General features: G+C 41.7%; 5 protein-coding genes and 1 long non-coding RNA gene across 8 annotated transcripts in view; 1 reads left to right on the forward strand and 5 right to left on the reverse strand.

Annotated features, from left to right (window-relative positions):
• The window catches only part of LOC131105345 (uncharacterized), an 8907-nt gene extending 2202 nt beyond the window's left edge, over positions 1-6705 (reverse strand). Inside the window, exon 1 of the long non-coding RNA XR_013627344.1 lies at positions 6602-6705. This is a non-coding gene — a long non-coding RNA (uncharacterized LOC131105345). The remainder of the gene's footprint in view (positions 1-6601) is intronic.
• An 11282-nt stretch (positions 6706-17987) lies between these two features.
• Positions 17988-28633, forward strand: tbx20 (T-box transcription factor 20). 2 transcript variants are annotated; one of them, XM_058053361.2, is made up of 8 exons: positions 17988-18692; positions 19109-19349; positions 19751-19915; positions 20454-20562; positions 21743-21901; positions 24048-24124; positions 25579-25691; positions 27257-28633. In XM_058053361.2, exons 1-8 carry the CDS (start codon positions 18563-18565, stop codon positions 27568-27570), a joined length of 1308 nt encoding a protein of 435 aa, XP_057909344.1. In that variant the 5' UTR covers positions 17988-18562; the 3' UTR covers positions 27571-28633. The 2 variants fall into 2 exon arrangements, with proteins under 2 accessions (XP_057909344.1, XP_078646586.1); XM_078790460.1 differs by having other exon boundaries at positions 24048-24123; positions 25575-25691.
• A 3721-nt stretch (positions 28634-32354) lies between these two features.
• herpud2 (HERPUD family member 2) lies at positions 32355-36585 on the reverse strand. Of its 2 annotated transcripts, none has more exons than XM_058053697.2 (9): positions 36472-36585; positions 35580-35878; positions 35433-35510; positions 35241-35342; positions 35008-35165; positions 34823-34924; positions 33122-33451; positions 32940-33051; positions 32355-32866 (listed from the first exon to the last, which is right to left on the reverse strand). In XM_058053697.2, exons 2-9 carry the CDS (start codon positions 35724-35726, stop codon positions 32687-32689), a joined length of 1209 nt encoding a protein of 402 aa, XP_057909680.2. In that variant the 5' UTR covers positions 35727-35878; positions 36472-36585; the 3' UTR covers positions 32355-32686. The 2 variants fall into 2 exon arrangements, with proteins under 2 accessions (XP_057909680.2, XP_057909679.2); XM_058053696.2 differs by having other exon boundaries at positions 35241-35345.
• A 228-nt stretch (positions 36586-36813) lies between these two features.
• pkdc (protein kinase-like domain containing) lies at positions 36814-38952 on the reverse strand. The gene is made up of 3 exons (XM_058053695.2): positions 38847-38952; positions 38395-38762; positions 36814-37519 (listed from the first exon to the last, which is right to left on the reverse strand). The coding sequence occupies exons 2-3, from the start codon at positions 38757-38759 to the stop codon at positions 36928-36930; spliced, it is 957 nt and encodes a 318-aa protein (XP_057909678.2). The 5' UTR covers positions 38760-38762; positions 38847-38952; the 3' UTR covers positions 36814-36927.
• A 334-nt stretch (positions 38953-39286) lies between these two features.
• On the reverse strand, positions 39287-48626 carry dpy19l1l (dpy-19-like 1, like (H. sapiens)). Its single transcript, XM_058053693.2, has 22 exons — positions 48273-48626; positions 47977-48001; positions 47463-47550; positions 47004-47141; positions 46606-46726; positions 44664-44757; positions 44492-44549; positions 44324-44415; positions 44049-44148; positions 43860-43937; positions 43678-43764; positions 43526-43585; positions 42826-42906; positions 42330-42431; positions 42190-42261; positions 41985-42073; positions 41885-41906; positions 41681-41800; positions 41438-41612; positions 41268-41367; positions 40338-40463; positions 39287-40230 (listed from the first exon to the last, which is right to left on the reverse strand). Exons 1-22 carry the CDS (start codon positions 48502-48504, stop codon positions 40068-40070), a joined length of 2223 nt encoding a protein of 740 aa, XP_057909676.2. The 5' UTR covers positions 48505-48626; the 3' UTR covers positions 39287-40067.
• A 2459-nt stretch (positions 48627-51085) lies between these two features.
• On the reverse strand, positions 51086-53166 carry gbp (glycogen synthase kinase binding protein). Its single transcript, XM_058053229.2, has one exon. The coding sequence runs from the start codon at positions 53028-53030 to the stop codon at positions 52539-52541; it is 492 nt and encodes a 163-aa protein (XP_057909212.1). The 5' UTR covers positions 53031-53166; the 3' UTR covers positions 51086-52538.
• Between the last annotated feature and the right edge of the window lie 18409 nt (positions 53167-71575).

A 71575-nucleotide genomic window follows, 5' to 3' on the forward strand; every position in this document is an offset into this window, starting at 1 on the left:
TCGACACAAAAACAAATGTAGCACTGAACAAGTGCTAGCAAAGGAGGCGATGGATCACCATACGGGGAGGTGCGGGGGGGGGGGGGCCGTAGGGTGTAATGAGGATGTTGGCGAGCTGGCTGGCTGATAAAGGTGAGCTCTGCAGGATTAACGTGTCCTGAGATAGTTCAGTGTCAGTCCAGACTGGCCGACACACTCTTAGCTAGAAGACTCTGGAAGACGTCAGCCAGCGTTCCCTCACACACACACACACACACATAACACACAACATAAAAATAACATCAACACAAACACAAACACTCTGGCCTGCCCAATATTCTTAGTCAACAATCAAAGAGATGATGTGGTCACATGACTATATATACAGGAAATGTTGTTGTACACTTCAGTCACATCGCTGAAAGAATACAGCATACTTGACATGTTAGCCTGCAGCAGTCGTGTAACACAGGCACACAAAAGTCGGACTATGCAGTGAGAGGATCCTTGAAAGAGATTTGCAGCTTAGACCATGTACACTTTTTAGACCACACTTCAGACCACCGGGTCTAGCTGTGTGGCCTACGCGCTAACCACTTTGGTCACCGTGCAGCCATTTTCCAAATAGTATGTACTAATGACTAAATACATAAGTAATAACTAATACAGTAAGTAAAATGTAAGTAATACATAATTTATAACTAAATACAAGTAAATTTACACATGTACTAATGAATAAATACATAAGTAATAACTAATACAGTAAGTAAAATGTAAGTAATACATAATTTATAACTAAATACAAGTAAATTTACACTGTATACAAACCAAGACAAACAGTACAGTGCAATAGCATTCACTGTGTGAACGGAACTGGAGGAGTCTGTCGGAGTTTGTGTATGATGGAGAGCAGTTTGTCCAGTGTCCTGTCTCCCACTGTTACCAACTTCATTGTTTTTCCATATCATCATAACATAACTGACAACATTTGCATTAGAAACCAGGGTAGATTTTCGTGAATAATTGGGGAAAATATGGGAAATTTTGGTCTTTCCACCATAATTTCCACCCAGCACATAATTTCGGTGAAAGCTATAATACAGTAATAATACGTGAGGTTTGGCCAGTATGCATCACAACTCCTCTTACATCTTTTGTTATCGGTTTGCCTAGCATAAGATCATACCACATACCAACGAGGTGTCCTATCACACCACCATATGCTGTGATATATAATTCAGCATTGTCATCCTCAACTCAATTTTCTTTGATATAATTAGATTTTGTTATGTTTTGTAGATTTTTACGGTACAAAAAAAATGGTGGTGATATCAGACAACCACACCAGTTAGCATCTCTGTTTGACACTCCAGGCTGCTGTCGGCTGACTGAGGTGACAGCTTCCTGGCGTGAGAGCGCTGATAGGACGCACTTTCCCACAACATTCCCACGTGTAGCATCTCCACGGACGAGAGACAGCCACCAGACAGCGAAGGCGCATGCTAGTCCGTGACACATTGTAAAATGCCTACTTCAATTTCAAAATACAATATACGTATACGACAGTTAAAATCTATGCGTATATGTCATGCTATGCATTTACTAAATATATTATATTTAGTAACCATTGTCCATTAACAATCACCTTCTTAATTAAGTTGGATTACAGTATGCCATAAATAACATGAAGCAGCTCCAGAACCAATGATAGAAATAGTTAAATATGTTTACTATAATTTTTCAAAATGTCAAATAAATAAATATATTGCGGCATTTGTATTTAATTTATTGACATTATTTTTTCTATTGTCTTAATATGACACAATAAGTCAACTGGTAACTGGAAAGGCAACAGAATAAACAGGATTTTATATAAAATATAGCATTCATATATTGTAGGAATATTACTTCCTATGTATTGTGTGGTGTTTTCTCATATTTCCACCTGTTTCATGATTTTGCCCCAAAGGCAAACGCAATTGACTTTTGTTACAAAAACTTGCCGTCAGCAGCATGTTCAATCTTGAGAATGATGTTCTATTTAGGGTTCTTTTGTGTGCGCAACGTGGCGTTTGTATCGCAGCGCGACGGCCCGACCTTTGAGTGGTTCTGGTTCTGGTGTTGAGCCCTGCTGAAAAGGCAACAGAGACGAGGCAATGAGCTAAGTGATGCTTCGCTCTTTGGTGCCTCGCGGCGACGCACACGCGCACACATGCACACAGTGATGGAAGTAAAAAGCAAAAACACACACAAACCAAGCCAACCAATCAGCACTCAGCCTCCCAGTCGACAGGCCGCTCTTTTGTCCATCATTCAACTTTAGACGAGAGCACAAACAAGTGAGGGTTGGGGAGTAGGGGGAGGGGGGATAAAAGCCCTCCCCCCTGCCCGCTGTAATCCAATTACAGGCCTGCAAATTTGATTGGCGCCCCAAGAGTGTGCCTTCAGCTGTCCATCATTAGCGACTGCAGTGTGGCAGTGAGGAGGAGGAGGCAGGGTGGGGGGAGAAGGGGGGGGGTTGGTGCTGTCAGTGTGTGTACGTGTGTGTGCGTGTGTGTGTGAGAGACATGGAGCAGGACTCTCACTTTATCTTTGATGGCTCAAAGACGACAAGTCCGTCTTCATGTGCTGTCTGCCGTGCACAGTTGTGTGTCTGGCGTGCACGTCCCATTAGGGGCCCGTCAGACGCAAATGAGCGTGCTTGAAGAATGTGTGCCTTCACCGTTCTCAGATTATCCAACATGTGGCCGTTTAAGAAAGTGAAAAACAATCAGTGAAGACACATCTATGAAGTAAAAACACGGATGTTTTCCATCACAGACCTTCTTGTCCACTCAGCACTTTTTTCCAATTGTTGCCATTGCCATTGCAGTATTGTACTGCTGGCACTCATTACGTTGTTTAATCTGTAATGGGGCACTTAGCAGCACACGCTCACAATGCTATCGTTCAACATTCTTTTTACCAATAAGTCAACAATATTTTTCTTAAATTGATTTCAATGACGATTCAAATGTAACCTGGATGCTCTTTGTTCATATTTAGCATTAGCTTCACTTTCCATCAGTCCAATCCAACTTGCCAATAGTACACTGTCCCCATGGGTGTGGGGTGTGACAAAAGAATATATACATTGAAACGACAAAACAACGACAGGATTTTAGAGAGCACATAATTTGCAGATTTGTTCTAAATCGTATTTCTAAAAATGTGATAAGACATCATAACATTTGCTGTACTATGCAATGATGCGACGTCATTGCAAGATGGTGCCACCATGTTTGTTCGACAGTCAAGACCTTAAGGCCTCAAAACTTGCAGTGAGGTAAACACAAGTTAGTGTATGATTGTGATCATTTTACTGAAATATGCGGTGATGAAACAGGCAAGTGGTGTGAGTTATGTAGATGCAGCTTGGAAAAAAACACTGACCCAGCATCCTATAGTGGCATACTACTGCTAGCTGCTTTAGAGGGAGATGTAGGCAACGCCACAATACACAGAAATGCTGTCGTAGCGCTAGCCTGAGGATCAGGTTAAAGGCTAGACCATGACTCCGATTCCATCTGTTCCATCAAACATCTTTATCATTATCATTTTTGAAATGTGTGGGGCACATTTAGGGCTTAAACCTTGATTGTGTTATTGTTGAACAATGGCAACTGAAGAAAGAAGGGATGTTTTCGAGATGAATTTAAGATAATAATTGTAAATGTTGATCTGAAATCAGAGGAAAACATCAATGTTGGGCTCGTATGAGGATTTGAAGGGGTAGGAGAGAACTGTGTGTCAAAATGAGACGTTTTTATGGCCGTCACAATTACTTGCCGTTTTTTGGCATTCTTTAAAATGGCAAACAAGCAGCAGAAAAGTACGTCAAATAAGTTGGTACTGCAGTAGCTGTATACAAAACAGGAGTCTGATGCCTCCCAGCAGGTGCAGCAGTTAATGGACTGTTGAGCTGCAACACATTCTGCACAGGAAGAAGAAAGGATGTACAGGAACCCTCCTGCTGCTGCTGCACACCCTTATGTTCTGCGTCTCTGCGGATGCCAGCAAGACGCCAAGCATATCAGCAGCAAGTCACGTATCAGCCCGGCAAAGAAATAAAAAAGTAAAAAAAACTTGCCAGGAAGTCCAGAAACATAACCGCCCCTGTACACCTTATCTTTTATTGGCTGGTACGCTCGCACTCTTATCATTTATTGGATGACTCCTCCGTCAAGCTTATCTTTATTGGCTGGCTCCTCCTGAGGACCAGGAGAAGGGGGGACTGAGGTTTTTTGGGGGGTACTGATAGCTCTATCACTAGCGTGGGAGAAAAACACAACTTTGTTTCCACCTTCTGGACAGAGAAGCATTTAGTCACTTCCTGTCTGGCAGCCAATTACATTGAGCCATACTGGTTTTACATTGAAGAAACTGTAAAAATGACCTTTTAATGAATAAGATAATGATATACACTATTTGTTTTGAATGACATCGCTGAAAGAGCGGGTGCAGCATGTGTGAGTTTAAAGTTGGTGAGCTGACCGCCAGTTGTCCTGAGGGAAGGGGCGCGAGTGCCTTATCGCTCTGAAAAGCTTTTAAAAGTAAAAAAAGAGAGAGAGGTTAATGTTGCAACAAGCAGAGCCCGATGGGTAAATAAGTTAACCACGCACCATGCCCGCCATTTATGAACCACTTCCTGTATTTTCGCCTTCCCTGGTTGTTAATAACCACTGTCATGATGTGACTGTGTGTCAACATATTTATCACTATATTGTAGTGTTATATGTAGTATACATTTTGGAGCATGTTTGTGACAATTTAAGGTTTGAAGCATATATACTACATCTTCTTATTCTATGAGTGAGGGCCAACAGGTAGCGCCAAATCTATTTGTGGCCACAAATGACCCCAAATTACTTCATATATGCCAAAACACTGACGATCCATGTGGTCCCCACATAAACAGGACTGTTTCGACATCATCATCTCAGCTGCTTGGCGGCATCTTGACACACGAAACATGCAAAAATACGGACGAGGCAAGGCCCTGTCAACACCATACCAGCCCCCCCCCAACTCCAGTATACAAACACACAGTGATTGTGGCCAGCCCCCCTCCCTGGGAACAGCAGGCCGTCACTGTTAGCATCCACTCACAGCAACCTGATAAGACAAGCGGAGCCAAAACAGCAATGATGCCACAGTAAAGCCTGCAGAATAGTTGCATTATGTTTTCATGTGGAAAGTTATTTTGACCCCCGGTGCCGCTCTTGACCTCCAACATGCAGACACCCCAAAGACCCGAACGCCGCTGATAAAAGAACACAGACTTGTTGCGTTCACTAATTGGGGGTCGCTAATGGGCTGAGGAGACACTACTAGTGTCTGGGAAACAGTTTATCGAAGGACTGATGGTAGACACACATACAAATGCATTACAATCATGCACAAAACACTGCAGCCAGAAAGCTGACTAGACGGAATGTGTGTTACCCTGGTATCAAGTCTGTTGTATTTAATGATAGAGAAACACAAAGTGAAATTGGAGAAAAATGTACTGAAAGAAAAAGAAAAAACTAAAAATATGTGTAAAAATATGAAATGATGCTGTATTCTGCAGACTCATGAACCGCTGCACAAAAACATGTGAAAGTTTATCAAAATAATACACCCGCTGCAATGATGGCAGCTCTAATATGTGGCATTACCGCTTTTCGGAAGTGTGTGGTGTTGCTGTCGCTTGGTTAACTCATTCGCTCCCAAAGACATATTAGGCATAATAGGCACAAAGAGGTAATGATGTGACTCTGCAATAGAAGAGAGCATGTTTGATGCAGTTTTAAGCCAAAAAAACGTCCACAAGGTGGCAGAAGTGCATTTTTTTTAAAGATCTGGATGCATCTTTCCCATAGAAATACATGCTCAGCAGCAACCAGGAAGTGAAAAGGCATCTGGTGTGCATACACAGTTCAGTTGCAAATGCGTCAACTTGCAAATACTGTAGTTCATGGTGTTATATTTGTAAATAAATTATGTTAATGTAAAACAGTTTATATTGTAGCACCATCTTTTAGACATTTTGGGCTAAATTTGTGTCAAAGAGAAAGTTACGCTTGAAATGTATTTTTCATGAAGCATTTTTTTTACCTATGTTCTAATGCTAACTACTAAAGAAGAGAAAAGGGTAGAAACAAACTTTTGTCTGATAAAAGAAGAGAGTCTAATCTTTCTGTTGGTATATACCATGTCGATATAGCCTTGAAAAATCAGTCAAAATCATCAAAAATGGCTGGGATGGGATGAGTGAATATGCAGGTCACATTATTTATGCTTATTATGAGTTTTTTTCTGAAGGTTCGGTGAGTCCCATCATGTGCATTCTTAGCTGACTATTTTAATATGTTTAGAAAGACCAGAAAAGAGAAAAACACTGGGGTTAATTTCTCACATAAGGATTGTGGATGATGGGCAACATTTTTTCAAAAGTGACATTTTCCTCTAAATCTGCAATCTAATAAGTTATTGTTTGGCGTGAGGCACCAGGGGTCAGGTTGTCTCTCTGGAGGTGAATCCTGGCAAATGTACAGCCCAACAACTTGTAGACACAGAGGATAAGTGTGTGTTTGTAAACCTCAGCGCAGCATAAATCTGTCTTTGAACGCAGCATCCATTATCCATCGTCCATCAGCGGCCACAGTAATCCTCTTGCTCCTCCCGCTGCTGCACAGTGGCTGCAAACAGAGAGGGAAGTCAGGGGTCAAAGGCCATAGAGAAACAGAAGTCCCTGAACATCTTTCTATCATCACGCCATCACTGGAAACCAGCTATCAACACTTGATTGAACTCAAACAGTTTAAATTATGCTGTTTTAAATTGCCCTTCGTGCAAAATTCTGAGAAATGGATGCTAGCTTTTCAGTGGAAAATAACACATCTTAAGAATAAGATTTACTGATCAATTTATCGATAATTATCCGAGGTCAGAGTCCAATGAAATGAAGAACCCATTCACCCCAACTTAGTGGTACGACATGAACTAAAAAGCCGCATTGTTTTATTTTCCTGCGCTTTAGGGGTAGGTTAGTTTTTGTTTTTGTGATTCATTCCTTCCAAATGGTTGAACAAAATACACATTTTTCCTATAAGGAATTACATTTGAGATACCCCACATTATTACCAAAAAATATATTTAATAGAGAATCATTATAGTGATATAAAATGCAAAATGATTCCAGTCAATAATTTGCTGACACAAGTAAGACAACGCTACAAATGGCGGTGTTGAAATCAATGGTGTGTTTTGAAACATGAATTTTATGTGCGGCATTGATTGTGATCGGACGAAGGAACATTGAAATCCACCAGACAACAAAGTGGACACCATTATTATTTGTGTCGGGAGTTGGGATGTGTGACATTGTGTGAGTGAGTGAGAAATCCACTCAGAGGTGTGACTGTGTACATTCCATATCTTTAGGTTTTTAGCAGCTAACATGCTTCCCTGAAGGTTTGCACATCAACTGCTTTGTGTTCTTGCACTATGCATGTACTCGACTGTGTGCTTGGCAGTCCCAGTGGACATGGGGAGAGATGTGGGTTTTTTTTCAGCCTTTTAGTATTGACTGAAACTTTGTTACTTTACACATGATCGTCATGATGACGACGACAACAGCCACACAAAACAACTAAACTTACAGGAGGCAGGAATATCATTGTTGTTCTCATGATGGTGCCAAATCATACACATTTTTTCATTTTTAAGGAAGTGCAAGTTGAACAGCATAGTAAATTAAATACTTCAATGATATAAGTAATAAATTCACCAATATGAAATCTAATTTCAAGGACTGCAGCTAACGATTGTTTTCTCAGTCGATTAATCTGAAGCTTCTTGTTACAATGAATGGAGTGATCAGTTACACGCTCCATGGACCACTTCAATATGACTCAAACACAAACTGTAAGTGGTTTGGTCCGCAACGTATCAGAAAATGAATATCTTGTAAGACACAAAGATAGCAGGTCTGCTTTCATGGAGGACTAAAAAAATTTAAAAATATTCACATTTGAGAGGCAGAACCACAAAATAATTACATTTTTTAAATTAAAAATAAAATGAAAAATGTACATTTATTATAAAAATTATGTATTTTTTGTTGATTTATCAATTCAACATAAAAAATATGCATTAAAATGGGCCTTCAAAGAACAATGAGTAAATACTCAGCATACACAGTATATAACAATATATAAATAGTGCATATGTGTGTGTTACTTTTTATCAGTTCTCTGCGGGTGTACCTAATAAACTGAACAGTGTATATTCACACACAGGACGAAGCAGTGTCCCTCGGGCCTGCACTGGTTCTTAGCGGCTGCTCAGTATTTATGTGGCACCTCTTCAGGGGTGCTAATGCTGCAAAGGGTAATGGATGGTTGGACAGCAGCGAGGGAGGCTTAGAGGAGGGGGGGTGAGGATGTTGTTAGTAGGGGAGGTGATTCCTTTCCCCGATCCCATTGTGCCGCTGCGCTGGATGAAAGCTCCCCGACCAGCCGTCGTCGCGGTAACTAATTTGCTGAGATTTTCTGCTCGACTGGAGGCACGAGGAAGAGGCCCACTAACCCCCCTCCCCCCAACCCCCCCCCACCACCACCATCACACACACACTCCCACCTTGACCATCAACTTCCCCTCAGCACTTTCACTTGGCATTAGATACTTACGGTATTTGCTTTTTTAGTTCTTTTTCAATCCTTAAAAATAATAATTTCATCTGTACTGCATGACAAAGGATACTGATTGTATTTTGTGGAATTTAGTTCAAGACTACAGTGTAGTATGTTACTGCAACCAGCAGAGGCGCTATTGATTCAGTTTGAATGAGTTTGCTATCTAAATGAATATTCTCAAATGTGACACTTACCTACAGTGTATCATATACAGTTAAATTTGGTTTTCGTATGCCCCAGTTGTCACATAAACTTTTTGTAGAAACTTTTTACAAAAATTTCAATTCTTGCCGGTAATAAACTAGTTTTCCCTAGGTTCCATACATTCATCATTCATAGTTATTTTGTATTGTTTTTTAGCATGTAAAAGTAATAATTCTCTAAATTTTTGGGTATGTGGAACAAATTGATGAGATTTACATTTTTACCTATGGGAAAAATGGCCTGATGTTCCATTGCATAATATATAGCAAAAAGTTATATTGAACATCCATAAGTCAAGTTCCCAGTTATAATTCCCTACGCCACCTTTTGTGTCGTGGCCACGTCGCAAAGATCAAGTTTCCCCTCCCTGCGGCCCCCCTGGAGGGTTCAGACGTGGTCACTGCCAAATGCCATAATCCTCTTCTTGAACTTTGACTCCAGACGGACTTTTAATGGGGTCAAATACTGGAAGCCGATCATATCACAGACAGAATGTGACGTAAGCGTGCAGCGACGGAAGAAAAACAGGATTTATTCTTTTAATTCTGATGCAAGTAGCAGGATGAAATTCACTGACGGGCATCAGCAGACAACTGTAATACATGACAAGTGTGAAAGGTGCTTGTTCATTGTGCGTGTGTATGTGTGCATATGTGGAATATGCTGGAACTAAGCACAGATTATTCGGGCCAATAACAACACTTCCAACAATGGACCTTTTCATGGGCCTGCTTGGCTCTGCTCCAGTTCTCTCAGTGTTGTTTTAGCCGCAATGCTAATCCCACTTCTAGCGAGGAACACAAGCCATGAGACTGCCAGATTACATCCGAGCAGTCCTTTCACGTCGCCACTTATTGGCTACTCCAGTCTATGAAGGACGTACAGTATATTTCTCAGAGTTCTTTGAGATATTGTTTTGGTGTCTGTTTTTATCGTAAATGTACGGAAATCCACTTTTTCCAATTTTAACTAACCTCGTATTTACCACTGCTGGAAGCCCATTCAGTTATTTGTGCTCATCCGCCCTCGATCATAAACACACTATGATGGGACTGTCTGTGAATGTAGGTTGTCCTTCCAGCTCCGTACATCAGATGGGATTGCTTCTAAACATCATCCGCACCTGGTCTACCAGAAGACAGAGCAGGAGGAACTTTGGTGCTATATTTTTAGAGAGTATTCCGACTAGACTGTTTATCAAATGGTTTTTCTGGTCATATTGGACACATGGAAACTTGATTTTTGGCTTCTGGTTGCCAGCATTTTTTATGTAAAAGCTTCACAACTTTGCTCCAAGCAGATCATCTCTCCGTGCTGAGGTGTGGAGTTCTAAAGTGGACGTCAAACGCCGATCAGGACATGGAGTCTAACACGGCAGGATGACTCCCTCTCAGTGTGGCCATATTTAGAGAAGTCACTCACAAAGAGAAAAGGGGCGGTGGGTGGGTGGGGTCAAAGTGCCATTCAGAATCACAACACAATTACAGCTCTGCTTGTTAAAGATGTGCAGCAGAAGGTAGCCGGAGGGGGGGGGGGTGCTACTCTTGAGCTTTTAGCACCACACGTCTTTTCCCTGCTGCTGCTGCTGTTGCTGCTGCTAAAACCTCACAGTTGTCACTGCCATGCTGCAAAAAGCGTTCGGGTGTCGTGCCCGTGTTATGAGCTTCTCGCATGTCTGACGCACTCGCAGTCTCAGGACGCACGCGAGTAGATGACAATCATTTGTTTCCGTCAGAGCTCCTCTATTATTTAAAGGCTGAAACATTGCATTGAAAGACCCAACACTTGTTTGACCACATCGCTGCCTGATATGTGACTTTCTACTCTGGAACCTCTAACATCCAACACCCCCGAGGTCGTACAATTTGGAATTTGACGAATTAAGTTTGGGGAAAATATGCTCCTAAAGTCACATATATGGAGGAAAAGCACGGCAAGTACATGAATGTTGCAGTTGATTAAGCACTATTCCAAATGTTACAACACCATTACTGACGTTACCAACACTGAAATTCAGCCCATTAATATAATCGGAGACTCTTTTTTTTGTCTTTATTACCTTTTTCTGACCTTAACACATCAACGGCAGTGCTCAGTTACAAAGTCTCCAATACCCACACAACACTTCTTCATCCTCCGCCAATCACATGTGAGGTGCATTTGTGGACATCGGGACTCCTGACTATCAACACAAAACACATGCATTATTATGTGGTGTTATGGTAAGGTTCCAACAGCAAATGCCAGATATCTTTTTCCTAGTAGCTATTTCCATTCATCAAGTGCACACTGGCCATGCTGCACACATACAGTATCACCCTCTAGAGTTGCCATCTTGGCTATGTGGCGGAAAAGGGGAGGGAAACCAAACTTAAACTGAACCTTGAAGGCCGCGGGTAAATGCAAGCAAGAAAAAGTACCAAAGGGAACGTGCAGAACTGAAACGGTTCAATACATCCATGTGGACCATTACACCCCCACCCTGCACACAGTGCACACCGGATACTTCAAGAAGTGCACTGACTGAAGTATTTCATTGACATACAATGATAGACTCGAACAAACTATGACTATGGCGTGACATCTTTTAACACTCGTATGACACTTCAGAATGCGCCATTTAATAAAGGTTTTATGATAGTGGGGCTGGGGGAGGGGCTGCAGTGGTCCTGCATTTGAACTTAACCCGACTGTGGCCCGCGACTGACGCAGCAATTAGCACCAGGGTTCAACATCAAAAGAGAGGGCGCAGTGTGAGGCTTCGTCTAATTAGTCATATGAACGCAGGCAACAGACCGACCTGTGTGTGTGTGTGTGTGTGTGTGTGTGTGTGTCACTGTACTAACAGCAGGTGGATGAGAATCTACTTAATAGTGAAGACTTCAAAGTATTCTCAAGCACCAACGATCAGTTATGGATAAATAAACCCATTTACAGTGAGGTTGGCATCAAGTAAATGATTCATTTGTCTGGGGGATTTTGAGGATGTCATTTAAAGTCTCCTGGACTTGTGGTCTGGTTTCAAACAAAAAGAACCGGCCTCAGCTGAACTTTAAATTGAGTTTTGTTCAATTGTTGATATCAATGACTGAAAAATATGTTTTTGTGAGCATATTAGCTGAAATAATGGAAATTATGTAGGCTTGAATAAGAGCCCTAATAAAAGTAATAAAATACTGAGGCAATAAATGTGAAATAATTACAAATGATGAATACATGGAACATATTATTGATGCTGACTTCCCGTAGACTGATGACAATGAATCCAATAGTGTTTCTCACCTTCTTTATCAAATTCATTGGCCCAATGGCAGGTTATTTAGCAGTCACATGATAAACAATGGGCGGCACGGCGGTCTAGTGGTTAGCGCGCAGACCATCTCTGTGTGGAGTTTGCATGTTCTCCCCGTGCATGCGTGGGTTTTCTCTGGGTACTCCGGTTTCCTCCCACATTCCAAAAACATGCTAGGTTGATTGGCGACTCCAAATTGTCCATGGGGTATGAATGTGAGTGTGAATGGTTGTTTGTCTATGTGTGCCCTGTGACTGGCTGGCGACCAGTCCAGGGTGTACCCCGCCTCTCACCCAAAGACAGCTGGGATAGGCTCCAGCACCCCCCGCGACCCTCGTGAGGAAAAGCGGTACAAAATGAATGAATGAATGATTGATAAACAATGCGCAGACAATGAGTCAGCAAGGCGTATGGTGCTTTGTTTGGGCACTCAATTACGCAGAAAGATACAGAGCGGACTAGTTTGTTACAAAAACTGAGGCCAAATTTATGCACAAATGTTATGCTATAAAAAATTACTGTATTTCTGAACATGAATCGGGCGTTACATTATCCCATATTTCATCTTTGCCACCAAAAAAAACAAAGAAAAAGCAAAACATTCATTTAATCCTCCCAACTTTTGTTATGTCCTAATTTTATGCCATTTTTTGTTGCAGCAAATATGGTGTTGACATTTTGTCACTATTTGCTAGTTCAGCCTCTATGACACCACTTCCTGCAGCAGCCATTGAAAGACAGACAAAGGCAGAGTTTTGGGTCCTCAGCGAAGGAGCACTATGGCCTCATCGGCCCTGCAGGTGACAGCCTACATGTAACAAGCAGAAGTAGCTGCCATAATGCGGATTTATATGTGCAAAACACCGGCATGTACATATATGTAATGTATTTCTGTAGGCAAATAGTCACCCGTGCCGCCCGCTCTGTAATCTGGTGAAAAATCGTCAGCGAGGTGAAAGGGTCGGGTCACAATAACAGCCATTTCATTACTCTGGCTCAAATGTCCCGCTTTCCAATTCAATCACGAAGCGATTATTTCTCTCCAAATTCCACTCTGCTGGGAATTGGCTGCGCTTCCTTGCTGACCTCCTCACACGCCGGCCATTTATCCGGCAAAATAATTGTGGGGATGCTTTCATTGTCATATCCTTGAGTGCAGCAGTCATATCTTGTTAGCTCCCACTCACCACCGCTCTATGATTATTACTTTTTGACCGGCTTTTCATTCACTCCAACCTACAACACTTTTTTTTTCTCAAACACCTGTCAGTGTGACTATTTTAATATATTATCTCCTGCCAATCATTGACTTTACTTCATGTGGCTGAATTCACTGTTTCAAATAAAAGTTTATTAAATTTGTCATTTGTTCACTCCAAATACATCCTATTAGTGTATAAGTGTATTTATTACTGAAATAGATTTGGAGCTACCTGTTTACAGTTTCTGAGAAACACATTATAATGGGACTGTCTGTGAGTGTAGATGGTCACTCCAACACCGTACAGTTGTTGGCACCGTAACAGTGTTTCTTAACACACCTCATACACACCTGGTATGCCAGAGAAGGATGACTTAGTCGGAATATGTAACAGGTATTCAGACTGCTCTATGATTCTAGGGCCCTATGGTTTTCGCGTATGGACAGAATTGGCCAATAAAAAGTGAATCTACAAGTACAATTAAAGATGGAATTTCGCAGAAATTGACATAATATGAATGAAATGCTGTCATCGTGAGGAGAATATTCATTTGTATGGGGAAGTGGTTTCCCGGTAGAACGCTTAATAGTTGCAGGTAAAACATGTCGAAATTAAATGGACGCTCGTAGGGGTTAGCTTAGCATAGAATGCTAATGTGGCTGTGTGTGTGCCACTCAGGCTGTGTGAGTGTTAATGCAAGCTTCCTGTCAATGTAAAAAAGTGTTTTACGATGCCCGCTGATGCCGTGCAAGTTCAGAGTACTCCGGTTTCCTCTCACGTTCCAAAAAATATGCATGTTAGGCTACCTGGAGACTAAATGGTCCATAGGTGTGAATGTGAGTGTGAATGATGAATGTTTGCGATTGGCTGGTGACCTGTGTGACCCGACCGGTGTACCCCACCTCTCGCCCAAAGTCAGCTGGAATAGGCTGCAGAATACACCCACGACCTGAGTGAGGACAAGTGGTATAGAAGATGGATGATGCATCAAATTATTTTGAGAGCCCTAAGAATAAGAATAATTTTTTGCTTATGACAAATCTAGTGACTTTTTCTGGCAGGCATAGCTCTTCTCAACGGGTAGCAGGTGCTGCAGTACCCTCCTTGACATCTAAAAGCACAGGCAGCTCCGTCTTGCTTGTGACATTTAAAAAAAAGTTTTGCTTTTCATGATTTTTGCTCAGTTTTTGTCTCCCACAGCATCATCACAATTACATGCACGTGTTTATGTGATAATTATTCACGTCACAACTCAGTTTTTTTTTTTGCATTAAGTGTTAATACGTACTATAAAACTTAACTTTGTTTTGAAGTCACAATCCACCAATCAGGCCTGTATGGTAGAGTGGCCAGACGAAAGCCATCAGACCAGAGAATTTTGTTTCTCATGGTCTGAGAGTCATTCAGGTGCTTTTTGGCAAATTCCAGACGGGCTGCCATGTTCCTTTTACTAAGGAGTGGCTTTCGTCTGGCCACTCTACCATACAGGCCTGATTGGTGGATTGCTGCAGAGATGGTTGTCCTTCTGGAAGGCTCTCCTCTCTCCACAGAGGAACGCTGGAGCTCTGACAGAGTGACCATCGGGGCCTTGGTCACCTCCCTGACTAAGGCCCTTCTTCCCCGATCGCTCAGTTTAGAAGGCCGGCCAGCTCTAGGAAGAGTCCTGGTGGTTCCAAACGTCTTCCATTTACGAATAATGGAGGCCACTGTGCTCATTGGGACCTTCAAAGCAGCAGAAATTTTTCTGTATCCTTCCCCAGATTTGTGCCTCAAGACAATCCTGTCTCGCAGGTCTACAGACAGTTCTTTTGACTTCATGCTTGGTGTTTGTGCTCTGACATGCACAGTCAACTGTGGGACCTTATATAGACAGTTATTATATTTCCAAATCATGTCCAATCAACTGAATTTACTGCAGGTGGACTCCAATTAAGCTGTAGAAAGATCTCAAGGATGATCAGTGGAAAAAAGATGCACCTGAGCTCAATTTTGAGCTTCATGGCAAAGGCTGTGAATACTTATGTAAATGTGTTTTTTTTGTTTTCTATTTTTAATAAATTCAAAACATGTCAAAAAAACATTTTTTCACATTGTCATAATGGAGTATTTTGTGTAGAATTTTGAGGTAAGAGAATAATTTAATACAATTTGGAATGAGGCTGTAACATGACAAAATGTAGAAAAAGTGAGGCGCTGTGAATACTTACCGGATGCACTGTACATAAATTCAGAGAGATGTAGTACTTTATGCTAACCCACCGTGTTGTGACCAACACGACATTTGGCGCTCTTCCCCCTGCAAGCGGCGTGCTCCTTTAAGGCCACAGTGGCCCCTCAACGTGTGAATAATATTCAGTAAGGAGTGAAGCTTGAGTGGGAAAGCTTTTAGCACATTATCCACTGGCAATAGCCAGGTAATCGAATTTGTCAGCACAGGTCTCTTATTAAATATCTGCAGCCAGCAGATTTGCATTCAGGAGTCTTCTAATAGGTTTAGCAGCTCTGGATCCTTGGCTCCGCATTGGTGCTCCCCTCTATCTCGTTCACAGAGACAGTGAGTCACATGGAGGACACACATTGTCCTCTTCCCATCACTTTAGAGGACAACATTACACTGGATACACTTAACCATGATGAAAACTTGCATAGTTTCAAACTCTTCATACTAAATTACATCCTTCGTTACATATTTCATTTTGGTTTCAACATCATCAGGATGCATGATACATTCACGTCCCCCTCGTAATCTCCACAGTCGCCATCCAGGAGCAGTGCCTGAGTGATAAATGTTTGTCGTTTTCAAGAAGGCATCAGTGAGTGCAAAGAGGCTCAATGATTGGCTGCTGCTTATCAGTCTCGCTATCTGGCAGGAAACAACATCGCGTCTCCATAAACACGTCGCCTGAGGTGACGTCTAGACCGGATCGGAATCCGATCCGGTTAAAAGCCAGGCACAAAAAGAAGAAGAAAAGATCACATTAATCCATCTTGAAAGCTTTCTTCTGTGGTACAAAATTGAATGAGCCACCCAAAGCAGAATTTACGACGGTAAAAAACAAAGAAGACCGGTTATTAGAAGCGTTTACTGGAACCTTCTCAGGCAAAACACTATATGATGCCTTCATGAAAAGACATGTTATGCGGGTGTACAAATTAAGTACCTGGACTTTGTTTCTTTCTTATTGTTAACATCTGCTCACGCCAGCGCGGTTTCCACAGCCGGAGTGGATGCTCACCGCAGTCCCTATACCGGAGAGACTGTGTGAGTGGCACTTTGCTGCAAGCCAGACTGGATCAGGACCAGAGCGACACCATAGTACAATGTGAGCTGTGAGTTTAATGTTACTACTGTATCTCTCATAGCTAAACTAGTGTTGCTAGCTGTTATGCCCCCCTCCTTGTTACATGTGATATAAACATGTTATGACGTTTTGTGTTACGTTAGGATGTCACTTCTGTTCTTTTTTTGGTCATTCTGCTCTTTGTTATGTCTGCCCAGTGTGAGACATAGTCTTCCGATGACAGTGCATCAAAGAAAAGGAAAGCCATCACCATGTAAGTGGAATTAGAACACAAAGAAAGTGGAGAAATATAAATCCAACATTGGCCCCAAGCTTGGTCTAAGTTGCTTGATTGTTGCGACCATCTTGAAGAATAGATACGGTATTTTTCTTTTTGTGGACATGGGAAAGGATCTGACGCTATGAAAGGGACAGTGATAACAAAGTCTCAATATTAAGACTTCCTCCTCCTCCCTTGCTACGGCCTTTCCAATGTGCAAGACAACCACAAGTAAAAAGTAAGGACTTCTTATATTTTCTTAAAATGTTACTTACTTGCTTGAGTGAGATTCTTCCTGTACAAACATACAAAACCATGTGTTAGTAAAAGCACTTTTAAACATAACACACTTCTAATAGACTATTATGAGACATCTGACAATGATTTAACATTGGTGAAAAATAATATAATATAGGACTCTTAAGAACCAATTCGTACAGTTAAGACATTTAAGGGCAATGGACTAATTATGAAAAGTCATTATTTATGATTAGCAGATTAAAATTTTGTAACATGACAAAGAGCTAGAAGTTAACATGAATCATGCTAACATTTGCATGCTAGCAATGGCTGACTGTCAAGGAACTACTGTGTTTGCTAATTGTTACATAGCTACTAACCTTCAAATGGCAGCTTCATTTTAAGGGCTACGATTTTCATGGTAAGCAGATAAGAATTATTAACTTGTATGTTCATGTCTCCTCGGGTGTAACTGGCATAAAAGCCACGGTTTAATTCCTAAACGTGCAATTACTTCCGGGGGGTGGCAGCATACTGAACGTTGATTAGAGGGGTCTTTGGTATGTTAGGTTTATATTTAAAATGTATATTTTAGTCAGATTTGTGTCCAGCTCTCTGTGTGATGCGTAAATACTGTACGAAATGTAATGAGGTTGATGTTACAATGTTTGTTAATTGATATTTATGTTGCATACATGATAGGGTACACCTATAGGTCACCTGTGATAATGGTACAGTCCAGTTGTGCTGTTAGCCTCCAACGTGTATAACGAGGTCTCACTCTGATTAGGAAAGGTTTGCTGTCGGCTATTCGCTTTTCATTTGCATATTTTTTCAGTTCTCTTTTGCTCAATCTGAGTGGAAAGGTAAGATTCAAGATTCAAAACAGCTTCTAAGTAGACAGTGAACAATGTGTGGATTTTACATGAAGAAGCTCCACTGTTGAAACTACCTTGGACCATGAGGTCATTCCTCACCGCCTTCCCCACCTCCATGTCCAAGCAAGGCAGCGTTTTATTGGCTGCTGAGGCGGGACAGCGTGACGTGGAAGGCTATCCACTGATTGGAGGACGGAGTACTGTAAAAAGGACCAGCTGAAGTTGGAGACAATCTTCCGAAAGACCTGCCACCTCAGGGACCCACTGTGGAAGTCACCTGGAAGTTCTTATTTTTCTTCTTCTTTTTGTGGAAACGGTCCTCCATCATGCACTCACTCTGGACTTGGTGAAGGTTCCAGTCTGTTGGGGGGGCTGACGTCAAGCTGGCGCGCACCTCTCCACGGGGGTGATAGCTTTGCTTGCTAAAGATTTTTTTATGTCATTTTTTTAATAGAAGATCGGTTAGGTTTTTTTTTCTTCAGCGACATGGAATACACTTCCTCCCCGAAACCGCAGCTCTCCTCCCGGGCCAACGCTTTCTCCATCGCCGCGCTCATGTCCAGCGGGAAGCCCAGCAAGGAAAAGGAGGCCGAGGAGAGCACCATCAAGCCCCTCGGTATTACACTACTATTTTATTTCGATTTTTTCTGCATAAAAAAAGCAGGGAATACTGTATTCCTAAACTCAATTTTGCACATTTAAAGTAGTCATTTAATGTCATTGGACTTTTTAAAAAATAGCCATAAATACCTAAAAATCCGTGTAATTAATTATTAGATATTCAAAGCAACAGTGTGTCAGTGTAATTACTCAAGCAGCTTAATTTAAAGATTTATTTGTTTAAATTGTCGAAGCAGATACATTTACTAAATTACAAACTATTTCCTAACAATATTTGCACATACTATTCTGCATACTTTATAAAAACAATTCTAATCCCAGTATGAATACGAACAATACAATTACTTGTATAAAAAGTTCCGTTAAGAAACTATAGGAATAATAATACTTTAGTGTGTGTGGGTCCATCAGAACAGTTCGTGGAGAAGTCGTCCTGCAGCCAGCCCCCCCTCGCCGACCTCTCGTCGTCCCTGGAAGTCCACGGGGACTTCGGAGGGAGCGTACCCGCGGCGTGCACGGAGCCTCTCATTCCCACTAACCCCGGCATCCCCAGCGAGGAGATGGCCAAGATCTCCTGCAACCTGGAGACCAAAGAACTGTGGGACAAGTTCCACGAACTGGGCACGGAGATGATCATCACCAAGTCTGGCAGGTATAGGAGTTGACACACACTCAAATACATAGACTTTCAAGTAAATATATTATTTTTTTAATGAGTAAAGAGGAGCCAATGTGATTATTTTCATGTAATAGAATAAGTTTGCATTCGTATTTGGGGCTATTTTACAAATAAAAATGCCATTCATTATTATTATTATTATTAGACAGGATTGCTCAATTTATGAACAGACTTATAATATTATGTTATGTGTATAGAACATACCTTGATTTACTTTTGATAATTGCATACAAATTGATCATTACAAATGAAATCGCAAAAAATCATATCTAGAATCGATTTAAAAAATAACAGTAATACTATTAATAATCCTAATAATAATCAACATTTTAATAATAATCCTAATAATAACTGTGACTGTGTTTATCCTTGAGGCGGATGTTCCCGACCATCCGTGTGTCTTTCTCCGGGGTGGACCAGGACTCCAAGTACATCGTCCTGATGGACATAGTCCCGGTGGACAACAAGAGGTACCGCTATGCTTATCACCGCTCATCGTGGCTGGTGGCCGGCAAGGCCGACCCTCCTCTGCCTGCCAGGTCAGTACACACCCCTTACTTCTGCTAAATATGCATTGTGTATTCATTCTAAAAAAAAATGCTTTGGTGTGTATGGGTGGAAGTGGGGGAAAAGGTTTAAGGGAGGTTATTTCCAGGTAAAAACTGAGCAATTAAATAACCACATATTTTGTGTGTATTATGGTTTGTATAAACCACGTGATACGAATGTGTTTGGTGATATATAAAACACTGTAAAACATTATACGCTATATATGTATATACATATTTACATATAAATTACGCAATCATTTAAACATTTCCGGTCAATCGCTAAATTGTGAGAAAACATCTTGAATGAATAAGATCTTAAAATGTTCACAAACTAGCTTAAATTCAACATTTTTGGCTTGCTATGTACGAAAAACTAGCAAGAAAAATAGCTAAAAAGGCACTATAACACAATTTAAAGTGTAGCGTGCGACATCTGCACGCTGATTGGTCGCCTGGTGTGTCAATGAGAGGCCTTTCAGCCAATCAAATGCGAGAACTTAACATGGCCTTGATGACATGTTTTCAGGTTGTACGTTCATCCGGACTCTCCTTTCAGCGGAGAACAGCTGATGAAGCAAATGGTTTCTTTTGAGAAAGTCAAACTCACCAACAACGAACTGGACCAACACGGACATGTGAGTTTTCCTTTGGATTATTTAAATTAAAAAAAAAATATTCGTGGAGGAATGCGTTCACACCACTCGTTGCGCTTCTTTAATTTAAAACAGTTTCTTAGTGACTGAAACCGTCTAAAATATAATAGTTAGAATATAATAGTTAGAGTATATCATAAGATATATTTACGCGTATATGTTGACGTTTAAGGTGTGTGACGATTAAATTAGTTACAATCCTGTTGTCACTGAAGGCACCACATGTGCTTTTTATTAGCGATTATTAAATTGTATTTTTATTAAAAAAGTAAATATTCACTGTGCGTAATGGTGTCAGAACGCTGACATTAAGTTTTGGTATTGACAAAAACAAACATGTATTATAAAAAATGTATTATGACATATCTTTAATGACAATTTCCAGATTTTTTTACACTGACAATCTTATTTAGTCAAATCTTGCATCTATTAATTCAAGTATATAAAAAGTATAATAAATAATAACATTTAGACGCAAATGAGAAATATTTAATACTAGTATGAGAAATATTTAATACTATTTAATAATAGTTAATACTGAAAATGTGCTAGAAGTATAGCTATATGACGAGACAAAAGTTTTTTACTGGAAAAAATAACATTTTCAATCTAAAGACACATGAATTTTGAAATATATGTCAGCATATTCAATATTTGTAGAATAAGATACTTGGACCCGAAAAAGGGAGAGCAGTAAGTGTGAAAAAGTAACTGAAATTGTAACAAATAACATTTGAACGTGAGAATCCAAACACATGTAAGTGAAAAATGAAAATAAATTATAAATTTAAAGGAATTACTCGTATATATAATTATGAGGCTTTTATAAAAGCCTCATAATTATATTTTGCTTATTTTAATTTTGGAATATGTGTTTTTCAGAATTCAATGTCAAAAGTTGAATTTTCACATGACCTAATACAGCTCCATAGAAATAAAGCTCTAAAATTTAATTTAAATTGCATTATTTTGTGTATTATTGAGGATATAATTTTTTTAACCTCTTGTAATGGGGAAAATTATAATGATCTTAAAATCTGCAGTTCTTCAATATAAAAAAAATCAGCACTACCATTTAAATAAAAAAGGCATAACAAAAGCATGAAAAGAGAAGGCAACAAGTAGTGCTAAAAATATGAATGTATATGTTTCTGATGTGCAGATCATCCTGAACTCCATGCACAAGTACCAGCCTCGGGTTCACATCATCAAGAAGAAGGAGCACACGGCATCGCTGCTCAACTTCAAGTCGGAGGAATTCCGCACCTTCGTCTTTGTTGAGACCGTCTTCACCGCCGTCACCGCCTACCAGAACCAGCTGGTGAGTCGCTCACACGCTCTTGTATGGTCGCCATCAAGTATGACCTCTGAACATGACACACTGGCATGTTACCATATTGGCATGTTAGCTCTGTATTATTATGTATTATACTACTGAAACTCAGTTTACTTGGGGGCCACTGGAACTAGGGTCTGGGTAAGACTTGGCCGCATCAGGTCTCCCCCCCCCCCCCAACCGCATTTATTAAAAACAGAAAAATATACAAACATTTTCAGTGCTTTGGTTTTGATTTTCTACAATATAAAAACATTCCACTGTTCTCAAATATTGTAATTTTTATTTTTCTGCACAAAATAAGATGAAAATAAATGAACAAATCAAGAAAAAGAAAATAAATCAATCAGTAATAAATAAATAAATATAATAATAATAATAAAATGGCAAATAATAAAAACTTAAGAAACCACATATAGTTGGTGGGTAGACAAATTATTTTTTTCAGATTAAAATGAACAAAGCATTATTAGAGCCCTGTAGACATGACAAAATGACTATAGTCACATTTATATATTTTTTATTTACAACATATTGCGCAACTGCAGGGTCTTGAGACACATGCTAACTCGCAAACTAGGGGGCCTAAACTAACGTCCTGCGGGCCACATTTGGCCCACGGGCCGCGTGTTTGAGACCACTGGTCTAAACATTTTGATAAAATGGAGGAATGCGTTTGTTAAATACATAAAGATCAAAATAATCCAAAAATTATTAAGGCACAAACATCCCTATAAAAACAAAGTCAAGTGCAAAGTGTGAAAACCTGGACTAATACAGTGCTGCGTTCAATGATTCTTCCTGATCTGATATAAGATTAGACCCACGAGGGGGATATTTCAGGTTTACAGCAGCAAAAGTTGCACACAAGAGCAGATGAAGTGCAAAAACAGGATAATACAAATACAAATAGAAATTATATGCACTCTATACAGTTATCTACATGTTGACACCAAGTCACAGGTGTGTTTATTGCATGGTTATTGCACAGTTATTGTACACAATTCTTACATTTTCTGTCATGCCTGCACCGGGGAACAGAAATGTTTTCACTTTATTTGCCTTTATTATGCTAGTATTGTTCTGCCCATATTATCGGGCATCCCTACTAGAAAGTTAATACCTTCAAAATATTATAACCTTTGATATTTGCATTTTAAAAAATTATCATCCTTCTGATGTTCTGATACAGGCCTTACCTGGCCCCTGGGGTTGCTCTTTTAACAGCAACCTTTTGCGGCGTTTAAAGCAAAAAAGTCCTGTTCTTCATTTGGATCCACCAGGAATGCCATAATAGAGCCTACTTAAAGGGGGACTGCACTTTTTTGCCTATTATTCATAATTCACAATTTCTGTGTATTATTATGACACCTGAAGGTGAGTTAGTATGAGTTAGCATGTCATTGGGACGCACCTATTTAGATTACAAAGCCATCCAAAAAAATCTCTAACAGCGTTTTATCGTTTGATGCTGTGATCATGCAAGAACAAGTACATTGATGATTACATGTAATACTGGTAATACCGTTTTTTGATTATTAAAAATATTATCGAAACATCTTTCCTCGCACATTGATTTCACATGGAGGAATTTAGCATAGGCTACCTTTGTCAACAGCATAGATACAGCGACAACACTTACAATGTTCGCTCTCCTTGGAATGGCTGTGTCTTCCAGCACATGACGTGTGCTCCAGTCCTTAGGTAAACAAATGCTGATGGCAAAGGAGCATCTTGTTGAGTCTTTGTAGCAAAATTGAGAGCTAGGTATCCACTCTTCCGTCTGTGAATGACGCTAAGACAAACGGCTAGCGAAGCGTCACGTTAGTCCACCAGATAAATATAGTTTTTCATGTTAATAACATCGCTTTAGTCCGTTATGTTAATAGAACACTGTTGGCGTTTTTTGTTTTTTTTACATATTTTTCATGATGTCCATTGTTAGCTAGCTCATATTAACTTGTTTTCTCGTGCTAGAAGGCACAGAAAAGGGAAAGAGTTAATGTTTCACATAAGGACTGTAAATGATGGGCAAAAGTGACAAAAAAAGTGCAGTTCCTCTTTAAGGATGGCGTGGGCGCGGCTAAAAGAAGCAGTAAGGCTAAAATGTGTGTTTATTTGTGCGTGTTAGATCACCAAGCTGAAGATTGACAGCAACCCTTTTGCCAAAGGATTCCGGGATTCGTCGCGGCTGACCGACATGGAGAGGTACAAGGAATTCTGGGACCTGCAATGTGTGTTTACTTTTTAGGAGGGAGTGTGCGTTTTATTTGTGTTTTTAACATAATTTGCGTTTACTCATTTCTTTCAACGCAATATGTGTGTGTGTTTGAGAGAGCGAGCGAGTGAGAGAGATAGAGAGCACACACACACACACACCAATTTTGTCTGGATAAGATGTTCTTGGAAGAAGCTTCTCATCATTCCAACTAAAAATCAAACTAACTGCTTGTTTCCTTCAATCCCGCATCATGAGGTGCACACACACACACACACACACACACACACAGTGTCAGTGTGTGTTTGAGGGCTGTGAATTAGACCTGATCAATTGATCTTTGGGGAGCAGCACAAATCACATTAGTCTGGAGTCGCCCGCTGCACTCAAACACACTTTAATCCAATTGGCTGCACTGAGTGATTGAAGCCAGCAGGCCCCACCCACTTGCTCCCACGCCTGCAGTGCATTGTGGGACTTTGTGTGCCAAAGGCGTTGGAAGGAGGGGGGGGGGGGCAACAAAAACACACGCACACATATGTTCCGGTCTGCTGACAGATATTGCACTTTCCTAACCTAATTGAAGGAGGGGGGTCTGGATGGGTGGGGGTGCTAATGTGGACACATGGCTGTCATGACGCTGAACACATGACACGCACACAAACACACACAGCAACAATTTGTGTCACTGTACTTTGAGAAGTGCATCTTGACGAGACTTAAATGAGATAATGCACTTGATGGTTGCTGAGGTGGTCTGCACCAACAACAAACTGCGATATGTCAGATAAAAATACTACAACACCAAGTATGAAATGCACATACATCGGCTAAAATGACATGAAAAACAAAGTATGCGAATAACAGAAGAAGATATGTCAGAAATGCAGTGTTTCATTTATTCATTTGATATATATTTTAACATTTAAGCACCCAAAAATATTGCAGCTAAATTTGGGCAAAATATGCCTTTTTCCTTCTTTTCTTGCTTTTTTACGCAAATTTCAATTCGTAGTCTGTCTCCTTCCAAATGTAGACCTCATCCCAATGATGTAGATGATGCTATAAGCTACCAGGATGTCACAAAGTGAAATTGAAGTCCAAGTTGTCTGTACTTTTATTATAACGCCAAATGAAAAACGACACCCCCTTGTGGTAATGTGGAGCAATGACAGCCGGGTGGGAAAGTCTAATTAAACTTTGTTGTTGTCATTGACCGTTACAAAGTACAAAATGTAGTACCAAAAAATAATACATCAATAAATAAATACATTGAATAAACGGTAAAGAAAAAAAAGCAAGATCAAGAATGACATAATAGATGATAAAAGTGATAAGAAGATGAATATGAACTACAAAGACTATTGAAGACTAACAGCTATAAAAAAACAAAACAAAACAAAGAGATTTATTTCCGGGTGTTTCTCTTGGACTCCTGCTGCAGGGAAAGTGTTGAGAATCTCATCCACAAGCACTCATACGCCCGCTCCCCCATCAGGACCTACGCCGGCGAAGACGACAACCTGGGCGACGATGGACACGCACCTCATGCCAGAGGTGAGCCTTGAGAAGGAGGATGAGGATGATGAAGGTTAGGGTGATTATGATGGGCGTGATGAGGAATATAGTGATGAGGACTATGATGATGAGCGGAATGATGGCCGGGGGGGGGGGGGGGGGGGGGGTGAGGATGACAGCAAGGGTGACAAAGTGAGGACGATCACTGTGAAGGAGCAGGTGATCGGAATGAGGATGATGAAGGAGAAGAGAATGATTTATGATGAAGATGGTCATGAGGATGAGGTTGGGGATGAGGATGAAAGGGATGTTAATTAAGAAGATGAGGAGGAGGAGGATGAAGGCAAGGATGGGAAAGGAGAGGATGATGAGGATAATGAAGATAGTGATGAGAATAGTAATGAGGATGATTACGATAATGCAGGTTATAATAAGGATGAGGTTGGGGATGAGCAGAGCTTAATACAGTTATGATGAGGATGAGGAACAGGTTATGATGAGGATGATAATTAGCATGAGGAGGAGGAAGAGGAACATGAGGATGGTGATAATGAGGGTAATGAGAATAGTAATGAGGAGGATGACGATAATGCAGGTTATAATAAGGATGAGGTTGGGGAAGGAGATGAGGACATTAATAATAATAATAATGAAGATAGTAATGGTGATAATGCAGGGTATGATGAGGATGAGTGTGATGACGGGGATGAGGATGCGGAAGATGAGGAAGGGGAGGATGTGATGATGGCAATAACGAGGATGAGGAGAATGCAGGTTATGATGAGAATGAGTTGGGGATGAGGATGACGAGGAGTAGGCTAACGAGGATGGTGCTGAGAATAATGAGGATGGGTATGATGATGATAATGAAGGTTATGATGAGGATGAGGTTGGGACTGGGGATGAGGAGGAGTTAAATGAGAATAGTGATGATGAGGATAATGAGAATGATGATGAAGTTAATGAGGATTAGCATGATGATGGCAAAGATGAGAATGTGGTCATGATGATTAAGATGATGGTGATGATGACGATTATGAGGATGAGTATGATACTGGTGATGGCCAAGATGAGGATAATGAGGATGAGTATGATGAAGACGAGGAGATGACAATATCATGCGTTGTGATGGCGATTCATCACTTGTCATGATGATGTTGATGCTGATATCATGTGTCATGAGGATGATGATAATGCTAATATCATGTGTAACAATGTTAATGATGATGATGATATCATGTGCCACGGTGATGACCATGATGCTGATATCATGTGTCATGTGATAACAACGATGATGCTGATATCATGTCATGTGAAGACAATAATGTTGTTGATGCCGATATCATGTGTCATGTGATAATGTTGATGACGTTGATGGTGATATGTTTTATGATGATAATGATGATGATGTTGATGCTGATATCGTGTGTTATGATGATAATGACGTTGATGCTGATATCATGTGTCATGTGATAACAATGATGATGTTGAGGCTGATATCATGTGTCATGATGATAATGTTGCTGATGTTGATGCTGATATCATGTGTCATGATGATAACGATGATGATGTTGATGCTGATATCATGTGTCATGTGATGGCAGGTTCAGCGTTCAGCGCCTCGGACAATCTGCCTCTGACTTCGTGGGTCGCTGGAACCACTCCGAGCTTTTCGGGCTTCCAGCACCCACAGTCGCTGTCGGCCATGGGGGCGGGCGCCGCCACCTTGCCTCACCCCATCCAGGGCTCGCTGCCACCCTACGGCCGCCTCGGCATGCCCCTGACGCCCATGCAGGGCAGCGGGCCGTCCTTCCCTTCCTTCCACATGCCTCGCTACCATCACTACTTCCAGCAGGGACCCTATGCCGCCATCCAGGGCCTACGCCACTCCTCCACCGTCATGACGCCCTTTGTATGACTCCGCCCCCTTGCACCATGTGACTGTGATCTGTGTAAATAGCTGGCCTGATGGAAAAGGACCTGCCAGCAGCCATCTTTTACAGTCGGTCAATGGCAACACGTCTTCTCTGACGTTGACAAGATGGCCAACCCTTGTTAGAATCATGAACCTTAACCTGGACTGGGAGAAGAGGCCTGCCGCCATGTGTCAATCAAATTGTTAATAATAAAGCCTCCAAAGATGGCGGCGCTGCATTCGCTCAATATAGAGAGCTACAGCAACGCCAGCATGCATGCTAACTGAAGTGAAGGACTACAATTGTTCTCTTTCACTTTAGCTTCAACTTTGATGCTTCAAAGTTAACGTCATGCCTGGTTAGCATTCAGGCTAACACGCTTGCTAGGAGACGGCTAAAGCTAACAGGCTAAAGTCACGTTAGCGTAACTTCAAAATGAATACGATCACACTAAGGGTTGTTTTGGGGGTTTTGTCCGTTGTTGTTTTTTTTTCAAGTCATCAAGCTAGCTCACTAGCTCGCTTCGACTGCTGCAAATATTTGATCATGTTTCTTTTTCTGGAAGCGTTACTGGAAACGTTCACCTCCTCACCTCATGGAGACGTCATTATTTATATTTAATTACACAAAGATGTCACATAACCTCATTTTTTATTGGACTTTTTTCCCAAAGGGATGGCTTTAAAGTCGTACTTATCACACCAACTGAAGCCGTAGGATGTAAGCAGTATTTGGATTTCAAACCACACAACATACACAATGACGACTTTAGGAAATGTTCCTCCACAGTTCAGCCACGCTTTTACAAGAACATATTTGCAGTTTTGGGAGTTTTCCCAGGTGTACATAAAGACAGTATGTTTGTTCAGGAAGTCAAACTGAATATTTATTATTTCTATGAATGTAAAATGTACAAAATGGCGCCGCTCTGTTTTGTTTTGGTTCCTTTTTTGCGTTGTAATCTGAGCACCAAGCAAGGTTGTGTTGCTTTGTTGATTTGATTTAAGTGCAATATATTTATTATGGTCTCTGAAAATAATGTAACGCGTTATTTGTCAAACTTGAGAAATATACTGTATATCACCACCCAAACACTGATGGTTTTTTCTTATTTATGATGATTTTATTCTGTGATAAATCACAGAAAAATGAAGTTTGGTTAGCGAGTGGTTAGCGCGCAGGCCACACAGCTACGAGACGCCAGTTCAGTTCCACCCTTTGCATGTTTTCCCCGTGCATGCGTGGGTTTTCTCCGGGTACTCCGGTTTCCTCCCACATTCCAAAAACATGCTAGGTTAATTGGTGACTCCAAATTGTCCATAGGTATGAATGTGAGTGTGAATGGTTGTTTGTCTATATGTGCCCTGTGATTGGCTGGCCACCAGTCCAGGGTGTACCCCGCCTCTCGTCCGAAGACAGCTGGGATAGGCTCCAGCACCCACACGACCCTTGTGAGGATAAGCGGTAGAAAATGAATGAATTAATGTACTTCATGTAAAATTACTTTTATTGCAGAGATATATTGTTTTTTTATTCATATAAAACATATGTCAGATATATTAAAATTAAAATTTAAATATAATTATATATTAAATATAATATAATTAAAATATATTTTCTAATTAATATTTTTAGTCTATATTTATTTCAATAAATGAATATAAAAAAGGTATATAAATAAAGGTATATAAATGTATAGTTAATGGCTGGTAATGTTATTATTAAGGATTCTAACTTATAAAGAGCTATGTGATAATAATAATAATTTTGCATACTATAATAATAACAATCACATCCTGGAGTACTCCCTGGTGTCAGGATCTTTAAAATACACTTGGCACAGTTGAACACAAGATAGACTAAAATAATAAACATATTTTAAATGTAAAAGTTCAAAACCAGTTATACATTTTTTCATTCATTAAATTGAAAAAAAAAATCTATAAAATGTGACAATAAAATTAAAATGATTTTTTTTAAATAGTAAAAATACAATGTGATGATATAAAAAATAAACTAAAGTGAGCAATAAACGCGAGTGAATACTAGCATCACCATGCTACATTTGTGTCATCTTGTGTAAATGTTGATGTTTTCACACACACGTGCACGTGAACGTGCACAGCCAATCAGCATCAGCAGAGCACCGCCCGCTAGCCTCAAACGAGTCAGAAGAAGTAAGAATCTTCCCTCCTGATAAGAATGGCCGAAAAGAAATAAAGAAAGAAATAAATAACTTCCTCAGATTGGATTAGAGGGCGGGGGAAGGGCAAGGCCGTCCGCCAAGACGCAATGGCGGAGCTAATTACAGCTAGCTACAGCCGCCGCGTGCCACAGTGCATTGTGGGATGTCATTTACACAACGGACAGCAGCGCCGTGCCCTGCTAATGCTAATGTCCTTTCTATCAATTCTGCATTTTGGCCCATTTTCCTACGCCGAGGCTTTTAGCGGCCGCTCGCTCAGGGTTGAGGCGGCGGCGCCCATGTTGCTAACCGTATGCTAATAGGTTAAGAGCAAGCCGAGTGATGGATGTGGTGTCTGCAGGTGGACGCAGACGCCACAAAGTGCTCCGGAGATGAGCAAGGACATGTTAGTGATGAAATGTGCTCCGACTGTTTGGACACTAAAGACGACTAAGAGGAGCGGAAAGCGTTGCTAAAAAAAACACAAACATTTACATTTAGCAGCGTCGTGTTAGCATCACTATGTTGCTTGTTGGGCTACATTGTCTTTGCAAATCACTTGTGCTAAGCTTTATCATTCATCAAAATAATTCATGTAAACAGTAAAAAATATATATATTTTTTGCTTCCAATTTGTCAATAATATAACAAAGTAAAATAAAGTAGTTAGTATTAGTATCAGATTATAGCGCTTTCAGATTTGACCATCTCTGTTTATTTCATTTCATTGTAAAACATTTATATGAGTAATTATTTAATATATTCATGAATACTTAAATTGATATTAATTATTAATGTTACAATAAGTTAAGAAGTTATGATTTAATTCAACTTAAAGCTAATAAATTATTAAATTTTAATGTTAATGTATTTAATGATACATATACAATATTATTCATTATTTAAAAAATTAAAATAACACATTTTACATTATTTTTTCACTGTTATATTTGTATAAATTTAAAACACACTACTAATAAAATGTAGTCTTATTACAGTAATATCAATAAAAATAATAATGCTGATGATTATATTATAATAATAATATACTATAATAATTTTTTAATGACAATGATTTGTTCTACTTTAGCGCACAAGTATTTGTTATTATTGTATAAAATAAAAAACAAATACAAACTGCAAATAAAATGTATATTAATCTTGCTAATAGCAAAAATGATAATGAAAAATGATAATAATTATAACATATTTTTAATATCATATATACAATATATCGTTATAATCAAATGCAATCATTTAATTAAAATACAATGAAAACCCATTTTATAGTATTTTATAGTCAAATGTGTTTTATTCCTATTCTAGCAATTTAAAAAGGTGCGCGTGCACGCACACACACAGGCGCACGCGCACACACACTAGAAGATGGTTGTAGCTAATAAGGTGTCCTCTAGAGATAAGGAGGTCTGATAGCAGGGAAAGAAGCTGAATAACAACAACTTATTAAGATGATGAAACGTCCTACAAGAAGCCAAACACTCTTAGACAAATCTTTTTAGGATAAGGAGCAAGCAGGAAAGCGAGGGGAGGGAGATCCTAACCCGATTGGATGGACGTCTCGCGGTAGGAGGGGGGACTTTAACCCAATCAAGCGGTCGTCAAGCTCATGTCATGCATAATTAATACACAGAAATCCATGCTGATTGCATTACGGCCTTTTGGACGACTGTTCTGAAGTGTACCCTGTCACATGACCTCACAGTCTCACGGCGCCTCGCTCACGTCCAGCTGAGGCTCGCGTTGATGTCACGGATGGGATGTTAGCAAGCTGGTCGACTACATTTTGGAGTTAGTCGGTACAGTCTACTTGCATGGAGGGAAAAGTGGTGCAGTGACACACCACAGCCAGCAGATGGAGCTGTGATGGAGAGAGTTGGCCAGGTGTAACAGTCGGCGCATTTTTTGTAATGCGCATTAGTGCCACCTAGAGGAAGGGAGTCATTTTTCAATCAAATGAGTCACGTTGAGATGTTTATCCTTGGTGGAGGTCCGCTCATCCACCACAGGGTGTCGCTAAAGTCTAGACAGAACTATGTAATGTGTATTTGTACCTCTATCAAAGGTATAAAGTTATTGGTATGAGACAAACATATGATAAATTAGCTTGTTTTTATGCCAGATGCTCTTGCTGGTGCAACGCTGGCTGGGAATCAAACTTGCGTCCTCTGTCATGAGAGGCAGATGAGTCATTCCACCACACAGCTAGGAAACCTGAGTTCAATTCCACCCTCGGCCATCTCTGTGTGGAGTTTGCATGTTCTCCCCGTGCATGCGTGGGTTTTCTCCGGGTACTCCGGTTTCCTCCCACATTCCAAACACATGCTAGGTTAATTTGCGACTCCAAATTGTCCATAGATATGAATGTGAGTGTGAATGGTTGTTTGTCTATATGTGCCGTGATTGGCTGGCCACCAGTCCAGGGTGTACCCCGCCTCTCGCCAGAAGACAGCTAGGATAGGCTCCAGCACCGCTGCATAAGGATAAGGGGCAGTGAATGAATGAATATTATATGCCCAGATTTGTGGGCCATCCTGTACTGTACTGTAGAACATGCTGCCACCTGCAGGACAGAAGATGACACACAGGAAGAAAGATTTTTATTCCAAAAAAATGTACACGTATGAATTAAAGAAAGATTTAGTTACATGTGTAAATAGAGCTTTTAGCCTTAAATATGCAAACATGATGCAACCTGTATGTCATCATCCACTTTCCATTCTGCAGCAAGTTTGACAGAAGACACGTCGCTCTGGCTTCTCTTGATCAAAAGCAACCCTTCACCGCTTAAGCGCTCTAAGATTTCTTGTCTAATAGTTCACTGCTGTGACTCAGTAATTAAAAAGTACGTCAGGTTGTGTGACGTGTTGAGGTGTAAAGGACTAATGAGGATGAGTAGGAGGGGAAAGGGTGGTCTAGTTGGCCGGGACGGGGCGTCCCTCGGGTATGAGTGAGGTGAAGAAGGTGCAGATGAAGGACCAGGCGGTAGTAAGCAAGCTGGGCTCTGGGAGGGCGGGGGCCGCCTGTGTGGGGTCCTCTTGTACTCCTTCCTCTGAGCTGTCTTCATCTTCCACACCGTCATCCATTAGACGCTCCTGGAGGACGGTTGCACACACAGACAGTTTAACAACACAGGCCGTGTGGAGCACCTACGTGTTAGAACTTTACCATTTCCTGCATGTCCTGATGCCGCCGCACTTCTTCCCGAGGAGCTTGCGCCTGTTCAGCTCCTTGAAGGTTCTGCTCCTGTGGCCTGAAGGGAAACCAACCAGCCTGGTGCCTAAATGAAAACACCCCACAATCAAATTCTGGTCAACTTCTGACAATCCAGGTTGAGAAGAGAGACTCACAGGTAGACCAGCAGCATGGCGCCCACCACCATGATGAAGCGGCTGAAGGAAGAGTAGAAGTAGACGATGCTCAGCAGGACGCTAGCACGGGACAGCGTGTACATCCAGTCCAGCCAGTCGCGGTTTAGCTCATCCTCATTCAGCACCGCCCCGCCCTGCGCGTTCATCTGAATGTTGGCGTTGGCCTGCGGCGGGTTCTCCGGCAGGGGATTGGCAGCAGCCGGGGCGGGCCCCAAGGGCGGCTGCACGGCTTCGTTAGGGTGGGGGGGTGGCGGCTGCACAGAGGGGGGCGGGGCGGTGGGGGGCTGAGATGCTGCCACCGCTGCTTGACTGTCAGGTGGAAGATGACAGAGACAGACTACATTTGTGGGCGAATGAGACGGAAATACACGCCAACTAACTGATGACTGCTAAGACTACGTTCCACTCCAGCACTGTAATGCTCATTTTCAACTATTTGCATTTTCCGAGTCAATTTGAGAAAATCTATGTATCATGTTGTTATCAACACGCCATTACATGATGATGATATACAAAATAAACTACAATTATGGTGGGACCCACTTAATTTGATCCTACAACATGTCTACTGTATGTCTACCCACTCAAGTCCATCAATCCATTTTCTATGCCACTTATCCTCACAAGGGTCGCAGGGGTGCAGGAGCCTAACCCAGCTGTCTTCGGGCGAGAGGCGGGGTACACCCTGGACTGGTGGCCAGCCAATCACAGGGCACATATAGACAAACAACCATTCACACTCACATTCATACCTATGGACAATTTGGAGTCACCAATTAACCTAGCATGTTTTTGGAATGTGGGAGGAAACCGGAGTACCGGAGAAAACCAGAGATGCCCGAGGGTGGAATCGAACTGTGGTCTCCTTGCTGTGTCACCTGCGCACTAACTACTCGTCCGCCGTGCAGCATGTCCACTGAGTTATTATTATTAAAAAGTTGCTTAAGTCGACATTGACACACCTTTTGTCTACATAAAATGTAAGGTAATTTCTATGAAAATTGTTCTCACTGTTGGTCTGGCTCTTACTAGCACGGAAACACCACTGCTCCCCAGTGGCGGTTCTAGTTGTGGCCCACATGGACCACTACATAGGGCACCCCAAGGACAAAGTGAATGCAAAAAAAAAAAAAAAAAAAGAACGTATTCATTTGTGCTCAATGCTTATTTGTTCATCAGGTCAGGACGACCACACTGCCGTACTGCTCACATGGTAAGACCAAACCGACACCCTTGAAGTAAATTACAACAAAAATTGCTTAAAAAAACAACAAATTCATTCTTAATATTGTATAATATTGAGTATACAGCAGGCCAAGCGACTCAAACGTGCTACTTCACAAAGAATATTTAAAATAACGAGCAAATTGTGAGTGGATATGAGCTTCTTTAGCCTTGACTACTTGCTGAGGGATTGACGATTACGTGTGAACAAAACTATTATTATAAAACTATTACTATAACAAAAATATTAGCATATCATGGTTGTTGGCTACGTTTTTTTATGTTTGACTTGAATGTTTTGAGGTTTGGACCTTGTGATTAGAACATTTCCAACAGTCTGGAATACACAAATGCCAAACAACAAAACTCAAGAAACGATCACTGGTGATAAAAAGGCCAAATCAGAGTTCACACAGTATTTGCACATATTACTAGTTAACAAGAGAGTATACTCACTATTGCATGTAGTAGTGTTGGGCGTACATCTGCTGCCACCACAACATCTGCATGGGCATGAACATCTGGCCGCCTTGCATAGGCACCTGAGCTCCGTGAGGCCTGGTGAGGAAGTAGATGAAGCAGCACGCATGAGGCATTTTAGAGAAGTGAGGAAACAACAATGTGATGGTATGTTTGCTCACCACTGAGGGGCGCCAGCAGGCGTCTGAGGAGGATTCAGTGGGGAGGGGACACCACGATGCCTGAGCTCACCATGCCCCACTGGGATGGAGGAAGAGGAGGATGGTAGACTGTCTGAATGTGATGCAGCGGCAGATGATGAGTTTGCCGTTTCTGAGCTCTGAAACAAAAATGAAGACAACATATGAGCGTCATGTGTACACAGAAGACAAACAGAAGTGATGGCGGCACGCACGCTGATGTCTGCAGTGTTGACGGTGGAGGTCCTCTGAGGGACAGGCGACCCTGGGGGGGTGTGAGAGTTGCACACCAGGTGTAACATGTGGTAATCATCCTGCTGCTGGGAGATAAGGACAGAATAAAGCAATTTAGGGTTTACATACAACTCAAGTCATTGAGTGTGGGTCCTGCTGTGATGGATGCGTACCTGCCGGAGCACATCTTTTAGCTGGAAATGGTCCTGCAGGAGCTTTCCCGAGTACACCAGACGTTGGTCTTTGGAGCGCTGCAACACAAACACCATCACATGGTGAATGAGACACATGGATGGAGGTGGACGTAAAGGAGGACTTACGGGCTTGCTGGGATACACATTGGAGATGTGCTTCTTCAGTTTCTCCACGGTCCAGCTGAGGAAGCAGGTGATGGTCTGGTCCTGGTACTTCTGGTTGGGGGCCTTGATGACCAGGGTGACAGGGCGATCTGCTGCCCCTGGGTCCATAGCTCTTATTACTCAGGTCTCACCTGAGGAGGAACCTCTCAAATCCTCTCCATGCTGCCTCACAACCAGAATCACTGCTGTGCACAGGATGGGGGGAGACGGTTCCCCCTTTAAAACAACCTCATCTGTGGGTGAGGAGTTTGTGGGGATTTCTGGTGTAAAGAGAGGAGAGAAGCTATTTAGTACTCCCTCCAATACAAGGTTGGCATATGCAGGTTTAATGTTTATAATTGTGGTTGTAGTTTACACAGATGTAAATCTGCACTCTATCAAGCCGCTTCTAATATTGTTTCCTTTATTTTGGATTGTTCATATGGTCTAAATATTAGCAGCAACTTTTGACATGGACTTGAAAGTGCTGTGTGCAATTGCTACGTATAGGAAACGCTATTAATTATGTCAAATGTGTGATATAACAGGTTTGGGAACAGGACGCTCCGTGTTTTGTTATGACAAAACCTACATCGTGTCAATAGATATCGACGTGAAAATATGTTAAAACATACACAACAGGTTTAATAAATAAAATATTCAACACAAGGGGTATTTGAGGTATGTTTGTTCAACAGCTGTTATGTTACCAGCGTTAGCTTGGACGCTATCGCTAGCTTGATTCGCTTTCTGGCTAACATTAGCTACACCCTGCTACACCAGGCCGTCCCCATGTTCACTTTGACATCGCGTCGAAACTTTCATCTCCCGGCGTGATAGAGCCATGTCACTGAGGTAGCGTCAGCCATTATACCTGTCCAAACTTCTGGAACGTCGTCTGGTCCTCGTTCTTCTTCTTGGCCTTTCTTGTTGTTGTACTATCGGAAGCGGAAATGACGTCACAATATCAGCTGACAATATGGCTGCTGCATTGAACGTAAACAAATAAAAATATAACAATTTTAGTGTAATTTAAATACATTATAAACAATACAACTATATATACGATTCCACATGTTTGAAAGATATTATTTAAAATAACTTTAGGCTTATGAATAGAGAGTTTTACAGAGTGTAGAAATCAGATTTTTTTTTTAAAAAAAACGTTTTTGCAGAAGAACCATACATTCTAGGAAACGCCAGAGATACATTCACATCAGAGATATGTTTTTAATAAAGAAAAATACAATTTTATCTGGAAGCGAACTGATGCACATTACTTTTATATGAATTAAGTAATATTGAATGAATGAAAATGTTCAAAGTGGCATCAGAGCTTCAGCTTATGCAGAACCTCCTTTGTGAGCTGTTTGCTGTACCGGTTGATCTTCCAGTGGCCAGGCATCCATCCTAACAGAAAACGATGAAAGTCTGTCCAGGCGAATGCAAACATTTCCCGCCACTCTTCCTCTAGCGCTGCAAAGTCCACATCTTTGCTCACAGACCTTTTCAACTCAGAGAAATAATGCTCCAGCAGACCTGGAACCTTCTTGTCACACTCGCTCTCCTCCATACAGCTCCCTAAAAAGTACACCACATCTTTCATGCCACAGCCTCCACCAACATACTGGAAATCCACCGCCGCAACTTCCTGTCCGCTGCGAGAGAAGCAGAAGTTGGCCAGCTTAGCATCTCCATGCACGATGGTCTGGAAGCGGCACTGGCTGAGGATCCTGTCAATGTCACCGGCGGCTGCCTTGAGCCGGGCATCATCCATGACCTTCAGCTCGTCAGGGCGGGTCTCCAGGTGCCAGTAGGTGCCCACCGCCCACAGCCCCTCTGGTGCCACACCCAAGAAGAGAGCGTGGAAGTGGGCCAGCCAGCTGAGACACGCCCTCATCTCTTTGTCCTTCACGCTGGTCCTACAAGGACAACAAAAGTGCCTGTTATCATTAACATAGACTTTCTTTATTGTCATTGCACAATAACACAGCAGTGAAATTGCCAATGAAATGTCGTTGCATGGCTCCTGTGTAATAATAAATAATAATGTGGAGAACAAATAGATTACATCAAATATGAACAATGTACAGCATAAACAGTAATTTGTACAAATAATTTAGAATCAATAATTTAAAGTTTTGGTTGTGCGTGTGGGCAGGTAGAGGGGCTTATTTGGCATTGAGCTGTCTCTAAACCTGGTTGTTCTACAGCGGATGCTGCAGAGCCTTCTCCCTGACGCCAGGCGAGAAAACAGTCCATGCTGGGGGTGTGTGGGGTCAGAGTAGATCCGACGGGCTCTTGATACGCAGCGGGTGTTTGCTATGCCCTTAATGGGGGGGGGGGGGGCGGGGTCCCAATGATCTTCTCCGCTGTCCTCACCACTCTCTGCAGTAACAAAGCCACTGTGGCACTCTTTACTTATGCAGTGAAACAACTCTTATTGTGTTTTGAAAAAAAATTACATCTATTTTCTATGCCGCTTACCCTATAGGGTCGCGGGTATGCTGGAGCATTTCCCAGCTCATACCCTGGATGAGAGGCAGGGTACACCCAGCCAATCATATAGACATATAGACAAACAACCATTCACACTCACATCCATACCTATGGTCAATTTAGAGTCGCCAATTAACCTAGCATGTTTTTGGAATGTGGGAGGAAACCAGAGTACCCGGATGAGATGACACACAGGGAGAACATGCAAACTCCACACAGAGAAAAGAGGTGAATCAGCTTTTACCATTTTCATATAACATTAAATACATAACAATTAAAGTTTTGGGAGTTAGTGTACCTTCGCTGGTCATATCCAGCCACATCCAGGTCCTCCAGCACGATAATCATCTCGTTTCCATGGGAACAAGCAGCCAGGCAAGATGGTGTCCGACACGAGTGGTTGGTAGAATAGTTCTGGTACCAATGCGTCTCCACCTCGTAAGACCTGACTTTTCTGCGGTGCGAGCGACCCTCGGGGGTGTTCTCCTCCACCTGTGTGGGGAACGTGACATGTTTGACGACCACTGAGGCCCGGTCGCAGCCGTCCAGGTGGAGGCGTACTATCTCCCCGTAGCCGCTCCATAGACTTTGGATCCTGGCGCCGACATGCAGGGAGGAAGCGCCGCACGCCCGCAGAACCACGTCCTGGTACTCCTGCTTCATTTGCTGGTGTGAAACTACACACTTACAACTAGAACAACCCACAAGGATAATAAACATTTAAGGTTTTCTTGTGAGGGTGCCACCTACCTTTAAAAGATGATACCGGAAGCGCCCTTTGGACGACTGTGACGTTTAAGGATACATACGACATGTCAAAGAAACGACGCTGAATGACCATTACTGCCCCCTAACGAACTGGAGGTTATAACAGGAGACGTTATTGGTTTAAAACAGCAGTTTCCAAACTGAGTTGCATACTGAAAATCAAAGGATGGGATGGAGTACTTTGATATTCAAATTTAGATTTCTATATATATTTCAATTTTAGAAAAAGGTTAAATTATACATGCATACATTGTGAATGTTAATTTTATGTGTTTTTTGTGTGTGTTGTAGTTCTCCCATGTTTTAGTATGTACTATAACATAAAAAATAAATAGCACAACTCTCCAGGTACAGCAAAGAATGAAACTTTTTGTAATACTTCTCCTGTCTGAAGGTTGAAGATGACTAAAGACAAGTCTTCATAAGAAATCTGACCCTTTATTTCAATACAAACAATATTACAAAAGACATGTGCAACACGCATAGACAGCAACAAGGAAGGAATGCTAAACGCATTAAAAAGGGATTGAAAACGTTCATTAAAAAAAAGCATTGTACATTTATTTACAAAATGAACTTTGTGATGTATTTGTCCCATCACTCACTGTGGCACATTGAGGCTAACCCTTTAGTTTGTTGCAACGCTAGCTGTATCCTTATATCTCGCGTTACGTGTCACAAAAGACCATTTTCCAAACCCCATGCTACTACCACTGAGAGGTAAGCACTGCTACACATATTGTGGCTTGGCAGTATGAGATCTAACAGAGGAAATAAAAACAAGGGATTAATTGTTGTGACGTGAACTGAATGGGGTGCATCTGCTTCATACTCTTACTGCTCAATCAAAGTGTAAAGGCAATCCACATGATCAATGTACTTCATACACAAGAAGACAACTTCACTGGCCTTGTGTACACGTGAGCACACAAATAAATACAAAGTAATAATGCCATACAAAACAACAGAATGAGTGGTTGGCTGCTGTCTTTTGTAGGTATTGCTTTCACAGCATGTGGACATCATGTAAACCAATGAAGTAATCATTTTCTCTTGAGACACAATAACAGATCCCATGTAACAAAACAGAAGGCGCAAGATTCCCTGCATCGCTGCACAAAAAAAGGGAGATACTGTATTGATGCTACTTGAAAAGCAGCAGTGGTGACAGTGAAGTTGGGTTGTTATCTGTCGTCTTCACTGTTATCTGACATCTTTGGCCACTTTGAGGACTTTGTAGATGTGATTGGCAAAGACTGTGGTGAAGTGAGGCCACGAATTCCTTGACATGTGAGTGCAAAGAGGAGTTTTACCCATATTTTCGGGATCCTCCACATCCCAGATCTCTGGCATGCTGCAGCCAGGTCTAAACCAAAGGAAACATGTCACTCATAAACTATGCCAACTAAAATGAAGATCATTTGTAAAAGTAAACAGTTGCAGGTTATGAGTGTGTACTGGTGTGTGCCGTACCTTGTCCTCCTGGTGCACCAAGAATCTTCCAGAACAAAGTAGTCCACTCCCAGCTTCTTTAGGTTGCTCTTCACGCTGTCTACAGACATGCGGCTGTACATGGAGTAGACCAGCTTTGTTCTCTCCCTGTAACATCAACACACATTAGCATCACAGCCATTGCCTCACTTTCAACACCGCTTCTCCTCATAAAAGTCCAGAGTAGCTGACTTTGGATGAGAGGCAGGATATACCCTGGACTGGGTGCAGTGTGTACTGGTCTCGTGTAGCCTTATCTGAAGCTACAGTGCATGGAATGAATAACATCGCTTATTAACTCATTCAATCCCAGCCATTTTTCATAAGACAACCTCTTCAGTACCGGACATAGTTAACAGAAAATCACAAGAGATCCAAGACACTGCAGAAATTACTTGAAAATTCCCCCCCGACTCACTCCAAGAGGTGCTGAGGCACGTTTTGATACTGCCTGCCTGCATTGTTTGTGTTGCGTTCATCTTCCATTCATAACTACTTCACAGAAATTATGTGTGTCACAAATTTTGAATATTTCACAATTTTCTTTGCCCACTGGCACACAGCTCCACACAATTTACACATACTTCTCACGTGTTAGCAACCAATTTACTTATTGGCATGCAAATTTGTGCACCACTGCAGGGACAAAGATCGTGCAAGTGTAAACGCAGCATAACTAAGCTTAGTGGTCTAATTATTGCTACATTTGTTCTCCTGCCTCTTTTACTGTACCTTCTCCCAATAAGCTGTAGTCAATAAAGGTAAGGAGTTGACATTTTTTTTTATTGCTGTTCCATGGAATTATTTTATTTCATCTTTTAATTACTGCATTGTACATGTCCTTCATGTGTTCCTTGTACAGTGTTTGACTACTATTACTACTACAACAACAGTTACATGGCTCTCACTGACCTCAGACCAGCGTCTTCATAATGGGGGTGGTTGACGATGGGGCGACCGGTGGACAGCTTGACACTGGCCATGGTGGGCATGGCTCCAGCAAACACAGAGTCTGGATCACAGATGACAAAACACAGTCACAGGGCGCTGGCCGTGCCAACTACAACAACAGCATTCCTCACCAGGGCTGGTGTTCTCCTGGATCCAGTCCAGCAGCTCCTCCTGCGGCATGTTGCTAAACTCTCCAATGATGCCCCACTGGGCCTGCAGGTTGGCCACTCCTTGTACTGCCATTAAGGCCAGGACCAGGACCACAGCGGCCCGGTGCTTCACCTTCTCCCCGAGCCAGCTGAACAACTACATGGTACTAATAGTCACGTGCATGCTCATCCACGTTTAAAGTGCTGTCATTGGCTGAGACCGACCTGTCTGGAGCAGATCAGCGAGGCCATGATGCACATGTGAGGCGTGAGGAAGAGCTTGAGTCGCATGATGAGGATGGCCAGTAGAGTGAACGCCACCAGCTGCAGGCTGTGGTAGGCCATCTGCAGGGCCACATAGGAAATATGCATAATACATATTATGGACATTAGAACATCAGAAATGAAATACAAGGAAATATATCTTACTTCTCCTTTGGTGACGTCACACCTACAACAGAGATAACAAGAAGCTAAGAACAAAAACATTCACCGGTCATATCATTATGTCCACACACCCACAGCTGACCTTACAGCTCTGTCACCCTTATCCTCCCCATTGTTCTCTACAGACGCCTTCCCTCCATCCCTCAGGAATCGGAAGACATCCTGAACAATCTGAAAAGGACACAGAAGAAATTGCACACGGAGCGGGATGCCCGTTTTAGTGACCTCCTATGTAAAAACTGAAGAAAAAGATGAAGTGGGAATGTCGATGCTCTCCAAAGACTCACCGTCTTTGCTATCAGAGCAACCAACAACACATTAACTGGCAGCAGCAACGTTTTCAAGTAGCGTGTAGGAGTCTGATGGGGCGAAGATGAGGTTTAAAACACACACACTCGCACACACTGATGTGAGTCCATTTCTTCACCTCCCACTCCATGAAGTTAAACTCTGCAGCACACGTGTACATGAGTGTGTGGAAGTCCTTGTAGCTGCTGAACTTGGACTTGATCAAGGCACTGATGTGAGCCTGGAAAACAACACCCATCATGTCTGTACATTATTTACAGCACACTGTGGCTTGGTACAAACACATAAACCTAAAGGGAATTGTATGGTTCTAAAAAGTGCACTTAATCACTCTAGTGAGCAACTCTGAGAGAGAGTGCTTCCTCAAGTGACAGTCGCGCTTAAAATTACAGTAGTTCTAAGTCACAGTTACTCTCAAATGGACAGCAGCACTTAGTAACACAAACTAACCCTCTTAAAGAAACAGTAGCTCACCAAGTGACAGAAGCGCTTAAATCATTAATTGAACAATTACGCTCACTACATCAGCTCTTAAAAGCAGCACTAGGGGACAATATAACAATTGATCCTAATCTCCTCAAACAAAAGGCATCATTAAAGAGACAGTAACTCACATCATCTGAAGCACCAAGGATTGTGGACAGCAAGAATTTGAGCAGAACAGTGGAGCCGACCCAAACTAAAGCCTGCATGACCTGAGGGGGAAGGGCACACATTAGAAACTTAAAACAAAAGGAGATCAAGTTTGTATAACATTGCATAATTACAGCCGGGAATACATTTGGACCATAACACATTATAGTGGTACTGCTTGTGAATGTAGCTTGTAGGGGTGTCATGATACACTCAACTCACGAGACGAGACGATGCACAAGATGATAGCTTAACATTATTTAACAAACAGAAACATTTTTATTTAACTGAGTCACAAAACAATGCATGTACATTTTTAGATGTTTTATAACTTTGCATGCATGACCCAAGGATGATGCTTTTAAACAATTTTTCCACAACTTGAAGCAAAAACAAAAAATTGTGAGTTAAAATAATGATGGCAATTGGAGCTACTACAACTTATTATTTGTTAAAGGGGACCTATTGTGATTTTTGCACTTTCCTGACCGATAAATGTAGTTAGAATGTTGCATCTTTGTGTTAAACAATGGAAAAGTTTCAGATAATGGGGTTTGCACATTTGGAAGTGAGGTCAGGTCTGCAGCCAATTAAAGGTAATAAAAGGGATTACTGTACACCCTTAAGCACAGTAAGTTATCAAAGTGGATACTAGAAGAAGCAGAAGGTGGTCATGCCTACCCAGAAGACAAGGCCAGTTTTGAAGATCTGAGTAAACCGATCCCTCAACGCAACGATAGCCTGAGAAACACATATGTCAACATGGTCTACAAGAAAAGAACAATTATATCGGACTCTACTGCTCCACCTGACATCATCCATACTGGACTTACCCAGATGGAGACAAGGGAGGAGGCATAGAAGGACGTGAGGAGCATGGAGTTGCCAAACATCAGCACAAAGCAGACGGCCAGCGTGACCTGCGGAGAGTGAATACAAAGGAAAGGAGGTGCCACTGAGCACAGTCCATCAGCAATGATGGATGTCAGTTTTAGGACGCAAAGGTGTACTATACCATGTGAGTGACCAACACTGACTGCATCTTAGCAGAACTGAGGTAACCCAGGATGTAGGACGCAAACAAGGAAGCCACCTGATAAAAGAAAGCAGACATTTTAAACCCTGACATTTGTTTCCATTACAAGTTGAATAGCTGGCCCATTCATGGCATCCTATGGCAGATTTGGACTTCCCCTCGGTTTACCTGAGTGAGCAGCACAAACTGGGCAAACTGCCATGGCAGCATGAAGCATAATGTGGAGATGCCCAGAGCAGCCAAGGCCATCCTGCCCGGGTTCCGGGTTCTAGAGTGGAGGATGGCGGGGGGGCAGAAACAAACAAGAAGGGCACCAATTTAAAAAGCTATTTAAAATGCTACTGGTGCAGCACTTTGACAAAATAAACATTACATGGCAGTGTTTCCCATACATTCCTTTATTTGTGGCGCACACCAATAAAGAACACAACAGGAGTCTTTACCTCAAAATGAAAGTGAGGAGCAACATCTGCAAGACGAGGAAGGGGTAGGCAAAACTCTCCCTCAAAGGGGGAGTCCACATCACACGGGTGCTCTGACACAAATGGACAAGATGTTCTTGGTTTAACGATAGCAACATTCATGTTTTAGCATCCAGGAAGTGCCCTCACCTCGCCGTGATTGAAGAAAAAACACAAAGTGGTCACAATGCCGCCCAGCCGGCTGCCACTAGAGAAGAAACAAAAAAGAGGATGTTCTCCATCACTGCGTTTAAATTCCTTTTGTTGGCACCTTCCTCATACCCAACAGGTTTTTCATAAGGTGAGTGAGACGGATGATTACCTGAGGTAGGTGCCATACAGGAAGAACAGGCTCAGCATCGCACCGTTGAGCAAGAATACACAGGTGACGTAGAAGTACGCCGGGTCACCCATGCCTGACATGAAGAATACACATGTAATGAGAACAGGCGTTAGCAAGCATGTGTGCTCAGTTTTTATCCACATACACCTGAGTGACAAAAACATGACACAGAGGTAAACACAGTCCATCACTGACTTTTCATTTTTCATGTTTATCATACAGTGGATTCCTCTAGCAGACAAGTCAACAAGTAACTGCCCATTGTGCTTTTATTCCCCCAAAATAGGCCGTTTTCTCATTCACCCTAAGTCGGTATTAATTTATATTAAATATGTGATCATAAAGCTAGCCACTATAGAGGAAGACGGAGGCCCCAGTTGTATCACCAGGTCACTTTTCCCAGGAAAAATTGTCTGTAGCTGCAGAACATAATAGCTTATCAACTTTTAGAAGTAGAAGTAACTTTTGTATTTTTTCAAAATACGTCAAACACAAAAGCAGCTTGCACAGATTCCAACTCAAGAGGTTGTGATTACGGATGTCCCGATCCATATTTTTTGGCTTCTGATACGTTTTTTTTAATGGTCTTGCCGATCTGGTACTGATCCTTTCTTTCTTTGTTTTGGTAATAATTTTGTTTGTGGAATTTTAGAATACAGTTATGAAAATAGCTTTCTTCACAGCATTACAAATAACGCAACCAAAGTATTGCTGAATTTTCTTTTTATCAAACAGCATGACCAAGAACTTTTCTATTACACAGTATGACCAACAATAAAAGATCCAATAAAAGATAAAACGGGAAAATATGGTCATGCAAAATACTTTTAGACTAAGACTAGACTTTAGGACTAATCATTTGCCATGGTTACAGATCAATTTGCGGTGTGATTTAGAATAAATAAACTGTTCAACTTCAACGCAATACTAATTGATTGACAGTCCCTCGTATAAACAACCAGCGGTTGGAGTGGAATTTCCTGTGTGAGCTTCCCACACCATGACACAGCAGCCCAGGCACAGTGAGGGGGAAGTACCACTGTAGCTACGGAACTCAATATCCAACATCCAAAGTGAAAATAACGTCACCATTGTACACGACAGACATATTTGCATGGTGCTGTTGCGTTTTCTTCTTCTCGTGGGTGGCGGGGGTCGAGTTGCAACCGCCTATAAGGTGCATTACCCCGCCTACCATTTTGGCAGGTGCAACAAAGAACTGCTAACGTGTGAGTCTATGTTATCTTATTTATGTGTATAATGTTTTACTTTCTCTGATTACATCTACTATTGGGTAATACAAATGTAAAGGTGACTGTATATTATTTCATGTGCGGAGGGCTGTAATAATGTAAAAATAATGATTTAAACATCTTAAACAGGTTATTGCCATAACTACAAAAGTATTCAATTTATTAAAACTGAATCTTAGTTCGCAGAAATTCACTTATGGCGGTCTTGTCTTGACCCAATTAACTGTGATAAACGAGGGATGACTGTACATATAAGTATAGGACGTTTATGACAGGAGTGCCTTCTTTTGGGCCAACCACTAAAGAAACAGAGTCAACTTTTTTGTGTATTTGATCTTTTTTAGGAGGTTGTCATGACAACTGACACGAGTTAATCTTCTCACAAATCCATTCAGTGTCTCCCACAACGAACCACTCTCTATTGCAACACATTCATGTAAACACTGACTAATCAATAAGTGAACTTCAACCCCCACATTATTTACACTTTGGCAAACAAGTGTTTGTGTGTAATAAAATAATTTTACTAACTTGAGTCACCACTTTCTTCCTCCTACTCTACTTATTCTGCTATGGTAGCTTGACAGTCTGCACACTCATTGTGGACGTGTGTGTATAAATTTGTGTATTTGCAGCCCGCACAGGGTCTCCATGGCGACTGTTTGTACCTTCACAACTGTCCACAGGTGTCATGCCTTCTCCTCTATTGATGGACCAGCACATCTTGGTAGGGATGCCAAAGTAACCCATGACACCCATGTACATCCGGTACCAGCTGGCCAGAACCACCTGGGGAGTACACACACACACAAACACAGTTTCAAAAGCTTCCTTTGTTTCTGAGGAGCAAACACACACACACACAAGCCTCTTGTCAAAGTGGGTCTAAGACTGATTCCATAAGGAACACTTGGGGAAAATGAATATATGATTAATGATGATATTTTCATCCAATGTAGGAGCAGGCTATTGCTCTGACGCTTTTCTAGATGGTCCTGGACTGGTTGTATTTAGTCAGAATCCCTGACAGCAAACGTAAAATGTGTAATTAGAAGTCCAAAATGACCTCTGGGTAGAGATTGAACCTCTTCAGGGTGTTAATAACCAGCGGGTACTCTGTCAGCCGATCATTCATCACCATGTGCAGGCCCTGCAGGAAGGAGGGCGCCTCGATGATGGTCTTGTAGTAAGAGTAGTACAAACCCTGAAATCCATACAAGACAGACACCATCGATTAAAAGCATCAAGTGCAAACAGAAGGGTGGCCAAAATACCTGATGTAAAAGGAAGCTTTTTACTGTGTCAGACAGCAAACACCATTCTGCTTGACGTCATAGAGCATGTATTTCCTGGTTACCAGGAACGCTTGTACAGCGCAATACATACGATTGCAGATCTTACATAAGATAGGTGACTATTACAAACAACTCTAAGTATAATGCAGTAAACTAGCAACAATAATAACCACAGTAACCTTAATAAACATGGTAATCTCTGACAGTGCAGCACATAGAGCACATCTGACCATTTCTGTACGGAAAGCCATCTCCTTCTCCAGGCTGGACAAGTGTGAAAAGTGTCTGTCGTTCTCAAAGAGCTGTGTGAGATGATACCTGAAGTTGGAGGAAAATAAATGTGAGACTGGAGCTTTTAAAATCATGACTGTAGTGTCATTCATTCATTCATTTTCTACTGCTTTTTCCTCATGAGGGTCGCGGGGGTGCTGGAGCCTATCCCAGCTGTCTTTGGGGGAGAGGCGGGGTACACCCTGGACTGGTGGCCAGCCAATCACAGGGCACATATAGAACCATTCACAATCACATTCACATTTGGAGTGGCCAATTAAATGTGGGAGGAAACCGGAGTACCCCGAGAAAACCCACGCATGCAAACTACACTCAGAGATGGCCGAGGGTGGAATTGAACCCAGGTCTCCTAGCTGTGAGGTCTGCGCGCTAACCACTCGACCGCCGTGCTGTGTGTCATTCATATATTATACAATATATATAATAATAATAAACATAATAATAAACACTCACCAGTGGAGATATCCGCTTAGGGTAGCTGTGGGCAGAAGAAATAATAAAGAAAAAAACAATTAGAGAGAGAATAGTTGAGACAGTACTCTGATGTGATAATGACGTTTAGCAGATCAAGTTTGTAAGGGAAATTGTGGTTTTAGAGAGTAAATAAACGATGTCTAATGACTGGTAGCACAGGTGAGCTAACGTTAGCCTAATGATGGATAGCAGATAACAAGTTCGTGTCATTTATTCATATTTAGCCTGTTTTGGACGTCCAGTGCTAAGCTAGCAGGCTAACGGTCGGAGCTTACCGAGGAGGAGAGTGAATCCCAGCCCGGCCGCCCCCCAGCCAGTCAGCCCCAGCTTGTTCCTGATGCCCGTTAACCCGTTTTGGTGTGAGCTTCCACCGCCGTGAGCTTTGCCATCTCTGCCTGCCCGCCTGAAGACACTTTTAGTTCCAGGAGGAATCGGCGAGGTCTTATCGCTTTTGTCACCCTGCGAGGAAGAACTCTTCCCCGTCTGCTTTCTATTTTTGGCCGCCATGGTCGCCACGGAGAGCCAGTACGGGTAGGCAGCGAGGAGGAAGCCGGAGGTGAGCGCGATGTGAGCGGCCACACAGCGGCGGCGTGTGCCTGCTGGCAAGATCCGCCCCCGAATCACTACTTCGCTTCACTTTCTACACATAGGGGCGTTAGGATCGAGCCAAATATCGACCATTTGACGAATAACGGTAGTGTCCGTATCGGGCCGATACTAGCGCTATGAGCTCAATATTTTTAGTTCCATTAGTTATTTTCACAAATATCTATGTTTGTGATATTTTTTTGTTTGATATTTTATATTATGTATTATTTTATTTTATATTTTATAATTTTTTGTTACAACTCGGGGAATGATTCATTGGACACATCAGTCCAAACGATTTGAACAGGAGCCAATTGTAGTTGCTTTTGTTGAATAATATGTATCATTTTATGTACAATCGCAATCGCAAGTAATTTTGTCAAGAATGTTTAAAATTTCAATGTAACTATATCGATTTCAGTATTGCAAAACCGGCCTTGAATCAACTTGATATCGCATAGATATTTTGGAGTATCGCCCAACGCTGCTACACATTAGTAAGAAGTTGACAAGTATTGAACGACTCGTTCAAAACTCGCGAGTTTGTCATTGATTGGGACTCATGGGTACTCGTCTCTTTTAACTCGTTCACATACTCACCACTCGCCAAACCCACCACTAGGTCGTGGGTCTATCCCAGCTGACTTTGGGCGAGAGGCGGGGTACACCCTGGACTGGTCGCCAGCCAATCACAGGGCACATATAGACTAACAAACAGAAATGGACTACGCATGCAAACTATACACAAAGATTGCGGAGGATTGACCGAAGGCCTTCCGGATCTTTTCCGGATCTCCTGACTGGACCACAGTGGCCAACCACTGCTACTGCAACTAAAGGAAATCAGGCAAGATGTCAAGCTCCTCCATTGAATGGAGGACAAGTCGGAGGAGGAGACGTTACGCCCTGTGCCGGGTGATTTGAATGAATTGGGTACCCGATTCGTGCAGGTTTATGTGCATACACTCTGTATGAGTGAATAGAGTATCCGTTTCACAACTTGTTCCACATGTGCGGGTTTCTGCACATGCGCTCTGTGACCCCAGTGAATCAATTACCCAATTCACTTAATTGAGTGACTCAAAAGAACTCGAGTCAGAAAAAGGAATCGAGTTTCCGATCAATACTACACATACAATTTTCGACAAGTGGTGAAACGCTGCTCCCACATGGACATTTAACGTAATTACAAGAAGCTTCATCTTGTAACCATGGTGAAGCTGAGGGCAGCGCCACTGGACCCGCTGACACTCAGTAAAACGCGGTCAACACTATTGAGGCCATTCAACTGTACTACGGATATTGAGCATTATGGGAGGGCTCACCAAAAGTGAATAAAGAAAACACACGTTTATAACCACATATACACGTCATTCAGTCGTACTATATAGTAGCTAACTCTTTTTACACTTGTATGTCAGCTACTGTCACCAATAGTCTTCATTACTTTTATGGACAGAATTTCTATGAGCAGCTTAAAAAAACAATACGGTAATTAATTGTTTTTCCATGTGTGAGGGCCCCAAAATAAAATTTTGTTTAGGGCTAGGGTCGGCCCTAGCAGATGATGTGGTCCTGCAGGATGGAACACAATATCCACAGGCGGGTTGGTGCGGACTCTGCAGTGATGCAGATTCTACATCAGGCCATTTAGGTGAAGAGGGAGCTGAGCCGAAAGGCAAAGCTCCCAATTTTACCTGTAAGTCTACATTCCTACCATGAGCTTTGGGGTAGTGCTCCAAAGATCAAGATTGTGGGTACAAATGGCCCAAATTATTTTTTTCTGTAAGGCTGCTGGGCTCTCCGAGGTAAGGTAAGAAGCATTGTCATCCGGGATAAACTCAAAGAAAAATTATCCCACTTTTTTGTTGTTGAGTATGCATTAGCATCAACCATTTATGTGTGAAATGGCAGAATTTATGACACAAGTGGTGTCCAAAGCGCAGCCTGGGGTCATTTTCATCCCACAGCTTATTTATTGGCCATTGGCATACTATGAAAACAATGGGATATATTAAATGACACAAATATCTTAGAAAACTGTATACTGACTTACATTTTAGAGTTGTTCATGTATAAAAAAAGTGGCACAGCAGACTTTAAATTTTTTGTATGTTTGGATACCCCCATGTGTGTACCTAATGTTGTGGCTGGTAGGCTTTTGTGTCCCACAACCTGGAGGTCAGAGTTCATGGTAACTTGCTGAGACAACCCATTCAGTGACAGAGTAGTAACAGCAGAGGGAGCTGCTGTAAACAACATGGAGGACCTTTGACTGAGAAGCAAAACATGTTTTCCTCCAACTGTTGTCCTGCCTGCTGCGCTCCTCCGGGGGGAGGGGAGTATTTCCAGCCTGATAATGAACATGTGGCTCTCAACACCACGTATACCACACACCTCTGGTAGAAAGACCAGGAGCAGTGGAGGGGATTGACACACTTTTCTACAAGATTTAAGACAAAACAAGAGAAAGGTGCTGTCTAAGAAGACCACACACAAGTTTGGAAAAACAAAACAGTGTTTATTAAGACAACCAAAAAAAAGGGCCTGAATACTCAGGAACATTATCAGATACTTCGTTACGAAGCAGTCGTGCATTTTTCTTTTACACGGCGCACAAATACAAAAAAAATGAAACAAAAACAGCAGAACCCCCAATTGGAATTCCAAAAAGGTGAAGAGCACCACAAAAATGTCATGTGACAGGCAAACCCTCCCCCCTTTACAAGCATTACAAACAAACATCAGCCACAGTTAGTAAGCCCTGTGGGAAATGGCTGTGCTTCCTCCTACTTTTCCATGCCCCCCCCCAACTTCACTTCGAAAGTGGAGGCTCTTCATTTAGAGCAGTTATCAAACTCAAGGCTGGCGGGCCACATCCGGGACATCAGGTCAATTTAAGAGACCCCTGATGGCCCAAATCTGCAATGGACTCATTTATATTTCTGGGTACAGAAAGACATCTTTCCATTTTGACAAGACATTTTTCATTCACTGCAAACTGTCTTCTTCTTTTAAAAACGACGACGACACTCAAGTGTCTACTTGTCGCTTGTTTTTTTTTTACGATTTCAAAAATAGCTACCCACCAATTCATTAGGAAAAATATATTTGGGTTATTTAGAGCCCAAATGCGCCCACAATGAAACCCTGCATCAACAAGGACAACACTTGTGTTCAAACAGACAGATCACACTTACTGTCAGGTAAGAAAAGAGTTTGACAAACATGTGTCTAGTTGAGGTTTAACTGGTGAGAATAGCTGCTCCCATGGAAGTTAAAAGGAGAAGAAACTAGCATGTAAATGAAAGGAGGATGGAACACTTCCTTCCTGCCTTCTACTGCCAGCTTTAGAGTGTAAACAAAATGGCCAACACGACACCACCCTCAACCGTCATGTGGGAACTCGTTTGTACCGTAGCCCCTTTCCCTCCCCACCAAATACAACACAGACGGATTAATGGCGTGAAGTGGGGAAATAAAAACATGTTTAGGTTGATGTTCTTGTACGTCCGAGAAAGAAATTGATCGAGCAGAGACCCCATCTTCTTACAATCACACTCAAAACAGCCTGGATGTTAAATATAATTTCTCAGATGATGTTATTAGATGAAAGATGAGGGGGGGGGGGGGGGTATCGATGAAAGTGATCTTATCCCGGCTTATTGGAGACCCTGCGACCCCCCCACCACCACCAGTGACGTCTGAGTTCCGGGAGATTTTCAAACATAAACAACGTTAGCCGGGCGGCTAGCAGGCTAGCGAGCGAGGCTAACCAGCCGCTGACGCAACACAGTGAACAGTCCAGACAAAAAGGGTGAAATTAGAAAACACAGCTACCAGTCTTGTGAGTTTAACTCGTCGTCTCATAGCGCCATTTGTGGAGAACCTTGCTTCCCCAGGAGGAAGGGAAAACGAAAAAAAACGTCCCGGGTCCGTGTGTGTTAGCCGGATCAGCAGGGCACGTTGTCCGCCGCCTTGGGGAAGTCACAGTCTGTGGTCGAGAACTGAAGCCTCCTAACGGCCTCTTTGATCAGGTTCCCCGATAAGATTAGCTCCTGGAGCAGACGGTGCGGGTCGTCCTCCTCGGCGTGCATTCTCTTTTTGCTCCACGGTTTGATTTGGTCCCATTCCTGGTCGCTCGATCCGGGGATGTTATACGGACTCGCCCGGCTGCTTCCACGGTTCCGCAGCCTCATACAGCAGCCTTGGCGTTTCTGAGTCGGTGCCCCTGAACCACCACCGATGATTGACGCCGGGTTGACCCCGCTGCCGCCGCCGGTGAGTCCATGCAAACAGGACACCGCCATGGTCTTCTGGTGGCTGCTGCTATTGTTGTGGAGCTGCAGCGCCTCGCCGATCTTCGTCACCAGCGCGTCCACCTCTTTGGAGCCGACGGTAACCGACTGCTCCAGGAAGATATAGTTCTCCTTTCGACAAGGCATGGTGACGGTCGGTGTTGGCGGGTGAGAGTGTGTGGATGTACGTGTTTTTGTTGTCAAAGCTCGATGAGAGGCGCCACGCCGCACCACTCCTTGCTCTCCCACGCCGCTCCGCAGACCAACAGCCTCACTTCATTTGTAAACAATGGCTGACGTGTTGGTTGGACTGTACCAAGTCGCCTCAGAGGAGGAGGGGTGTTTCACAAAACAAAACACTGCCAGCCACCAAGTAAAGCTGTCGTAGCGACTAGTAGCTGCGACATCCTCTAGAATCCGTCAAACAAAACCATTTTCAAACTATTGTAATACACCCACGGTTATGTAGGGGTTTAATTTACTAGCGCTTTGACCCCGAACACTCCCCGGATGTTGGACTCGTCTTCCCAAATGGACGTTACATAACTAGTAACTGTCTTTCAAGGGAAACCAAACAAAGCGCATTTTCAGTTACAGGGGACAAAACCGCCCCGAATATTCTCATTTTGCCGTTTTGCATCACGCATATGAGGAGGAACATATTCAAGAAATAACTTAATTGGAGCCAAACACTCCAAAAGGGTTGTAACTGTGATGCATGCCAATGGAAATACCTTTACATGTACAGATACATTGCATGAAAAAAAAATCTAATTTCTCTCATAGAATTGTTTTTGGGGGTTTGTGTATGTTTTTAGAATTTGTAGCCTTTTTATTTTGCATTTCAATTCTGTAGCATTTATGCGATTGCAGCATTTTTCCTGGTGTTTGTGTGCTGCCTTAATTTATTGATCCTTTGCAGGAAAAAAACTTTCATGAAGCTGAATTAAATAAAACGTATTTTTAAGTAAAGTGCAATGAAATGTACATTGTGTATTATCAATACCAAATATTGTAAATATTGCATAAAATATTGTGCTATAATAAAAGGTAATGTGCACATTTTCACATATATACAGTATTGTGATGTACAATATTCACCTTTATACACATAAGAACACAACACTCGTAACTTTGCATTCACAGTATATAGTACATCCAGTGTGTGTAGTGGTTGTGAGAAGAGTATAAATACATGTACGTGTATATATGTTAAGAAACAGACCAGAAATGGGTCTGTTGCGTCCTAATTTTAAACGTATACTGTACTAGTCCCACCAACCTATATGAAATGCATAGTAAAGTATGCTGAAAGCTACTCAGACTCCGTAATACTCAAGCAGCTGGTACAGTATGAGGCAATTCACTGGACTGCTAAAAATAGCCAGCATAAAGTGTCAGGTATTACTAAATGCAGTAGCCGAGTGTGTAGTCGGCGTGTGGCACAGTGAATGCATCAGTGACAATAGGAGAGGAGGGAGGGTGTGTTGCTGAGGGAGTACATGGTGTTCATTTCTGCCTTCTGAGAAACAGCCAGGCTAAACCTGATGCTCCAGTCAATGAGCGTCCTCATCACCATATAAGGAGCTACTATCACAGCCAGCACGTGGTGCTGCGGCCCAATCAGGGGGCAGTCTTGGGCTTCCTGCAGCAGCATGAGTCTAGAAAGCGTGGGGGAGGGCATGGAAGGAGAGTTAGGAGTGTTAGTAAAATGCCACAGCAAGACAAAAGTCAGTGCCAGCAACATTACTCAAACATGTGTGATCACGTTTTTGTAAACACTTGACTATGACTGGCTTTCAACGCATACGTAAAACTTTCCAACCTTTTCACCTAAGAAAACCTCAGATTTAGGTAGGTGTTACTTTCAAAATGAACTTAATGATAATTCTGTAATGTTTACCCGAGGCTGACTCATAGGGTGGTAGTGTTAAAACACACATCCCATTCCTATCAAAAAGCCATAAAAAGTTCAGTTCCTTAAAGATCACCTTTCACAGAGGCCCAAGGAGCTAAGATAATAAACTCTACCAAGTTAGCATAACAAACATCAAACCATGGCGGCACGGCGGTCTAGTGGTTAGCGCGCAGACCTCACAGCTAGGAGACCAGGGTTCAATTCCACCCTCGGTTTGCATGTTCTTCCCGTGCATGCGTGGGTTTTCTCCGGGTACTCCGGTTTCCTCCCACATTCCAAAAACATGCTAGGTTAATTGGCGAAGTGTGAATGGTATATGTGCCCTGTGATTGGCTGGCGACCAGTCCAGGGTGTACCCCGCCTCTCGCTCGAAGACGGCTGGGATAGGCTCCAGCACCCCCGCGACCCTCGTGAGGAAAAAGCGGTAGAAATGAATGAATGAATGAACATCAAACCACCACTTAAACTTACCGTAAACAAGCTACATGAGTGCTAATGAGTGATTCTCTGACTTGCAGGGGTATGTGCATTATATGGAAAACAACTGGTCAGTTACTTTCAGTTTCTGAATCGGTGGCATCTGTCTTTAACAAGGTTGAAAAAGGTCTTGGACACCACCTACCCCCCACGCTCCACCCCCCACCATGCTGGCCTATCATCTTTTCCTGTAAGACTGGAAAAAGCTAGCCTCTAACAAATAACAAACACGACCCAGCCACTTTTAGTTTCAGGTGTGTCCATGACCCTTATTACAACTGAATGGAATACTAATGAGGGTGTTTCCGTCCAAGCGACTCCTCTCTTTCTTCAGCCTCACTCCACTGTATCTTAGCGACTGCCGTTTTGCATCACAAAGGAGTGAAGCCATTCTTGGTTGTGGGGAGGCTGCCCCTGTATTTGAGAATAAATACAGTTGAACCTCAGTTAGCGCACGCCCTGGTGAGTGTGTTTTTCAGTTAAAATTAGGTTGAAAATGTCCTCCAAAGTTTTGCCTTGGTTTGTGTACATTTTCCATTTAGCGTACAATATTGTCCACCTCTTGTCATGTCACTCGTTTTGGTAGGTCTGTTTGAACAGTCAGGGCTATTCAACTGGCGGCCCGGACGCAGGTGTATTTCAAACAATACGAACATTTGCCGAAGTTCTGGAGTAGTGTTTTTTGGTGAGTCAACTTGGTGAGAAACCATGATACATGAGGCTGGTCAACTATTTAGCTTCGTTTGTCACTAATGTATAATGGAAACTAAAGTGACACTGGAACTGCAACTCAACGATGTATTACTACACCTTTAATGTTAATCCAAAATTGGTGGAGAATGTTTAAGGAAAGGCTTAACAAACATGACAAATTGCCAGGTGGCAAAGGGCGTGGCTCATCACTCTGCCAGGAAGACAAAACTGGAATGAAACATTACGCCTAAGGAAACTATATGTAGCGTTATTTTGAATTTATTGGTTAAATAGGTTTTGTGCCTCTCAGTGGGTTTTAATTTGGTGGTAATATGCCCAAAAAAATTTTTTTTCATGCTAAAGGTTGCCAACCTCTGCCCTCAACAGACCAAATCAATATGGACCAAACACAAACAGTAGTTTGGAGTGTAACGTATCCAAAAAGGGGCAAAAATGAACTTTCCCGAAGTCAAAGCTGATGTGTGTCAATGTCTTGGACCGTGACACATATAGTAAATTTGGCACTACATGTCCACCCATGTTCATTAACACATTATGATGGAACTGTCTGTGAATGTAGTGTGTCTGCTTCTTGACACAATTTGTATGCACCTGGTCTGAGAAGAAGACTTAGTGGGAGGGATCAGTGTTGCCATATTAGCGACTTTGTTATTATAGTTAGCGAGTGTTCAGACCCCTCTAAATTCTGTTTTTCAAAAAACAAATAGTGACTAGTGTAGAAACTTTTTCTGGTCTTGTTAAACACTTCTGGAGGCTAACATGGGAACACAAAGACTGTGTTTCCTGTTAAAGAGGACTTATTATGCTAATTTTTTGGCCCTTTGTATTGTTTTGACTCCTATAGAGCAGCTACACACAATAACCAGCACAGAAAGCATTCTAATTCTTCCAGAATCTGCACCTATTCAGCTGTATTTCTTTGCATTTTGTGCTTTCCGCGAGAACGGTCTGTTTTGATATATTCCACCCACAGCACGCAAACGTCATGTGTTCTGTGGGACAGCAAGTTTGTCGGCTAGTCCAGCTGCATACTGGCCCATGTTCACAAAACAGTTCAGTGTGAAATGCCGTTGACAGATTAAAATGCATTTATTTTGCTGGTAGGGGATCAGGAACTCCAACCACTTGTGCCTAACGGGGGCATCTTTAAGAATTGTAAACAAATGCGGCTTTCCCTTACATACAAAGAAACACTTTTTCCGAGCCATTGCTGGCAACGTAAACAGGGAAGCAGAGCTTGGGCGAGGGCAGAGAGCTTATCCATTCTACAGCCACGCCCATAAAGGAAGTCCGCTCCTCTGTGACATCACAGATGGGTAGTTTTACCATGCCTTCTGAAACCAAGCGTTTTGAACCTTCCTAAACTTCCTTCAGGGTTTTTTTTCCAAATGCGCAAACCTCATTATCTGAAACTTTGGCATTGTTCAACGCGAGAATACAACATTTTAACTACATTTATAGGTCAGAAAAGTGGAAAAAGCATAATAGGGCCCCTTTGAGTCTTCCAAAACTGAAAGAAAAACAGGCTTGCTTGTTTTTGTGTAAACCTACCTAAGCAGAATTTACAACAACAATGTAATAAAAACACTCAAATAGAAGATTAAGCCGACCAGAGGGCGCAAAGCTAAATCCCTAAATTGACCATGTTTTTGTCCGCTATGTTTGTTTCTCCATCTGTTTGCAGGATTACAGCACATATTAAGATCAGTTAGGGTGGGACACGGTTAGTGTTGGCAGTCACATAAATAAACTTGTTATGAGTCATCTTTTCATCTGGCAACTTCCAGGTTAAGGTGTTGTGCAAGGGAAGCAATATTTGATAAGTGTTTGGCTCCACTCAGGCTGACGACGTACATTTGACTCTTTCTCAACAGCGAGGGTGCAGAGTTGAGACTTGTGAGCGCTTGGCAAGTCGGGAGGAAAAGGTCCTAGAAAGGAGCGCACAGGAACTGATCTTTGCTTGCTCATACGTAGATCAGGGAGTCTGTTGCAAGAAACATGGCAATGCAGCTGGAGTGTTTTTTTTATTGCCACCCAACCTATAATGTTTATTTACTGCTGAGCTATTTAGGCTTTGTTGACTGTGCCAGGAAGAAAACAATAGAATGGAACAGGATGTGTGTTCAAATCCACGCAAACTATGCAAACAATGATTAGGATCCATTGAGACGTGACCTCAAAGCAGAGGAATTTACCGGAAGTCAACAAGAAGAAAAGCCTGTTTGTTACTATCGCACCCTCCCATTAGCAAAAACATCATGAGTCATGTTTTAAAGCGCCTCCTCCCCTCTAGTCCACAATCTTTCAACGCTGAAGGAAGTGCGAGGCCGCTTGCTCAGAATGGGGTCACGTGCTTCCTTCTTCTTTGGCGGCTTCCTGTGTGTGACAGTCAACGGCTGCGGTGCTTCTCAGAAGGGGTGGCCGTTGTGGCCTTTGTTATGTTTAGTTTGCAAAAAACCCATCAATGATTCTATCACAGAGAGCTTGTTCGTGCTGTTTTAAAACATGGTTGTCACATCCTAATACAGGAGTGCACAAACTTTTTGACTCGCAGGCAGGCCATGTTATATACAATATATTCTGTATATAATTTAAAGGAAAACTGCACCGTTAAAGAGGACCTATTATGCTTTTTCCACTTTTCTGATCTATAAATGTAGTTAGAATGTTATACTATTGTGTCAAACAATGCCAAAGTTTCAGATAATGAGGTTTGTACATTTGGAAGTGAGCCCTTGAATAAATTTGGGATGGCTCAAATGCTCGATTTCAGTGGTGAAACTGTCCCTTTGTGATGTCACAGAGGGGTGGACCTCCTTATATGGGCATGTCTGTAAGCCGGATAAGCTCTCTGCCCTCCCCCAGGCTCTGATCCTCTGTTTATTTGTTAGCAAAGCCACATTTGTTTACAATTCTTAAAGACTCCACCATCAGGCACAAGTGGTTGGAGTTCCTGATTCCCTGCTAGTAAAATAAATGTATTTTAATTTGTCAATGGCATTTCACACTGGACTGTGTAAGCGGCCATCGATGGAAAGGCTTTGTGTACATAGCAGTACATAGCAAAGAGGACACCGCTCCAGAAAACTGCTTCACAACCAACAAAAAAAATGATTTGCGCTACCAAGCCCTGCAGTGGTATAGCAAACGTCCATCGAGTAAGTCACCATGATATTGGTTCTGATACATGGAGCACACAGTGGTCGATATCACAGCCCAAAGAAACCATGGAATATGGGATAATACCTTACAGATTTGGTATTGTTTATATGCTTATGCTTGTTTGTCAAATATGATCTACAACATTTACATCTACCCTAACTGTACGCCTTAGTCACAGTTCGGTACATACTTTGTGTTTTAGGTCACGATTCAATTCATTTTAGGTACAGTACAAATAAAATAGTCAAATAAATAATAAATGTCCACTATTATATCATAGATTATAATGTCTGTTCCAAAGCAGGAAACTGTCACAATCTGTGACACCCGCTAGCCCAGTGGCTACACTGCGCTGTATTTGTTTGCCGAGTAGACTCGTGAGTATATATCGCAAGGCATTTCCTGTCCGTCGTTGATTACATATACCGCGACACCCCCTTTATACTAATGCTTCTGTTCACGTGATTTGTCCAGTCACGTTTTTCCTACGAGCTGACAACGATAAATTAGGAGCATGTCGGCAGTCCTGGCAGGTTATAAGTCATGGTCCCAAACAGGACTCAAGGACAGCTTCTCAACTGGCCACACTCGGACTTATTTATTTATACATTTGGAGCATTAAAATACTACGAGAGGTTGCTTTGGTGTTGAAATACAAAGCGCTGGCTGCAGTGTGAGAGGTGACAGTATTTACAACTTGGATAGAAACAGGAAGAGAAAAACATGGTGACGCCGTGGTTTTGTGGGGGTGCAGCAATTCAACAATTTGACTACAGTCGTGGCCAAAAGTTTTGAGAATGACACAAGTATTGGTTTTCACAAACTTTGCATCTCCCGTGTTTTCAGATATTTTTGTCAAATGTGACCTAAATATGTTGTCCCTGTGCTATTTTGTTATCACTTTTGCCTCATGACAACTGGAAAAAACATTTATTGTCATCAGACTGCACTTGGATGGCTGGGAGAAGTTGACATGTTTACTGTTGACATGACACAAGATTGATACCTGACTGATGCAATGTTATAATGACAGGCTTCGATCACAATGTCTTTCATCAGCGTGATGGAATGCAGCGTCATTGCTAATGCACTATGGGTAATGTAGGCATGTGTGTAGAACAAAATGTCTTTGGTGCTGCAGGACTGACATTCCAAACTGCTGTGAGTTGGGAGTAAATATTTAAAGGATCCGGTATGGGATTAACAGAACAATATCCTTTAAATGGTTCAAAGTTTGTCTTTGTCGTGATCCTGCCGTCTGGCAGCAGCGTGGACTGAATGGAGTGTGGGCAGAAAAGAAAACAGGAGGGGTAAACTTTGATAGCAGTTGGCGGAGTGCCAGACGCTCCAGTTCACCGAGTTTGTTTCCTTTATTCAGCAAGAGAGAGAGGCCATCTTTATATTGCCTCACACTTCTCCCTCCCTCTCTCGCCCTCGCTCCATGTGCAGGAATGTGAGGAAGTCGCACATGGCCGCCAGTACTATGAAAGGATTTATTTGTTGCTGTGTGTAGCAGGGGAGGCCGCACATTTGTAAACAGGCTCGGAAACGTGATCTCGGCTAATCTCAGCATATTCCAGGGAAAAATATGTTGTTAATAAGCAGGATACACATGGTGCTGAAAATGTCTGAAGGCCATGCATCTGATGATATACACAGACATACTTTACTTTACTTTATTTGCAACAAGCAACCTTCTACACGGGTGTCATAATCAATTTTGAATGTTGATTTAAATACAAATACAAACAATGCATAAATATTCAAAACAGTTAAATCATGAAAGAAAAAACAATCCACATATCATCTTTGCGGTACAGGTGACAACGTTTGTAATTGTTTTAATGTGAAATTAACACACATGCTTCATTTGGTCAGAAAAAGCAACTTGTGTGCCGCTAATAGCCCCTGGTCCGGACTTTGGACACCAGTGTTGTACAGTATGTATAAGCTACAATCTATTAGTTAGATAATAAGTCAAAACGGCACAAATACTGTAAAATATATTGCGATTAATTGGTTCCAAATTTGACCATCATTCCTTATTAAGAAATGGAATGTTTTTGTTGTAGAAAACCTGTTTGTGACTTTCTAAATACAATTTTTAAAGGAAAACTGCATTTTTATGGAATCCTTATATGAGATATGAACACATGTCTCTCTTTACTGTGCGTTGTAAAGATATAAAAACAACTAAAAAGAGGCAGCTAAGAATGCATGTAATGCCATTCTGCCTATATAAACCTTCTGAAAAAAACTCCAAAACTGGCGACAATGCTCCATTTTCATAATGTGGCCTGCATATTAACCCAGCTACAGCAACATTGTTATTATCAGTAATTAACATTGTTACATCAACAAACTACATTAGTGGCGTAGTAATGTGAAATCATTATGCCCAGAATTATCCGTGGTGGTTAAAATGACCAATGTACGGCAACATGATGATAAGTTGAAAAGGTGCATGTGAATTAGCTGCATCTTTTATCTGTTTGTATAGCTTTAGAACGCACAGACAAGAGAAAGACAGGTGTGTTCACGTCTCACATAAGGATTGTGAATAATGGGCAAAATTCAAAAATTTCCATTAACATTATTAGAGCCTTCTAGACATGAAATAACACCCCTATAGTCACCTGTACACTCATATTACCCAATATAATAAAAACATCCATTCATTCATCCATTTTATGTACCACTTATCCTCACGAGGGTCGTGGGCATGCTGGAGCCTATCCCAGCTGTCTTCGGGCGAGAGGACTTGTCGCCAATCACAGGGCACATATAGACAAACAACCATTCACACTCACATTCATACCTATGGACAACTTGGAGTCACCAATTAACCTAGCATGTTTTTGGAATGTGGGAGGAAACCCGAGTACCCGGAGCAAACCCATGCCCGCACGGGGAGAACAAACTCCACACAGAGATGCCCAAGAGGGAATCAAACCCGGGTCACCTAGCTGTGTGGCCTGCACACTAACCGCTCATCCACTATGCAGCCCACTTATTTATTACATAAAATATTTATGTATTTTATAGTTATATTTTTATATTTTTTAATATTTAGTATATTTATTTATAACATATTTTGGAAAAACCGGGATAGAGTGAAGCCAGGGATGACTGGCGGAACATGTCAAAATATATTTAATCAGTCATATATTACTTTGTGGACACTGCTCAGACTTTACAATAATATTCAAGTCTGTCACTGGAGTCCACCAAGCAGTGAAAGAGTTAATCATCAACACAAGGAGCTGACTCGGTGTTCCCTTCTCTAACATCACATACTCAAAAGCACATGAAGTTATATAATATCCAATGCAATATATCACTCCATGGCAACATGCCAAGTAAAACCTCCTTTCCCCTTTTGGTTCCTGTTGTAACTACTACAACTGGTAGAGGGCGCTGTTACAGGAAGGTAAACAGAAACCACATGGACACATGGGGGGTTGAATTTGATCCCTCATTTTGAATTCTTCATTTTAGCAGGGTATTTTGGAAAATGTTGTTCTTTGTGGGAACGACCTTTTCTGTTCCCGGTGCACAAAACAAGGTCCACGAAGACTTGCTTAGAGGTGTTTGTGCCAGCAACACTGACATCTGACGTCACCAGTGGGCAAAAATTCCCACAGAGACACTCAAAGAGTGGATGCTGCAAAGTCTCCACATTGCCTTCACTGTTCACGTGCTGTAGTATGCATGACAACTTTTGTTGTGCAGATGTGCTCTCTGGCGACGACATTACTCGTGTGATGCAATGAGCGCCCCCTACATGTAGTTACATAATGTCCCAAAGTGGGACAGAGTGTCTTTTGTATGTTCACCAACACCAGAAGACATACTAAGACGGACCATCCAAACCTGCTGGGGCACCGTGACCCCCATCGCCTCATGTTACTGATCGAGTGTACACACCACTTGGAACACCAAATTATGTAACACTGAATTACACCACGTGTGTGTGTGTGTGTGTGTGTCTGTGTGCTGTGTTTTTACATCTTCACTTTATGAACTGACTGACCCCCAATTTAGACCATAGATTACACCTGCATAAAGATAGCTCTGCAGTTTCGTTATTATTATTGTACTGTATCATAATGAGAACCGTTTCTAATCATTTCAATGAAGACAATTCAAATAGTCTGTCTTCCCTGAAAAGTACAATTGAAGTGATGTGTAACTACACAGATCGTGGAATTGTATTTCCTACCGAGACATACAGAATTGAATGACATTGTCCGCAATAATACAGCTGAATAAGACCAGGGCTTCAGACTGCGACTATGGTCGCATGGTCGCACTGTCCACACCTAGGCAGGTATCTCATCAAACAAAGTTATTTTGTTTGATGAGCCTGCAGATATTTAGTACTAAAAGCAAAGGTTTGGAACCCCATTCCATGAAGCTCTCTAATGTATTTAGGGTAATCAGAAGGACACATGAAGTTTGGAACTCTGTAACAATTGACAGTGCAGGAAGTCGGCGACCTCTTTGCAGTATGCGCCTCAGCAACCGCTCTCCATCAGTTGACATGGCCTACCATTTTGTGGCTGAGTTGCTGTTGTTCCCAAACTCAAACGTAACTCAAACTCCTTAAGAGTTATGACCTGAGTGATAGGAATATCCAATTCATTTCTCTTTGTCTTACTCTTTATTTATACATGCACATGTCATGTCAAGGGTCGCGAGTATGCTGGAGCCTATCCCAGCTGTCTTTGGGCGAGAGGCGGGGTACACCCTGGACTGGTCCGCCAGTCAATCACAGGGCACATATAGACAAACATTAATACTAATAATAATAATACATTTTATTTAAAAGCGCCTTTCAGGACACCCAAGGTCGCTGTACAGAAGATAAAAAAACACCAATATAAAATACAAGATAAAAGACAACATACAATAAATAAGAACATACAATAAATAGGGGGAGGGGGACCATGTGAAGCAGTTAAAGGGAATAGGCAAGTTTGAACAGATGAGTTTTCAGTGTGGATTTGAAGATGGGAAGGGTGGCAGAGTTACGGAGGTCTGGTGGCAATGAGTTCCAGAGTTGGGGAGCAGAGCGGCTGAAAGCTCTGTGCTAAGACGTGCAGAGGGAACAGTGAGATGGAGGGACGCGGAAGATCTGAGGGAACGGGATGGCTTGAGAATGTGGATGAGGTCAGAGAGGTAAGGGGGGGGGCAAGGTTTTGGATAGATTTGTAGGTGAACAGAAGGATTTTGTAGGTGATTCATTCACATTCATACCTATGGACAATTTGGAGTGGCCAATTAACCTAGCATGTTTTTGGAATGTGGGAGGAAACCGGAGTACCCGGAGAAAACCCACGCACGCACAGGGTTACTTATGCAAAAATATGTAACCTAATAAATGAAATAAATTAGTTACCATCATTATTATGTCATTTTTGACAGCCCTAAGGCTAATACATTTTTTGCAGTGATTATTTCTTATTGTTTTGTTTTGTTTTTTTAACAAATTGCAAATTGAGGCCAATTTTCTTTTTGAATAGCAAACATCTTTTTTTACAGTGCAGTGTTAATCATCCTTTGTGATGTCCCAATGCAGGCCGCATTTACAGTAATATTATTTTTTATTCAAAATGAATAACATTACATAACAATCGGTGGACACTGTGTAGTGCTACACACATACTCAAAATGAAAGTTTATAAACATTGAAACATTGGTGCTTTTCTCAGGTTGAGATCTTTTATGGCGCCAATAAAGCAGATTTGTAAGGTCATTTGAGCTGATAAGATGTTCTGATGAGCTTTCTTTCAATTTCTGTTTCCAAAGGAACAAATTGGCCACGCTCCACCTCACTTCCTTCCGTCAAGGATGACATCAGGTAAAACAGGATGGACACCGTACAAAGCTTGAACTTCTTCTTGTGTTATCGTAGCAACCATTTCTTTGTCAGACACCACTTTGTCAACACATTGGTGAAGAAATGTGGTGGGTAACCAGGGAGATAATCCTGCACACACATACGTACACTCCGTGGGAGGTATTGCTCTCAGATTAAGTAACCTTTTCCTCACTGGAGACGTTGTTGTTGTTGTTTGGCTAACACAACACAACACAACAGATTTTGTGTCTGTGGAAAACTTTTGTCCAATCAGCCTCTCATTGATTGACAGGTTTGTCCTATCCACGTGCATAAACACACAGTGGCCTTATGCAGTTGAACTCTAAGACTCTGAACTCTAAGAAAGTCAATGTAAATGGTGCGCATACTGTATATAAACACAGGCTGTGAAATACATTATATAAGAACACGCCATATAAACACCTCCCTGCTATAGTTCCCTACCTGGAGTCAAACCCAGGCCACGTGGGTGCAAACCAAGAACCCTAACTGCTAGACCATATGGGACCCATTGGAAGCACAGGCAACCATGCCAAGATCTGTGAAATAGGAGCGCTCGCATGTTGCCGACATCATATATGACATTTAGCGCCATGTTTTAATTTGCATCACATGTATTTAAAGGCGATGATGATACATTTATTTGGTGTCAAACGAACAAGCGATTTGCTCTTGATGTTTGCACTACACACAAGCAGCGACAAAGATGATATTTATGTTATTCTCCGGAACTGCTTAACTGGCCTGTATGCACTCATTCAACTCTAACACACACACACAAACATACACACGCCTAGTTTAGAAGGCATTACCTTGGCAGACATGACTCTCTATGAACTTTGAACTTTATTTGCTCTTCAAGGCAATGGTTTTTGTGTGTAATGATTGACGCGTGAGCTACATCCAGCCAAAAAAGATGTTGTAAATACTTATCTGAAATGTACATACAAGATAAAACAGTGTGTTTCCTTAATCATTTATTGCTAAATAATGTGTCTATCATTTATAATATATTTATTGGTCTAAGATACATGTTTATGCCAAGTACATTCATCATATATGGTTTAAGTTAAATGTACTCCTGTAAGTACTCTTTATTCTTCATTCTTCTATAATTATTTAAGGTAATACTATACATTCTGTACGTCATCGAATGTTTATGTCAACTCTTACATCTTTATTTTGTAATTAGGGCTGTCAAAAATAACATGTTAACGCCATTTTACGCAATTTAATTATATCTGTGCCGCTTTCGTTTTTTTTATGTAGTGTTTTATGGCTGTTGCTGTTTGGCGACACCTGGTGGATGCAATAATTCATTGAATAAGCCACTGAATGCTGTTCAACACCGATTGATTGTTAAAGAGTTTACCGGACAGGTTTGTTACAGAATACTTTTTAACATTGGAGACTATGTGTTTGATTGTAATGTGCAATTATATCGAAATGATACCTGTGTGGATTATAAAATGTCCTGTTTTAGGCAGCAGTATGGTTTAGTTAAGTATGCTAATTGTGTAGCTTGGAGACTGTAGCCGCTCTGCTAGCTGTACATGTACTAATGCTTACCTTTTCTTATGTTAGGGGTATCATTGTTGTATGACAAATGACAAATTACTTCACTAAAATACAAAAAAACCCCAACCTTGTGTGTTTGCCGGAGGGCATTTAGCTGTTAACTGAACCTGGCTCTTAAAAGTGCACCTTGTCAACAAAAAGGCAACAACCCCATGTAGTTAGCTCCAGGTGGTCCATTATATACAACACCTTCAAGGAGAACTGTCGTTCTAAGATCTGTATGAAAATGAAAATTAATGTAACTTTTTAACTGCCAAAATACACACACACACATACGACATAAAAGCTATCCACATAGTATTTATGTTTTATATTATTTGTTTATGTTTCACTCTTTTGTGGTGCAAAAGGATAGCCGTTACAGTGGCATGGATGGAGGCCTATATGCTAGCCAATTACAGTTATTTGGTTAGCCTCCCCCCGGGTAATGGGCGAAGCCTGCTCGGGTGAGGGGTGAAATGTCTTCTAATACAACCAGAACAGTCCTTCATTGCCCTGAGAAGTTTAGCACTGCAATGCAAATACAGTGTGAAAAACAGTAATAAATGTAGCTACAGTGGTATATTATAAAGATAAGTCTTAGTGTCTTAAGTTGTTTCCACATCATCCCCCCCCCCCCCCCCCCCCCACACACACACACTGTGGCCCAGACGGATTGTGCAAACAGTGACAGAGCACAGTTGACCTGTGTCTCTTACACACACACAGTAGCTGCTATTTCTGTTTGTGTTCCTTCCCCTGCCAGCTTCTTTGAAACCTCACACTGACTGTTCGGATGCTCGATATAGAAGCTGAGCAAATAGACCGACAACATTGTGATGTTGCAAAGTCTGCCTCTGTTTGCTCGGTGTCTGTGTCAGGTCAAAGACCTCCCCCAAGATGATGCTCCAGCAGTCGCTCCGCTTTCACAATAGTCACATTATCAACTGGCTGTAATTCTAAACAGTTGAAGTCAAATTTCAGTGTAATTATTATTCCATCGCGGCAGCTTCTGACATTTCAGTCATGTCATTTCTGATGTCCTTGCTGCCTAAATACTTGCTGTCTGTGTACGTGTGCTACCATGGCTACAGCTGCCAGACATGTTCATTCTTGTCTGCAGCTCTGCAGCTACACAGAACCACAAGCATCCGGCGTACTGGTATCGTTATGGCAACTCAAGCATCAGCATCACTTGTATCACCATGTTAACCAATGCATTCTGCTTACCTAAGTGAGCATGGGAACCAAACAAATACTGATGTGTCGGTCACGACGTGTAGTTGCATCTCTGTGGGCGGTGTTAAACACCAAATCGAGCAAGTTTTTCTGGTGCCGTTGGAGGGTTTTCTTGTATTTGGGGACTTAACAGTGAAAGCACATTTTGTGTTGCTGAGTGGCCCGCCTCGCCCCACAGCAGTCACAATGGATCAGCGTGACTGAGAGCATAGTGGAGCTGTACGCGTCCATCAATCACACACTCACAATGGAGCGGGATCTAAAACGTAAATATTTCTACTCATTACACTCATATGGACTCAGTAGTCACTTACCTATCAGACCTAATAGCAAGATGAAAGGTGGAGGCTGGAGGCGAATCCGAATGTAATTAATACGCTGTCTAGACTTTGAGAGGCGCTGGCCGAGATGAAAATTAATATTATTTTATGGCAGATTTTAAATTAACAAACCAAGAGTCAAGTTTATTTGTAGTTCAAAATTTAATAAAGTGTTTTTACTCACTTATAATAAGAGAAAACAGAAACAGGATAGCTCCTCAAAGGTCAGGCGCTTGTTTTTTCAATAAAGTCTGTTGAGTGTGGTTGTATTTTAGAATGCGGTTCATTAATGATTTAAATAAATCCACCTAATTAGTAAATATTTAATATGTATTTTTTATATTAGCAATTCCTCCTACACAATACACATGATTTGGTAATAAATTAAGACAAATAAAAAATCAGAGGAGCCACTTGGGAGCCGAAAGTTTTGGCTCTTTTTAGTCAGCTGAGCGAGAAGAGCCAAAATTTCCATCACTATAAACAAATACTACACACCTGCATCCCTAAGTTAATTATATTTTTTCCAAGTGTAATGAATAAGATAAGAGAGTGGATTGAATTTTTATATTCATTACTATGCCAACTTCTCAGCAACTGCAGTACTATTTTTATCCACTGGAGCGCACCATTTATCTATGATACGTCAAGTGTGCATTGTAGAGCTTTATAACTACCGTGTTGTGTTTCTGTGTATCTCCCTTTTGAAAAGCTTAAAGTACTGTACTGTACTGCATATGTACAGTACTTATGTGTTTGTCAATAGTTAATAATAGTAGTAAATAATAGTTTTTGGAGTGTTATGTCTCTTTGATCTGGGCATGTCCCCTTAGGCAGCGCGTGCAACTTATAATGACCAACAGTTGTCGCTGTAACAACATGGCAGACCATTGTCTGTTTAATTCAGGTGCGTTCATACTTTCCCACCAAGGCCCGCATACATTAAAAAATGACGTTAAAATAAAGATGCTAAAACTAATCCAATGATAATAATTAATTCACCACGATGAAGCAATGAAGCATTCGATTTATATCAGCTTCCAAAGTAAGACGTTTTCTGGAAACGTATTAAGTTATTACGTCACACAGTCACTAGGGGGCAGCACACGGCCTCAGCGCTTCTGAGCTGAGTTGGCATCGTTCAAAATGTTGTATTTGCCTAGTAATTTACAGAATGGACATGAGGACAAATCAAGATAACGAAGTAACTGACAGGCCAGCTAGTAAACACTGAATGCTTGATTCATTCACGCTGACTCATCAGCCTGCTCATTCAGTGCTGCTCACTTGCTAACTTTTCACAAAGGCTGCTAAACAAAGAAGGAAAAAACGGTTTCCTTCGGTCCGACGGCACTCCGACCTCGGGACCGGGCATCTATTTCAGGGTGACGTGAACATCAAACCACAGCCAGCTTCAATTTATTTCCAGGTCCGCTCTCTTTTTTGATTCATGCTCCTCTGCGGGGCCTCAAGGTTGACGCCATCTTTTTTTCGCATGCGAGAACCTACAGCTCTCCTTGATGAGTTACACGAGCGTGTCGCGAGAGACGCTTCCCTCATCAATCTTACTGACTCAGCAGTAAATGATCTCCATGAAGGCACCACAACTGCTGCTGGCTCCTGTCCACCTGGACCTTACCAACATGTTGGCCCTCACTGTCCAATAACCCTCCTTTATTACGAGAGAAGAAGAAAGTGAGAAAAGAAGAAGAAGTGAAGTGAAATAAGAGGAAAAACATTCAAAGACTCCAGCATTGACATTTGTTATGTTAAAATGTGCTTTAAAATAGCTATAATATAATAATAAGACTCTTATATTATTGAAACGAGGGAAGCTCCGATTGATCGATCATTATTATCAAACCCTACATTTCGGCTAGGGGTGTAGCGATTCATTCACAATTTTGATGTATCAATTTATATTCCTGACATCTAACCACATTGGTCTGGAATCATTTTTTTAGGATATCGGCAAATAAATTGTAAAAATCTATCCATGTGATCGGTATTGACTGATCTCACTTCTGGGTGATCGGAATCGACAGCATAAAACGCTGATTGGAGCATCTCCAATTAAAATTGCTTCACTTCTTTTTACGCTTGTGTGAAACTTAAGAATGTTAAAATGTGACATAAAAACAAGGTTAAAATTTGATCCTATCAACACTTTTTTTAATACATGTATGACAGGTAAAAATATTAAAATGTGCCGCATTGTTCATCACGGCCACGTCTTGACCCTGTTACTGATTATCTATATTTCCTTTGAGTGTTGTTACAGCACCACCTTGTGGCTGATGTCAGTAATGTTTGATAGAATTTAATTGGGTTGCAATGAAAGACATTAAAACATGCACATGGGTACCTCATGTGCTATGGCTATGATGGGAATTGAACCCGTGGCATTTCAGTCACAGGCCAAATTGTTTTCATTGTTTGTTCCACTTCATGACAATAATAATAAAATCAAGTGTGTAATATTTACATTGTGTCTACTCATCCTCTTTCTGTGATGCGTAGCTAACTTTGAACAAAAAAAAATAAGATTGGGTTCTTTTAAAAACCACGTCTTCCTCGTCCGTCGCATTGCATTATCTTCAACATGGCCGCCTCTTCCGCTCGGCTGCATCGCCGTCGCCAGGTCGGTCCTGCGACGGCTTCTGATGGCGAGCGGTAGACAATACGCCCGCACGCATGCACTGAGACTTATTTGTTTCCACTACAATAAATGCAATGTTTTAAAAAATTTATTTTTTTTTCCATTTGGTCTTTCTGTAGTCGTCTCGGTTTACAGTCAACATGCTGACCCCCAGCCCCCCCACCCAAAAAACAATTTGGAATCTAAATTTAGTCACATTAGGAAGTACAACAGTAACTACACAGAATATGTTGTGTACTCGCATTGAAAGTGACAGAAATGTTTCGTTTGCAAGCATGACTTCCTGTATATCAGCCAATCAGAGCTCAGCTGAGTGATCAGTTTCACTAACGTTGACATTTTGGAGATTTATGCTCCAGAGGGGCCTTATTTCATGCAGGCTTATGTGTGTGTGTGTGTGTTGTAAAGGGGGTGAGGAAGGGGAGCAACATGATGCTGTAAATCCTCATCTTCTTCACTGCCTTAGCATCTCAGTCTGCACCTCTCTTCCTGAGATTACGCTCTATGCTACACTGCATGTGTGTGTGTGTGTGAATGTGTGTCGCTATGTGTGTGTTATGTGCTATGTGTGTACTTTTTAAAGCAAAAATCTTGAAATATCCTGCCCATGAGTGTGAGAGTATGTGATAATAATAATCCCCTAAGAGTGTGTGTGTTGTGTGTTTGCTGCATCCATCTTAAAGGGACACTTTGCTGAAATACTACTATATATACCAAGGGTGTCCAAAGTGCGGCCCAGGGCCAATTTCCTGTTTTTTATTG

This window comes from Doryrhamphus excisus, linkage group LG5, assembly GCF_037039965.1.
Source record: "Doryrhamphus excisus strain RoL-2023G ecotype Guam linkage group LG5, RoL_Dexc_Guam_v1.1, whole genome shotgun sequence".
Lineage (NCBI taxonomy): Eukaryota > Metazoa > Chordata > Actinopteri > Syngnathiformes > Syngnathidae > Doryrhamphus > Doryrhamphus excisus.

Excerpts from the sequence above, each read along its gene's own strand:
- gbp (XM_058053229.2), bottom strand. The coding sequence starts at position 53,030 with ATGCCTTGTCGAAAGGAGAACTATATCTTCCTGGAGCAGTCGGTTACC.
- tbx20 (XM_078790460.1), top strand. The coding sequence starts at position 18,563 with ATGGAATACACTTCCTCCCCGAAACCGCAGCTCTCCTCCCGGGCCAAC. Across the intron at positions 20,563-21,742 it reads AACTGGACCAACACGGACAT|ATCATCCTGAACTCCATGCA; the intron begins GTGAGTTTTCCT and ends TCTGATGTGCAG. Across the intron at positions 25,692-27,256 it reads ACACGCACCTCATGCCAGAG|GTTCAGCGTTCAGCGCCTCG; the intron begins GTGAGCCTTGAG and ends ATGTGATGGCAG.
- herpud2 (XM_058053696.2), bottom strand. The coding sequence starts at position 35,726 with ATGGACCCAGGGGCAGCAGATCGCCCTGTCACCCTGGTCATCAAGGCC. Across the intron at positions 33,452-34,822 it reads CAACACTACTACATGCAATA|TCAAGCAGCGGTGGCAGCAT; the intron begins GTGAGTATACTC and ends TCCACCTGACAG. Across the intron at positions 32,867-32,939 it reads ATCAGGACATGCAGGAAATG|GAGCGTCTAATGGATGACGG; the intron begins GTAAAGTTCTAA and ends ACCGTCCTCCAG.
- pkdc (XM_058053695.2), bottom strand. The coding sequence starts at position 38,759 with ATGAAGCAGGAGTACCAGGACGTGGTTCTGCGGGCGTGCGGCGCTTCC. Across the intron at positions 37,520-38,394 it reads GCTGGATATGACCAGCGAAG|GACCAGCGTGAAGGACAAAG; the intron begins GTACACTAACTC and ends TTGTCCTTGTAG.
- dpy19l1l (XM_058053693.2), bottom strand. The coding sequence starts at position 48,504 with ATGGCGGCCAAAAATAGAAAGCAGACGGGGAAGAGTTCTTCCTCGCAG. Across the intron at positions 44,550-44,663 it reads CTGTATGGCACCTACCTCAG|TGGCAGCCGGCTGGGCGGCA; the intron begins GTAATCATCCGT and ends TTTCTTCTCTAG. Across the intron at positions 40,464-41,267 it reads TATGAAGACGCTGGTCTGAG|GGAGAGAACAAAGCTGGTCT; the intron begins GTCAGTGAGAGC and ends TTGATGTTACAG.